Consider the following 72,089-nt stretch of genomic DNA (forward strand, 5'->3'; position numbering starts at 1 on the left):
AGACCATAATAGCGGCAAAGCAGACTACACGTCGTCCAGGAGGCTTGCTGGTGAGAGAACAAGGACGGACAGGCCTTTCAGTAATGAAGAACTCCAGAAGGCAATGAAACGGAGCACGGGTACAGCACCAAGGTGAGACAAAATTACATATTCTATGCTTCGCAACACGGGTAAAGCTAGACACGAGGCACTGTTGGGAGTTATGAACGCCTCGTGGACAGCACAAAGACTTCCACAAGAGTGGAAGAGCGTAGACATACAGCCCATTCCAAAGCCAAGAGAGCCAGAGAAGCCAAGATCTATCTCTCTCATTAATTGCTTAGCAAAGATAACAAAGGAAATGGTTTGAAATAGGCTGAAGTAGATCGGAGGTCTGCATCATCGCATCTTTGCATACACAGAAGGTACTGGAACGGCAAATAATGTAGCTGAGCTGCTCAGTACTGCTGACAGTAAATGAAGAGGTGATGAAGAGGCAAGATCCATTCGGACCACTGAGGTGGCGGGAAGCAAATAGTGTCATCCTGTTTCTCTGCCGCGGTGCAGGATCTTGGCTATCTAAGGCACTAACATGCACACAAGAGGGACTCTCTCTGGCCATGTCAGCGGACAGGCTCTGCCAGCGGGCAGAGTTGGACAGAAAACCAGCCGACCTCAAAGTCCCAAGTGCCGCCAAGAAAGACACCAGTGCATAGATCGTCCAAGCCGGTTCCCATGGGGTTTTTGTGATGTTCTTTCAACCTGTTTCACACTGAGGTGTCCACATGGGTGGGGGCCCGTGTTGTGCCACCGTGCGGGATCTATGCGCAAACGCAAGACACAGTAGCACTAGTACTGTTCCCCAATCAGACACACGGAACGGGCCTCCTACACTCAAGGGACCGTGTCGCACTGCGGTACAACATTCATCAACAACAGCTACAGGTCAATTCTCAGGTAACTCTTGCTACTAGGGCTGGTATGGTCCAGTGCGGGGAGGGTCAGATTATGACGGTGAACCCAAAACAGATGGAGAACCATCTCTCTCCCGCTGCTGCACACGGAGACATTAACAGTGATAATTCAAACATACACACCAACAGTGAATAAAAAGCAAATTCAGTTCAGAAATCAACTCCAAAGCAAATAAGTTTAGTGTACACAAATGCCCAGAGCATAATCACGAAACGTGATGATCTTATATCATATCCAGTTACTGAAAAACTGAACATTATTGCAATCTCAGAAACGTGGGTAAACTCTGAGAATAAACACTTGATCGCCGAGTTAACAATACCGAGATTCAAACTATTTACGAAAGATCCCTCATACAGGGTGGTTGGTGGAGTTTTGATGTATATTGATACCAATATAAGTGCTATTGAGATAAGCATATTAGACACACACACTTACGACTCAATATATATTGACTTTACTGACGGGTTCAAAAGTAAACTGCCTCTCGGCGTTATTTACAGACTTCCTAAGCAAAAAGACTACGATAAGATGCTATATGATGAAATAAAAAATATAGTAAACAGTAAAGAGGCTATAACAGTAGGAGATTTCAACAGTCCAAACATAAAATGGAACACGTTAACAGGTGACCAAGAAGGAACGAGATAAACGGAACTGTTTGAAGACACTTTTCTAAAACAATTGATTATAAAACCAACTAGAGGTAAAAACATTCTTGATCTTGTCCTCACCAGTGACATAAACTTTATCAACTCTTGCGAAGGAGGCGAGAGTTTGTCAAATAGCAGTCACAGTTTATTTAGATAAGAGATTGATTTAGATTTTGAAATATATAACAACAGATTCTTGATTCCAGATTACAGTCGAGAAAACTTTGAAACATTTGACACGAAATTCGCAGTATCAGTTGGACAAAACTTGTTGACGTTTACACAGTAGAGGAAATGTGGAATAATTCTAAAAGCACACTACTCAAGATTGAAAATAAGCAAATTCCACGAAATACTAAGAGAACTTGCAATATTTCAAAACCATTATAGGTTAACAGAGAATAGAAGGACTAATTTCCCAAAAGTTGAAAAGATATAAGAAATCAAAATCAATGGGGACCGATGAAAATCACTAGGAATTCATCAAATTCCAAAAAGAGTGTAAGGTTATACGACAGATTAAACGCGTGGAAGAAAAGAGCATTTCCTTGAAAGTTAAGGATAACCCTAAGGAAATCTTCAAGCATATAAGAAAAAGGAAGAAAGTAACAGAAGTAATTATAATATTACGAAAGGAACTTGACACACTAACTCCTGACGATAAGAAAATGGCTACAATATTAAATCATTTCTTTCACTCAGTATCCACAATTAAAGAAACATCTCAAATTCCGCAACCAATGAAAATGTTTCAAGGATCTGATGAAGAAGACTTGAAGGTTAGAGAAGTAGAGCTCTGAGTACATGAATACCTGGACCAATTTCATCCTAACAAAACGAAAGGCCCAAATAACTCAGCCCCAAGATTTTTAAATGAGATCAGGAGAAAGCTAATATGACCTCATGACAAAAATATTCAACAAATCTCTATCGGATAGTCAGGTGCCAATTGACTGGAAACTAGCAAATGCTACTCCTATATATAAAAATGGAGACAAAAACTGTGCCTTGAACTACCGGCCAATTAACCTTACGTAAGTCTTAGGTAAAACGATGGAAAAAATAATACGAGACAAGATTGCAACGTTTCTAGATCACCAAATCATATCGGACAACAAACACGGCTGCCGCAAGAGAAGATCCTGTGCTATTTATCAGAATTGGGACGAAAAAGTAACGTCTGATGAGGTACATTTAGATTTCCAAAAGGCTTTCGATAAATTACTTCATAAGAGTCTTTTACACAACCTCAAAGCTCATGTATTTGGTGAAGAACTTTGTACAAGGACCTGAGACTGGCTTACCGGAAGAAAGCAGCGTTTATCATTAAACGGCGAAGCCTCAGATTTGCTAGACGTAACAAGCTGTGTGCCTCAGGGACTGGCAATAGCCCCAATTCTTCTCACAGTATACGCTAATGACCTAGAACTTGATCTCATATCTAAAATCACCAAATTTTCTAACGATACTAAAATAGGAGGTAGAGCTGTAAAAAGGCGGGACTGCGAAATAATTCAAAGAGATCTTAACTTACTAACAGAGTGGTTAGACAGATGGCAAATGAAGTTTAATGTCGACAAGTGTAAAGTTATGCACTTTAGAGACAAGAATATACTCTAGGACTGCAAAGTATTCGGAAACTCTAAGGTAAATGAAGAAAAGGACCTTGAAGTTGTCGTTAGCAACAATCTGAAGTACACTAAACAGTGTCAAGCAGCAAGCAAAACAGGCAATCAAATGTTAGGTTTCATAGACAGGAGTATAGATTACACGACAACAGAAGCAATTCTCACCTCTTATAATTCTCTAGTAAGACCGCACCTCAAATATGCAGTCCAGTTTTGTTCCCCAAACTATAAAAAAGACGAGGGAAAATTAGAACAAAGACGCGCGAGAAAATTGATCCCTTCTCTTAGAATTCTGACATACGAAGAGAGGCTAAAACGATTGGATCTCTTCTCACTGAGAAAATATAGAGTTCGCGGCGACTTGGTCCATGGACTCAAATTTCTAAACAAGTTTGATAAAGCAAATCATGAGCATCTTTTATGAATACAATAAAATGCAGTTACCAAGACAAATGGAATAAAACTCAAGGCTGAAAGATATTATACGGACGTGGGATAAAGCTTCTTTTCTTATAGATGTATTGAGCACTAGAATTTGTTACCGTCACACGCAGTGAATGTTTAGACTGCAAATACCTTCAAAAGCTGTTTAGATACAGATATTTCATAGATTCAGGTATACTCTGACATAAACGCCAGAAATAAACTGTAAGAATGAAAGCGGTAACGGGGACAGCAGAGGGCTAACATGCAGCAGCGGGGAGTTAATGATAGCTTAAAAAACTGCTGAGCGGAATTAAATTTTCTTGTCAAGTTAAACAAACAAACTTTGTCACGGCCATACAGGTATTTGATGGCCCACCAAGAGAACATAGTTATAACGCCATTTTAAGAACAGGGGGAACGCATTACTGACCAGCGAAAAGCTACCGAGTCAGCGATTTCAGGGCAGGGGAAACGTGTCTTGACCCATCTGGTCCTGGTTTACGAATGTCAGAGTATCAGGTGAACCTGGTTGACCTCAAGGTCACACTCGGACAATAATGGTCTGGCTTGGCTTAGCTTAGACTATTTAGTGATGGACTGTCTTTATTCTTACCTTGCATAAGACTGTTTTTCTGTTTCCTCAACTGTGAGATCTTCTTTTTTTTTTTTTTTTTTACATTTCTTCATCCATATTTTGTATCAGAATACTGCTCACACTACCCGTCATGGCATTGTTATTTTCTATCGCTTATAGTGTTTTCCCCTATTTCCCATATCCTATGTACAGTAGACTTTTCTGAGTTTATTTCTTTTATACATGTAATATTTGTTTTACATTTCATATCCATGATTTGTGAGTTTTTTTCTCTGTTTTTCTGAGGATTCCTGATGACGTCTCTGTGAAGGCGAAAAACAAATAGAACGAATAATTTTGGACAGCTAATGTTTGAGCACCCGCCTACTGACCAATAGACATGACTTGCTAGCCTTAGTAGAAAAGAAAAATCCATACATCGCGGAGCCATGCACTTCTCAGTATCTAGGCGTTCATATTGCATTCCAACGATTTAGTTGTTCAGTTACTACCCTCGCCAACAACTATTTCGAAAGAAAAGTATCTATTGGCGACACTGGCAAAATTTTCCGAGTTTCGAAAAGCTTATACGAGGTAAGCGACGGTAATGTATAATGTATAATTCATGTCTTTTGAGAGTCACTTGATCCCGTCGTACATTTCAGTTTCAAATTAGAATCATCAATTTTTGTCTTTTGTGGCAAAGGTGTTTTCGTAAGGTGTAGTTTATACGTAACGTCCACGTGTGGCTGCAGCTGCTGCTGACCTCATCATTCGTCATGCCCGCCACCCACACCCTCCCTACAGGTCCCCTGAACGCGAGTATAAGACCAAACGCCAGAACCCTCACACCTCAAACCTCACGTCGTGACCGACCGCTAGAGGAACGACTAGTGCTCCCGCTACAAAGTAAAATAGAACATTTATTGTCACTAACCGAGAATGTTATGGTGAAGTGTGTTATGAGCGTTCGACGTGCCACTTAAACTCTTGCACAGGGATCTGTTACCACCAAAGATTGAACCCTTTTATCAGTGCGGTACGCTTTATTTCTATTTCTTAGGGTCGTATCACGAAGAAAAGTCCTCTCTTTTCAAGTATTTTAGTCAGACATTTACCATGGTTCTGGATATTCCTAAGTCCTCTTGGCAATAAAGGTATCCCTCAGGAATCTGTCCTATCATTTACTCTCTACCCTTTTTAACCTCGAAATCTATTCACTCCTTCGCAGATGACTTTGTTCAACATTCTTTAGCTTACTTTCCCTCCCCTCCTCTCTTACTCGCACTGAAATTATTTATCTTCATACTTTGGAGATGTACAGTTTCTCAGAGATGAGAATCTAAAACGTAGATATATTAAGATTGTGCAAAATCACGAGTTCTGCCCATATAAGTGTCTAAATTTCACTCGTTTTACTAATGAACTTTAGAACAATAATATTCTCCCCACAATAATATAAGCATATTTGGCATAACCCTATCTTCCATTTTTTCTTAGAAATCCTACATCGATTCGTCTGCTTCCATAATCGTATTTTTCTATGGGTAGCTTTTCTGTGTCTACAAAGGTCTTATTCAACCTTAGATGGAATATTGCTTACGTGTCTTGGATCGCTCCTCCTTCAGATATAACCTCTCTTCAACCATCCCTTTCCGTCCACTGTAGCGTTTCTGCCGTCTCTCTGTTTTATAGAAAATATTTCGGCCAGTGCTCTTGTGAGATATCTCTGTGAACCAATGACTGATATTTAGACCCACAGTACACGATTGACTGCTGTTTCCCATGGCATCTTTTGTCTTTCCCTCTTCCTATGAAATTCTTATCATTAAGAGAGATGATCTAGTACAATATCTCGCCAGCTACTCTTAGAGCAGTTCAATAGGTAGTAGGCTGTTGACATCAGCCGCCCAGGGTCCTGACTGAGGGGCATTAAAGAAGTGCCCATAACCATCTTGCACCTTCCATGTTAGGACTGTTGGTTTTTATTTCCCTCATCAGAACGGGACAACGGTGGGTAGTCCAGCCATCTTCTTGCAAGTACCATACACCTACGCAAACCTCACTCATTTACTTCACATAAGTTCTTTTGCAGTCTCTTGTCTGCACAATTAGTTTTAAACATAATCATGACTGACTCCAACAAACCTGTGGCTCATAGTCCCCAGCATCAGAGGTGCTAAGAATCTCCGGGTATCCATCTGACTGTACAGCCAATTCGAGGGAGGGCTTAGATAGTAGCAATACCGGCCCCTCCAACGACCTTTTCTTCTATGATAGACCTGCCTCCTATTATACTCCCGATACCAACATTCATGGTCTCTCTAGAGCCTCCCTTCCGTAGAGCGCCATAGGCTAGTACGTTTCAAAACATCTTACTTCTCTCTGAGGCCCATGTGTAATATAATATTCTAACTAGCTCTTTTTTCTTATCGATCTATACTCTCCAATCACTATTTCAGTTCACGCTTCGAGGACCCTGAGTCAACAAATTTTCATGTCATCTGATAAAACTCTGGTGGATGTTTACAGAATTCCTGTAGAAGTTGTAATATATTCTAAATTGTACAAACTCGTAAGGATCTTTATGTTAGAGCACCCGCCTACTGACCAATAGACATGACTTGCTAGCCTTAATAGAAAAGAAAAATCCATACATCGCGGAGCCATGCACTTCTCAGTATCTAGGCGTTCATATTGCATTCCAACGATTTAGTTATTCAGTTACTACCCTCGCCAACAAATATTTCGAAAGAAAAGTATCTATTGGCGACACTGGCAAAATTTTCCGAGTTTCGAAAAGCTAACATTCGTTAACACCCAGTGTCTAGCTGTCATGTATAATGCACCGAAGCCGCAGCTCCCTTTACACATTTAGGCCCATAAAACTTTCCATGGTTTACCAAGACGCTTCACATACCCTGGTTCAATCCATTGGCAGCACGTCGAGTCCGGTAAACCACATCGTTCTAATTCACTCCATTCCATGCACACCTTTTACCCTCTGCCATGTTCAGGCCCCGATCGCTCAAAATTTTTTTCACTCTATCTTTCCACTTACAATCTGGTCTCCTACTTCTCCTCGTTCCCTCCACCTCCGACACATATATCCTCTTAGTCAAAATTTCCTCACTAATTCTCTCAATGTGACAAAACCATTTCAGTACACGCTCTTCTGCTCTCTCAACCACACTCTTTTTATTACCACACATCTCTCTTACCCTTTCATTACTTACTCGATCAAACCACCTCACACCTAATATTATTATCATGCATCTCATTTCCAACGCATTCACCCTCCTCGGCACAACTCTATCTATAGCACATGCATTACAACCATATAACATTGTTGGAACCACTAGTCCTTCAAACATACTCATTTTCGCTTTCCGAGATAACGTTCTCGCCTTCCACACATTCTTCAACGCTCACAGAACCTTCGCCCCCTCCCCCACCCTGTGACTCACTTCCGCTTCCATGGTTCCATCCGCTGCTAATTCCACTCCCAGATATCTAAAACACTTCACTTACTCCAGTCTTCTCTCCATTCAAACTTACCTCCCAAATTACTTTTCCTTCAACCCTATTGAACCTATTAACCTTTTTTTTTCTCATTAAATCTCAGCTTTCTTCTTTCACACACTTTACCAACCTCAGTCACCAACTTCTGCAGTTTCTCAAAAGAATCAGCAACCAGCGCTATATCATCAGCGAACAACAACTGACTCACTTCAAAAGCCCTCTCTTCCACAACAGACTGCATACTTGCCCTTCTCTCCAAAACTCTTCCATTAACCTCCCTAACAACCCTATCCATAAACAAATTAAACAACCATAGAGACATCAAGCACCCCTGCCGCAAACCTACATTCACTGGAACCAATCACTTTCCTTTCTTCCTACTTGTACACATACCTTACATCCTCGAAAAAAAACTTTTCACTGCTTCCAGCAAAACTATCTCCTAGACCATGTACTCTTAATACCTTCCACAGAGCATCTCTATCAACTCTATCATAGGCCTTCTCCAGATTCATAAATGCTACATACAAACCCATCTGTTTTTCTAAGTATTTCTTACATACATTTTTCAGAGCAAACACCTGATCCACACATCCTCTACCACTTCTGAAACCACACTGCTCTTCTCTAATCTGATGTTCTGTACATGCTTGTACTCTTTCAGGCAATACACTCCCATGTGATTTCCCAGGAATACTCAACACACTTATACCTCTGTAATCTAGACCCTCAATTTTATCCGCCTTGAATTTGTACAATGGCACTATGCATGCATTTCGCCAATCCTTAGGCACTTCACCATAAATTATATATACATGGAATATCCTCAACAGCCAGTCAACAACACAGTTACCCTCTTTTTTAATAAATTCCACTGCAATACCATCCAAACCCGCCGCCTTGCCGGCTTTCAACGTCCGCAAAGCTTTCACTACCTCTTCTCAATTTACCAAATCATTTTCCCTGACCCTCTCACTTTGCACACCATCTCGACCAAAACACCCTATATCTGAAACTCTATCATCAAACACATTCAACAAAACTTCAAAATTCTCACTCTATCTCACTCTCACTTCACCACTACTTGTTAGTACCTCCCCAGCAGCCCCCTTTACCGATTTTCCCATTTTTTTTCTCATGTCTTACGCACTTTATTTACCATCCTCCAAAACATCTTTTTATTCTCCCTAAAATTTGATGATAATCTCTCACCTCTTGCACCTTTCTCATAGCCTTTTGCCTCTTTCTTTTATATATCTCCAAGTTTTTTGCACTATTTCCTGCAAATATCGTCTAAATGCCTCTCTCTTCTCTTTCGCTAGCAATCTTACGTCTTCATCCCACCAATCACTACTCTCTGTAATCTGCCCACGTCCTACCTTTCTTATGCCACAGGCATCTTTTGCGCAAGCCATCACTGCTTCCCTAAATACATCCCCTTCCTTCCCCAGTCCCCTTACGTCATTTGCTCTCACCTTTTTCCATTCTGCGCTCAATCCCTCCTGGTACTTCCTCACACAAGTCTCCTTTCCAAGCCCACTTACTCTCACCACTCTTTTCACCCCAACATTCTCTCTTCTTTCCTGAAAACCTCTACATATCTTCACCTTTGCCTGCACAAGATAATGATTAGACATCCTTCCCGTTGCGCCTCTCAGCACATTAACATCCAAAAGTCTCTCTTTCACGCGCCTATCAATTGACAAGTAATTCAATAACGCTCTCTTGCCATCTCTCCTACGTATGCATATGTATATCTCTCGTTTCAAAGCAGGTATTCCAAATCTCTAGTCCTTTTTCTGCACACAAATCTACAAGCTCTCCACCATTTCCATTTACAACACTGAACACCCCATGCACACCAATTATACCCTGAACTGCCATGTTACTAACTCTTGCATTCAAATCACCCATCACTATAACCTGGTTTCGTGCATAAAACTGCTAAAACACTCAATCAGCTGCTCCTAAAGCACTTGCCTTTCATGATATTTTTTTTTCGCATGACCAGGTGCATAGGTTCCAATATTCACCCATCTGTCCCTGGGAATAGGGGAGAAAAAAAATCCATGGGGATTGGGGAGAAAGAATACTTCCAACACATTCCCGCGTGTCGTAGAAGGCGACTAAAGGGGACGGGAATGGGGGCTAGAAACCCTCTCCTCCTTTTATTTTAACTTTTTAAAAGGGGAAACAGAAAGAGTTACGTGGGGAGTGCTCAACCTCCTTGGACACTCAGATTGGGGTGTCTACATGTGTGCGGTTGTAATCAAGATGAGAAAAACGGAGAGATAGTTAATATGTTTGAGAAAAGGCTCCTGGATGTTTTGGCTCTGAGTGAAGCGAAGCTCAAGGGTAAAGGGGAAGAGTAGTTTAGCAATATCGAGGGAGTAAAGTCAACGATTATTAGGGAAGTGAATACAAGAGTTTTGGAGAGAAGATCAAGTATGCAGTCTGTTGTGGATGAGAGGGCTTGGTAAGTGAGTCAGTTGTTGTTCGCTGATGATATAACGCTGGCGGCTTATTCGGGTGAGATACTACAGAAGCTGGGGACTGAGTTTCGTATAGTGTGTGAAAGAAGAAAGCTGAGTGTAAATGTAAATAAGAGCAAGGTTATCATTAGCTTCAGTTGGATTGAGGGACAAGTTAATTGTGAGGTACGTTTGAATGGAGAAAAACTGGAAATGAATTGTTTTAGTTATCTGGGAGTGGATTTGGCAGCGGATCGATCCATGGAATCGGAAGTGAATTACTGGGTGGGGAGGGGACGAAGGTTCTGGGAGCTTTGAAGAATGTGTGGAAGGCATGGACGTTATCTCGGAGAGCAAAAATGGGTATGTTTCCTAGGCATGGGCAATAGATAGGGTTGTGCGGAGGAGGAATGTTGTGTTGGAAATGTAATGCTTGAGGACAAGACCTATAGTGAGTTCAGTAGGCTCCATCACCTATGAATTGTCAAAGGGGTTACTTTCTTTGTCAAGCCCTTTAGTGGGTAAGATATCAAATTCTAATATCATGAACAATGTAGATTTAGTTAACAAGCTCAACAATATCAATGTTGATTTTGATTTCAAACTTGTTAGCTTTACTTTTTCTTCACTTTTCACAGAAGTTCCAGTTTATGACCTTTTAGAACATTTATTTGATGTTTTGGATAATATCTATCTATCTGTTCCAAAGTCTGTTTTCATTTAACTGATATAATTGTATATAAAAGACTGTGGATTTCAATTCAATGAGAGGTTATTGTGCTCGAAAATTTGGTATTGCAATGGGTAATCCTCTTTCTCTTGTAGTACGTAATCTTCATATGGAATTCTTTGAAGCAAAATTGTTAAAAGATATCTTACCCTCTGATGCAATTTCGCTTAGGTTTGTAGACTATGTTCTTTGTGTTTGGCCAATAAATGAAAATTTACAAACATTTCTCCCCATACTTAACAATTTAGCATCTTCAGTCAAATTTACTATAGAAAGTGAAATAAAGGTATGTTACTATTTTCAGATTCCATGATCCATAGGCAAGGAAACAAGTTTGTTCAGCACATACAGAAAAGCTTCTGATTTATGCTCATATATCCATTGTTACTCATCTCAACATGACAGACATGAATTATCATTTCAATCAATGTTTCTTTAGAGCATTACGTATTTGCAGTCCAGAGTTTTTTAATGATAAGTTTGATAGGATATATTCTATTGGGTCTAAGTTAAAGTACCGCAGATATTTCATTGAAAAATCCCTTATATTAGCTAGGAAATTATTCAATAGAGTTGAACCGAAACATCCCATTGACACCAAGAATCTTTTAGTTCTCCCTTTTAATGATATTTCTACTTTATATCTCATGTTGCTGAAATCCTTTGATGTAAACGTTGCCCTCACCAACAACAATACTATAAAGAATATCTTATTCAGGAACTCCCCAGAAAATTCTCCTTGATGTATATATAAGGTGCCACGTTGAATTTGTGATAAGTTTTATGTTGGGCAGACTGGTAAGGATCTTTCTGTTAGACTTTAGCAACATGAATACAGTATAAATACGGCAATTTCTGATAAGTTTTATGTTGAGCAGACTAGTAACGATCTTTCTGTTAGACTTAAACAGAATGAATATAATATAAGAACAGGATAAGAAGCAAATACCCTTTTCAATCATGTTAAAAACTATGACCATTGTAATGACTGGAGTAATGCCATCTCAGTTATTAACCCTAACTCAATTACCACGAGAAATATCATTGAATCTTCTATCATTAGATACACAAAGAAACATAACCTTAATAATAGCGAAATTCTATACAAATTGGATAGCTTTATCGTTGAAAATCTTTGTAAACATTTTCCATTCTTGTCCATATAAGTTGATGATAGGCTCGTTGTCTGTCTAGGACACTCACTTGCTTACCAAATGACGTCTCTTCGTTGTATGTCAACTGACTGTTATATTTCTTTCTTGTATGTCCCCTGATGATGTGATTATCACACGAAGGTGCAAGTGCAAACATCATAGTATATCATTTTCCCCGTGGACTCATAGAAATATAGTTGATCACGTTCAGAACATTAATCCTTTCCACTATATATATATATATATATATATATATATATATATATATATATATATATATATATATATATATATATATATATATATATATTTTATTTATTTATTCTGCTTTGTCGCTGTCTCCCGCTTTTGCGAGGTAGCGCAAGGAAACAGACGAAAGAAATGGCCCAACCCACCCCCATACACATGTATATACACACACGTCCACAGACACAAATATACATACGTATACATCTCAATGTACACATATATACACACACACAGACACATACATATATACCCATGCACACAATTCACACTGTCTGCCTTTATTCATTTCCATCGCCACCTCGCCACACATGGAATACCATTCCCCTCCCCCCTCATGTGTGCGAGGTAGAGCTAGGAAATGACAACAAAGGCCCCATTCGTTCACACTCAGCCTCTAGCTGTCATGCTATAATGCCCGAAACCACAGCTCCCTTTCCACATCCAGGCCCCACACAACTTTCCAGGGTTTACCACAGACGCCTCACATGCCCTGATTCAATCTACTGACATCACGTCAACCCCGGTATACCACATCGATCCAATTCACTATTCCTTGCCCGCCTTTGGCCCTCCTGCATGTTCAGGCCCCGATCACTCAAAACTTTTTCTCTCCATCTTTCCACCTCCAATTTGGTCTCCCTCTTCTCCTCGTTCCCTCCACCTCCGACACATATATCCTCTTGGTCAATCTTTCCTCACACATTCTCTCCATGTGCCCAAACCATTTCAAAACACACTCTTCTGCTGTCTTAACCACGCTCTTTTTATTTCCACACATCTCTCTTACCCTTACATTACTTACACGATCAAGCCACCTCACACCACACATTGTCCTCAAACATCTCATATCCAGCACATCCACCCTCCTGCGCACAACTCTATCCATAGCCCACGCCTCGCAACCATACAACATTGTTGGAACCACTATTCCTTCAAACATACCCATTTTTGCTTTCCGAGATAATGTTCTCGACTTCCACACATTCTTCAAGGCTCCTAGGATTTTCGCCCCCTCCCCCACCCTATGATCCACTTCCGCTTCCATGGTTCCATCCGCTGTCAGATACATTCCCAGATATTAAAACACTTCACTTCCTCCAGTTTTTCTCCATTCAAACTCACCTCCCAATTGACTTGACCCTCAACCCTACTGTACCTAATAACCTTGCTCTTACTCACATTTACTCTTAACTTTCTTCTTTCACACACTTTACCAAACTCAGTCACCAGCCTCTGCAGTTTCTCACATGAATCAGCCACCAGCGCTGTATCATCAGCGAACAACAACTGACTTACTTCCCAAGCTCTCTCATCCCCAATAGACTTCATACTTGCCCCTCTTTCCAAAACTCTTCCATTTACCTCCCTAACAACCCCATCCATAAACAAATTAAACAACCATGGAGACATCACACACCCCTGCCGCAAACCTACATTCACTGAGAACCAATCACTTTCCTCTCTTCCTACACGTACACATGCCTTACATCCTCGATAAAAACTTTTCACTGCCTCTAACATCTTTCCTCCCACACCATATATTCTTAATACCTTCCACAGAGCATCTCTATCAACTCTATCATATGCCTTCTCCAGATCCATAAAAGCTACATACAAATCCATTTGCTTTTCTAAGTATTTCTCACATACATTCTTCAAAGCAAACACCTGATCCACACATCCTCTACCACTTCTGAAACCACACTGCTCTTCCCCAATCTGATGCTCTGTACATGCCTTCACCCTCTCAATCAATACCCTCCCATATGATTTACCAGGAATACTCAACAAACTTATACCTCTGTAATTTGAGCACTCACTCTTATCCCCTTTGCCTTTGTACAATGGCACTATGCACGCATTCCGCCAATCCTCAGGCACCTCACCATGAGTCATACATACATTAAATAACCTTACCAACCAGTCAACAATACAGTCACCCCCTTTTTTAATAAATTCCACTGCAATACCATCGAAACCTGCTGCCTTGCCGGCTTTCATCTTCCGCAAAGCTTTCACTACCTCTTCTCTGTTTACCAAATCATTTTCCCTAATATATATATATATATATATATATATATATATATATATATATATATATATATATATATATATATATATATATATATATATATATATATATATATATATATATATATATATATATATATATATATATATATGTATATATATATGTGACAACAAAGGACGTAAGGGAAATGGGGAAGGAATGGAATGTCTTTAGGGAGGCACTGATCGCTTGCATAAAAGATGCTTGTGGCTTGAGAAGCGTGGAAGGTGGGCATATTAGAAAAGGTAGTGAGTGGTGGGGTGAAGAAGTAAGATTATAAGTGATGGAGAAAAGTGAGGCATTTGGACGATTTTTGTAGGGAAATAATGCAAATGGCTGGAAGATGTAAAAAAGAAAAAGGGAGAAGGTCAAGAGAAAGGTGCAAGAGATGAAAAAGAGGGTAAATGAAAGTTGGGATGAAAGAGTATCATTAAATTTTAGGGAGAATAAAAAGATATTTTGGAAGGAAGTAAGTAAAGGGAAAAAATGGAAACATCAGTGAAGGGGGCTAATTGGGAGGTGATGACAAGTAGTGGCGATGTGAGAAGATGGAGTGAGTATTTTGAAGGTTTGTTGAATGTGTTTGATGAGAGAGTGGTAGATATAGGGTGTTTTGATCAAGGTGGTGTGCAAAGTAAGAGGGTTAGGGAGAATGATTTAGTAAAATGAGAACAGGTAGTAAAAGCTTTGCTGAAGATGAAAGCCCGCAAGGTAGGGGGTTTGGATGGCCTTGCAGTGGAATTTATTTAAAAAAGGGGGTGACTGTATTGTTGACTGGTTGGTAAGGTTATTTAATGTATGTACGATTCATGGTAAGGTGCCTGAGGATTGGCGGACTGTTTGCGTAGTGCCATTGTACAAAGGCAAAGGAGATAAAAGTGAGTGCTCAAATTACAGAAGTATGAGTTTGTTGGGTATGCTTAGGAAACTGTATGGGAGTGTATTGAATGAGAGGGTGAAGGCTTGTACAGAGCATCAGATTGGGGAAGAGCAGTGTGGTTTCGGAAGTGGTAGGGGATGTGTGGATCAGGTGTTTCCTTTGAAGAATATATGTGTGAAAGACTTTTTTAGAAAAGCATTCATGGATCTGGAGAAAGTATATGTTAGAGTTGATAAAGATGCTCTGTGGAAGGTATTAAGAATATATGGTGTGGGAGGCAAGTTGTTAGAAGCAATGAAAAGTTTTTATCGAGGTTGTAAGGCATATGTACGTGTAGAAAGAGAGGAAAGTGATCGGTTGTCAGAGAATGTTGGTTTGCAGGAAGCGTCTGTGATGTCTCCATGACTGTTTAATTTGTTTATGGATTGAGTTGTTAAGGAGGTCAATGCAAGAGTTTTGGAAAGAGGGGCAAGCATGCAGTCTATTGTGGATGAGAGAGCTTGGGAAGTGAGTCAATTGTTGTTCGCTGATGATACACCGCTGGTGGCTGATTGATGTGAGAAACTGCAGGAGCTGGTAACTGAATTTGGTAAAGTGTTTGAAAGAAGAAAGCTGAGCAGAAATGTGAGGAAGGTTATTAGATACAGAAGGGTTGAGGGACAAGTCAATTAGGAGGTAAGTTTGAATTAAGAAAAACTGGGGGATGTGAAGTGTTTTAGATACCTGGGAGTGGGTTTGGCAGCAGATTGAAACATGAAAGCGGAAGTGAATCATAGGATGGGGAAGGGGGCGAAAGTTGTGGCAGCGTTGAAGAATGTGTGGAAGTCAAGAACATTATCTCGGAAAGCAAAAATGGGTATGTTTGAAGTAATAGTGGTTCCAACAATGTTATATGGCTGCGTAGCTTTGGCTATGGATAAAGTTATGCAGAGGAGGGTGGACATGCTGGAAATGAGATGTTTGAGGACAATATGTGGTGTGAGGTGTTATGATCGAGTAAGTGATACTAGGGTAAGAGAGATGTATGGTAATAAAAAGAGTGTGGTTGAGAGAGCAGAAGAGGGTGTTTTCAAATGGTTTGGTCGTATGGAGAGAGTGAGTGAGGAAAGATTGACCAAGAGGAGATATGTGTCATAAGTGGAGGGAACGAGGAGAATTGGGAGACTAAATTCGAGGTAGAAAAATGGAGTGAAAAAGATTTTTAGTGATCGGGGCCCGAACATGGATGAAAGGCGTGCAAGGAAAAGAATGAAATGGAAAGATGTGGTATACCGGGGTCGACCTGCTGTCAATGGATTGAACCAGGGCATGTGAAGTGTCTGGGGTAAACCATGGAAAGTTCCGTGGACCCTGGGTGTGGAAAGATAGCTGTGCTTTCGATGGAGTATACATGGCAGGTAGCAGTACCTTGCGCACATGAGGGGGGAGGGGGTAGCTATTTCATGTGTGGCGGTGTGTCGAAAGAAATGAATAAAGGCAGACAGCATGAATTATATACATGTGTATCTATGCATATGTCTGTGTGTAGAAATGGATTTGTATGTAGCATTTATGGATCTGGAGAAGGCATATGAAAGAGTTGATAGAGATGCTCTGTGGAAGCTATTAAGAATATATGGTGTGGGAGGAAAGCTGTTAGAAGCAATGAAAAGTTTTTATCGCGGATGTAAGGCATGTGTACGTGTAGGAAGAGAGGAAAGTGACTGGTTCTTAATGAATGTTGGATTGAGGCAGGGATGCTTGATGTCTCTATGGTTCTTTAATTTGTTTATGGATTGGGTTGTTAGGGAGATGAATGCAAGAGTTTTGGAAACAGGGGCAATTATGCGGTCCGTTGTAGATGAGAGGGCTTGGAAAGGGAGTCAGTTGTTGTTCGCTGATGATACATCGCTGGTGGCTGATTCTTGTGAGAAACTGCAGAAGCTGGTGACTGACTTCGGTAAATTGTGTAAAAGAAGAAAGCTGGGAGTAAAGATAAATAAGAACAAGGTTATTATGTACAGTATGGTTCAGGGACAAGTCAACTGGGAGGTAAGTTTGAATGGAGAGAAACTGGATGAAGTAAAGTGTTTTAGATATCTGGGAGTGGATTTGGTATCGAATAAGTGGAAGCGGAAGAGAATCATTGGGTGGGGGAGAGGGCATAAATTCTGGGAGCGTTGAAGAATGTTTGGAATTCGAGACATTATCTTGGAAAGCAAAAATGGGTATGTTTGAAGGAATAGTGGTTCCAACAATGTTATATATTTGCGAGGCGTGGGCTATAGGTAGAGTTGTGCGGAGGAAGATGGATGTGCTGGAGATAAGATGTTTGAGGACAATATGTGGTGTGAGGTGGTTTGATCGAGAAAGTAATGAAAGGGTAATAGAGATGTGTGGTAATAAAATGAGTGTGGTTGTGGAAGCAGAAGAGGGTGTTTTGAAACGGTTTAGTCACAATGAGAGAACGAGTGTGAAGAAAGATTGACCAAGAGGATATATGTGTCAGAGGTGAAGGGAACGAGGAGAAGTGGGAGACCAAATTGGAGGTGGAGAGATGGAGTGAAAAAGATTTTGAGTGATCGGGGCCTGAACATGCAGGAGGGTGAAAGGCTGGCAAGGAATAGAGTGAATTGGATCGAGGTGGTATACCGGGGTCGTCGTGCTGTCAATGGATTGAATCAGGGCATGTGAAGCGTCTGGGGTAAACCATGGAAAGTTCTGTGAGGCATGGATGTGGAAAGGGATCTGTGGTGTCGGGCATTATTGCATGACAGCTAGACACTGAGTGTGAACGAATGGGCCTTTGTTGTCTTTTCCTAGTGCTACCTCGCACACATGAGGGGGGAGGGGGATGTTATTCCATTGGTGGCGAGGTGGCGATGGGAATGAATAAAGGCAGACAGTGTGAATTGTGTGCATATGTATATATGTATGTGTCTGTGTGTGTATATATATATATATATATATATATATATATATATATATGTGTACTTTGAGATATATGGGTATGTATATTTGCGTGTGTGGACGTGTAGGTATATACATGTGTATGGTGGTGGGTTGGGGAATTTCTTTCGTCTGTTTACTTGCGCTACCTCGCAAACGCGGGAGACAGCGACAAAGCAAAATATATATATATATATATATATATATATATATATATATATATATATATATATATATATATATATATATATATATATATATATATTTTTTTTTTTTTCAAACTATTCGCCATTTCCCGCGTTAGCGAGGTAGCGTTAAGAACAGAGAACTGGGCCACTGAGGGAATATCCTCACCTGGCCCCCTTCTCTGTTCCTTCTTTTGGAAAATTAAAAAAAATTGAGAGGGGAGGATTTCCAGCCCCCCGCTCCCTCCCCTTTTAGTCGCCTTCTACGACACGCAGGGAATACGTGGGAAGTATTCTTTCTCCCCTAACACCAGGGATAATATATATATATATATATATATATATATATTTTTTTTTTTTTTTTTTTTTTTTTTTTTATACTTTGTCGCTGTCTCCCGCGTTTGCGAGGTAGCGCAAGGAAACAGACGAAAGAAATGGCCCAACCCCCCCCCCCCATACACATGTACATACACACGTCCACACACGCAAATATACATACCTACACAGCTTTCCATGGTTTACCCCAGACGCTTCACATGCCTTGATTCAATCCACTGACAGCACGTCAACCCCTGTATACCACATGACTCCAATTCACTCTATTCCTTGCCCTCCTTTCACCCTCCTGCATGTTCAGGCCCCGATCACACAAAATCTTTTTCACTCCATCTTTCCACCTCCAATTTGGTCTCCCTCTTCTCCTCGTTCCCTCCACCTCCGACACATATATCCTCTTGGTCAATCTCTCCTCACTCATTCTCTCCATGTGCCCAAACCATTTCAAAACACCCTCTTCTGCTCTCTCAACCACGCTCTTTTTATTTCCACACATCTCTCTTACCCTTACGTTACTTACTCGATCAAACCACCTCACACCACACATTGTCCTCAAACATCTCATTTCCAGCACATCCATCCTCCTGCGCACATCTCTATCCATAGCCCACGCCTCGCAACCATACAACATTGTTGGAACCACTATTCCCTCAAACATACCCATTTTTGCTTTCCGAGATAATGTTCTCGACTTCCACACATTTTTCAAGGCTCCCAAAATTTTCGCCCCCTCCCCCACCCTATGATCCACTTCCGCTTCCATGGTTCCATCCGCTGACAGATCCACTTCCAGATATCTAAAACACTTCACTTCCTCCAGTTTTTCTCCATTCAAACTCACCTCCCAATTGACTTGATCCTCACCCCTACTGTACCTAATAACCTTGCTCTTATTCACATTTACTCTCAACTTTCTTCTTCCACACACTTTACCAAACTCAGTCACCAGGTTCTGCAGTTTCTCACATGAATCAGCCACCAGCGCTGTATCATCAGCGAACAACAACTGACTCACTTCCCAAGCTCTCTCATCCCCAACAGACTTCATACTTGCCCCTCTTTCCAGGACTCTTGCATTTACCTCCCTTACAACCCCATCCATAAACAAATTAAACAACCATGGAGACATCACACACCCCTGCCGCAAACCTACATTCACTGAGAACCAATCACTTTCCTCTCTTCCTACACGTACACATGCCTTACATCCTCGATAAAAACTTTTCACTGCTTCTAACAACTTGCCTCCAACACCATATATTCTTAATACCTTCCACAGAGCATCTCTATCAACTCTATCATATGCCTTCTCCAGATCCATAAATGCTACATACAAATCCATTTGCTTTTCTAAGTATTTCTCACATACATTCTTCAAAGCAAACACCTGATCCACACATCCTCTACCACTTCTGAAACCGCACTGCTCTTCCCCAATCTGATGCTCTGTATATGCCTTCACCCTCTCAATCAATACCCTCCCATATAATTTACCAGGAATACTCAACAAACTTATACCTCTGTAATTTGAGCACTCACTCTTATCCCCTTTGCCTTTGTACAATGGCACTATGCACGCATTCCGCCAATCCTCAGGCACCTCACCATGAGTCATACATACATTAAATAACCTTACCAACCAGTCAACAATACAGTCACCCCCTTTTTTAATAAATTCCACTGCAATACCATCCAAACCTGCTGCCTTCCCGGCTTTCATCTTCCGCAAAGCTTTAACTACCTCTTCTCTGTTTACCAAATCATTTTCCCTAACCCTCTCACTTTGCACACCACCTCGACCAAAACACCCTATATCTGCCACTCTGTCATCAGACACATTCAACAAACCTTCAAAATACTCATTCCATCTCCTTCTCACATCACCGCTACTTGTTATCACCTCCCCATTTACGCCCTTCACTGAAGTTCCCATTTGCTCCCTTGTCTTACGCACCCTATTTACCTCCTTCCAGAACATCTTTTTATTCTCCCTAAAATTTACTGATAGTCTCTCACCCCAACTCTCATTTGCCCTTTTTTTCACCTCTTGCACCTTTCTCTTGACCTCCTGTCTCTTTCTTTTATACTTCTCCCACTCAATTGCATTTTTTCCCTGCAAAAATCGTCCAAATGCCTCTCTCTTCTCTTTCACTAATACTCTTACTTCTTCATCCCACCACTCACTACCCTTTCTAAACAGCCCCCCTCCCACTCTTCTCATGCCACAAGCATCTTTTGCGCAATCCATCACTGATTCCCTAAATACATCCCATTCCTCCCCCACTCCCCTTACTTCCATTGTTCTCACCTTTTTCCATATATATATATATATATATATATATATATATATATATATATATATATATATATATATATATATATATATATATATATATTTTGCTTTGTCGCTGTCTCCCTATCCCCAGGGATAATATATATATATATATATATATATATATATATATATATATATATATATATATATATATATATATATATATATATATATATTGACGTTTGTGGAAATGAATTATACATTTAACTTTTCCATAGCCAGAGGTTGAACCATTATTTGACATTCATTTTTCATCTCATTTCAAGCTAGACGTTTCAGTTTTCTAAATTATTTCTTATATTTTTCATATGTATATATATGTATATGTGTGTGTGTGTGTGTATATGTGCGTATGTATGTGTATGTATGTATATATGTATATATATATCTATATATATATATATATATATATATATATATATATATATATATATATATATATATATATATATATATATATATATATATATATATATATATATATATATATATATATATATATATATATATATATATATATGTATATATATATATATGTATATATATATATATATACATATATATATATATATATATATATATATATATATATATATATATATATATATATATATATATATATATATATATATATATATATATATGTACATACTATCCCTGGGGATAGGGGTGAAAGAATACTTCCTACGCATTCCTCGCGTGTCATAGAAGGCGACTAGAGGGGACGGGAGCGGGGGGCCAGAAATCCTCCCCTCCTTGTACTTTTTAACTTTCTAAAATGGGAAACAGAAGAAGGAGTCACGCGGGGAGTGCTCATCCTCCTCGAAGTCTCAGACTAGGGTGTCTAAATGTGTGTGGATGTAACCAAGATGTGAAAAAAGGAGAGATAGGTATTATATATGAGGAAAGGAACCTGGATGTTTTGGCTCTTAGTGAAACGAAGCTCAAGGGTAAAGGGGAAGTGTGGTTTGGGAATGTCTTGGGAGTAAAGTCAAGGGTTAGTGAGAGGACAAGAGCAAGGGAAGGAGTAGCAGTACTCCTGAAACAGGAGTTGTGGGATTATGTGATTGAATGTAAGAATGTAAATTCTCGATTAATATAGGTAAAACTGAAAGTTGATGGAGAGAGATGGGTGATTATTGGTGCATATGCACCTGGGCATGAGAAGAAAGATCATGAGAGGCAAGTGTTTTGGGAGCAGCTGAATGAGTGTGTTAGTGGTTTTGATGCACGAGACCGGGTTATAGTGATGGGTGATTTGAATGCAAAGGTGAGTAATGTGGCAGTTGAGGGAATAATTGGTATACATGGGATGTTCAGTGTTGTAAATGGAAATGGTGAAGAGCTTGTAGATTTATGTGCTGAAAAAGGACTGGTGATTGGGAATACCTGGTTTAAAAAGCGAGAGATACATAAGTATGTATACGTATACGTATGTAAGTAGGAGAGATGGCCAGAGAGCATTATTGGATTACGTGTTAATTGACAGTCGCGCGAAAGAGAGACTTTTGGATGTTAATGTGCTGAGAGGTGCAACTGGAGGGATGTCTGAGCATTATCTTGTGGAGGCTAAGGTGAAGTTTTTTATGGGTTTTCAGAAAAGAAGAGTGAATGTTGGGGTGAAGAGGGTGGTGAGAGTAAGTGAGCTTGGAAAGGAGGCTTGTGTGAGGAAGTACCAGGAGAGACTGAGTACAGAATGGAAAAAGGTGAGAACAATGGAAGTAAGGGGAGTGGGGGAGGAATGGGATGTATTTAGGGAATCAGTGATGGATTGCGCAAAAGATGCTTGTGGCATGAGAAGAGTGGGAGGTGGGTTGATTAGAAAGGGTAGTGAGTGGTGGGATGAAGATGTAAGAGTATTAGTGAAAGAGAACAGAGAGGCATTTGGACGATTTTTGTAGGGAAAAGATGCAATTGAGTGGGAGATGTATAAAATAAAGAGACAGGAGGTCAAGAGAAAGGTGCAAGAGGTGAAAAAGAGGGCAAATGAGAGTTGGAGTGAGAGAGTATCATTAAATTTTAGGGAGAATAAAAAGATGTTCTGGAAGGAGGTAAATAAAGTCCGTAAGACAAGGGAGCAAATGGGAACTTCAGTGAAGGGCGCAAATGGGGAGGTGATAAGAAGTAGTGGTGATGTGAGAAGGAGATGGAGTGAGTATTTTGAAGGTCTGTTGAATGTGTTTGATGATAGAGTGGCAGATAAAGGGTGTTTTGGTCGAGGTGGTGTGCAAAGTGAGAGGGTTAGGGAAAAATCATTTGGTAAAAAGAGAAGAGGTAGTAAAAGCTTTGCGGAAGATGAAAGCCGGCAAGTCAGCAGGTTTGGATGATATTGCAGTGGAATTTACTAAAAAAGGGGGTGACTGTATTATTGACTGGTTGGTAAGGTTATTCAATGTATGCATGAGTCATGGTGAGGTGCCTGTGGATTGGCGGAATGCGTGCATAGTGCCATTGTACAAAGGCAAAGGGGATAAGAGTGAGTGGTCAAATACAGAGGTATAAGTTTGTTGAGTATTCCTGGTAAATTATATGGGAGGGTATTGATTGAGAGGGTGAAGACATGTACAGAGCATCAGATTGGGGAAGAGCAGTGTGGTTTCAGAAGTGGTAGAGGATGTGTGGATCAGGTGTTTGCTTTGAAGAATGTATGTGAGAAATACTTAGAAAAGCAAATGGATTTTTATGTAGCATTTTGCATCTGGAGAAGGCATATGATAGAGTTGATAGAGATGCTCTGTGGAAGGTATTAAGAATATATGGTGTGGGAGGCAAGTTGTTAGAAGCAGTGAAAAGTTTTTATCGAGGATGTAAGGCATGTGTACGTGTAGGAAGAGAGGAAAGTGATTTGTTTTCAGTGAATGTAGGTTTGCGGCAGCCACCAGCGATGTATCATCAGCGAACAACAACTGACTCACTTCCCAAGCTCTCTCATCCCCAACAGACTTCATACTTGCCCCTCTTTCCAAAACTCTTGCATTTACCTCCCTAACAACCCCATCCATAAACAAATTAAACAACCATGGAGACATCACACACCCCTTCCGCAAACCTACATTCACTGAGAACCAATCACTTTCCTCTCTTCCTACACGTACACATGCCTTACATCCTCGATAAAAACTTTTCACTGCTTCTAACAACTTGCCTCCCACACCATATATTCTTAATACCTTCCACAGAGCATCTCTATCAACTCTATCATATGCATTCTCCACATCCATAAATGCTACATACAAATCCATTTGCTTTTCTAAGTATTTCTCACATACATTCTTCAAAGCAAACACCTGATCCACACATCCTCTACCACTTCTGAAACCACACTGCTCTTCCCTAATCTGATGCTCTGTACATGCCTTCACCCTCTCAATCAATACCCTCCCATATAATTTACCAGGAATACTCAACAAACTTATACCTCTGTAATTTGAGTACTCACTCTTATCCCCTTTGCCTTTGTACAATGGCACTATGCACGCATTCCGCCAATCCTCAGGCACCTCACTATGAGTCATACATACATTAAATAACCTTACCAACCAGTCAACAATACAGTCACCCCCTTTTTTAATAAATTCCACTGCAATACCATCCAAACCTGCTGCCTTGCCGGCTTTCATCTTCCGCAAAGCTTTCACTACCTCTTCTTTGTTTACCAAATCATTTTCCCTAACCCTCTCACTTTGCACACCACCTCAACCAAAACACCCTATATCTGCCACTCTATCATCAAACACATTCAACAAACCTTCAAAATACTCACTCCATCTCCTTCTCACATCACCACTACTTGTTATCACCTCCCCATTTGCGCCCTTCACTGAAGTTCCCATTTGCTCCCTTGTCTTACGCACTTTATTTACCTCCTTCCAGAACATCTTTTTATTCTCCCTAAAATTTAATGATATTCTCTCACCCCAACTCTCATTTGCCCTTTTTATCACCTCTTGCACCTTTCTCTTGACCTCCTGTCTCTTTCTTTTATACATCTCCCACTCAATTGCATTTTTTCCCTGCAAAAATCGTCCAAATGACTCTCTCTTCTCTTTCACTAATACTCTTACTTCTTCATATATATATATATATATATATATATATATATATATATATATATATATATATATATATATATATATATATATATATACATATATATATATATATATATATATATATATATATATATATATATATATATATATATATATATATATATATATATATATATATATATATATATATATATATATATATATATATATATATATATATATATATATATATATATATGTATATATATATATATATATATATATATATATATATATATATATATATATATATATATAATTCTTTTTTTTTTTTTTTTTTTTTTTTTATACTTTGTCGCTGTCTCCCGCGTTTGCGAGGTAGCGCAAGAAAACAGACGAAAGAAATGGCCCAACCCACCCCCCATACACATGTACATACACACGTCCACACACGCAAATATACATACCTACACAGCTTTCCATGGTTTACCCCGGACGCTTCACATGCCTTGATTCAATCCACTGACAGCACGTCAACCCCTGTATACCACATCACTCCAATTCGCTCTATTTCTTGCCCTCCTTTCACCCTCCTGCATGTTCAGGCCCCGATCACACAAAATCCTTTTCACTCCATCTTTCCACCTTCAATTTGGTCTCCCTCTTCTCCTCGTTCCCTCCACCTCCGACACATATATCCTCTTGGTCAATCTTTCCTCACTCATTCTCTCCATGTGCCCAAACCATTTCAAAACACCCTCTTCTGCTCTCTCAACCACGCTCTTTTTATTTCCACACATCTCTCTTACCCTTACGTTACTTACTCGATCAAACCACCTCACACCACACATTGTCCTCAAACATCTCATTTCCAGCACATCCATCCTCCTGCGCACAACTCTATCCATAGCCCACGCCTCGCAACCATACAACATTCTTGGAACCACTATTCCTTCAAACATACCCATTTTTGCTTTCCGGGATAATGTTCTCGACTTCCACACATTTTTCAAGGCTCCCAAAATTTTCGCCCCCTCCCCCACCCTATGATCCACTTCCGCTTCCATGGTTCCATCCGCTGACAGATCCACTCCCAGATATCTAAAACACTTCACTTCCTCCAGTTTTTCTCCATTCAAACTCACCTCTCAATTGACTTGACCCTCAACCCTACTGTACCTAATAACCTTGCTCTTATTCACATTTACTCTTAACTTTCTTCTTCCACACACTTTACCAAACTCCGTCACCAGCTTCTGCAGTTTCTCGCATGAATCCGCCACCAGCGCTGTATCATCAGCGAACAACAACCGACTCACTTCCCAAGCTCTCTCATCCCCAACAGACTTCATACTTGCCCCTCTTTCGAAAACTCTTGCATTTACCTCCCTAACAACCCCATCCATAAACAAATTAAACAACCATGGAGACATCACACACCCCTGCCGCAAACCTACATTCACTGAGAACCAATCACTTTCCTCTCTTCCTACACGTACACATGCCTTACATCCTCGATAAAAACTTTTCACTGCTTCTAACAACTTGCCTCCCACACCATATTTTCTTAATACCTTCCACAGAGCATCTCTATCAACTCTATCATATGCCTTCTCCAGATCCATAAATGCTACATACAAATCCATTTGCTTTTCTAAGTATTTCTCACATACATTCTTCAAAGCAAACACCTGATCCACACATCCTCTACCACTTCTGAAACCACACTGCTCTTCCCCAATCTGATGCTCTGTACATGCCTTCACCCTCTCAATCAGTACCCTCCCATATATATATATATATATATATATATATATATATATATATATATATATATATATATATATATATATATATATATATATATATATATATATATATATATATATATATATATATATATATATATATATATATATATATTTATATATATATATAGTAGTTTTGATGCACGAGACCGTGTTATAGTGATGGGTGATTTGAGGGCAAAGGTGAGTAATGTGGCAGTTGAGGGAATAATTGGTATACATGGGGTGTTCAGTGTTGTAAACGGAAATGGTGAAGAGCTTTTTGTTTTATGTGCTGAAAAAGTACTAGTGATTGGGAATACCTGGTTTAAAAAGAGAGATATTCATAGATATACGTATGTAAGTAGGAGAGATCGCCAGAGAGCGTTATTGGATTAGGTATTAATTGATAGGCGTGCGAAAGAGAGACTTTTCGATGTTAATGTGCTGAGAGGTGGAACTGGAGGGATGTCTGATCATTATCTTGTGGAGGCGAAGGTGACGATTTTTAGAGGTATTCAGAAAAGACAGGAGAATGTTGGGGTGAAGAGAGTGGTGACAGTAAGTGAGCTTGGGAAGGAGATTTATGTGATGAAGTACCAGGAGAGACTGAGTACAGAATGGAAAAAGGTGAGAGCAAAGGCGGTAATGGGAGTGGGGGAGGAATGGGATGTATTCAGGGAAGCAGTGATGGCTTGCGCAAAAGATGCTTGTGGCATGAAAAGATTGGGAGGTTAGCACATTAGAAAGCGTAGTGAATGGTGCGATGAAGAGGTAAGATTGTTAGTGAAAGAGAAGAGTGAGGCATTTGAGCGATTTTTGCAGGGAAATAATGCAAATGAGTGGGAGATGTATAAAAGAACGAGGCAGGAGGTCAAGAGAAAGGTGCAAGAGGTGAAAAAGAAGGCAAATGAGAATTGGGGTGAGAGGGTATCATTGAATTTTAGGAAGAAAAAAAAGATGTTTTGGAAAGCGGTAAATAAAGTGCCTGAGACAAGGGAACGAATGGGAACCTCAGTGAAGGGGGCTAATGAGGAGGTGATAACAGGTAGTGGTGATGTGAGAAGGAGATGGAGTGAGTATTTTGAAGGTTTGTTGAATGTGTTTGATGATAAAGTGGCAGATATACGGTGTTTTGGTCGAGGTGGTGTGCAAAGTGAGAGGGTTAGGGAAAATGATTTGGTAAACAGAGAAAAGGTAGTAAAAGCTTTGTGGAAAATAAAAGTAGGCAAGGCAGAGGGTTGGATGGTATTGCTGTAGAATTTATCAAAAAATGGGGTGACTGTATTGTTGACTGGTTGGTAAGGTTATTTAATGTATGTATGACTCATGGTGAGGTGCTTGAGGGTTGGCGGAATGCGTGCATTGTGCTATTGTATAAAGGGAAAGGGGACAAATGTGAGTGCTCTGTTGAGTATTCCTGGTAAATTATATGGGAGGGTATTGATTGAGAGGGTGAAGGCATGTACAGAGCATCAGATTGGGGAAGAGCAATGTTGTTTCACAAGTTGTAGAGGATGCGTGGATCAGGTGTTTGCTTTGAAGAATGTATATGAGAAATACTTAGAAAAGCAATTGAATTTAAATGTAGCATTTATGGATCTGGAAAAGGCATATGATTGAGTTGATCGAGATGCTATATGGAAGGAATATATGGTGTGGGAGGCAAGTTGTTAAAAGCAGTGAAAAGTTTTTATCGAGGGTGTAAGGCATGTGTATGTGTAAGAAGAGAGGAAAGTGATTAGTTCTCATTGAATGTAGGTTTGCGGCAGGGGTATTTGATGTCCCCATAGTTGTTTAATTTGTTTATGCATGGGGTTGTTAGGGAGGTGAATGCAAGAGTTTTGGAAAGAGGGGCAAGTATGCAGTCAGCTGTGGATGAGAGAGCGTGGGAAGTGAGTCAGTTGTTGTTCGCTGATGATACAACGCTGGTGGCTAATTCATGTGAGAAACTGCAGAAGCTGGTGGCTGAGTTTGGTAAAGTGTGTGAGAGAAGAAAGTTGAGAGTAAATATGAATACGAGCAAGATTGTTAGGTATAGTAAGGTTGAGGATCAAGTGAATTCGGAGGTAAGTTTGAATGGAGAAAAACTGGAGGAAGTGAAGTGTTTTAGATATCTGGGAGTGGATTTGGCAGCGGATGGAACCATGGAAGCAGAGGTGAATCATAGGGTAGGGGAGGGGGCGAAAATTTTGGGAGCCTTCAAGAGTGTGTGGAAATCGAGAACATTATCTCGGAAAGTAAAAATGGCTATGTTTGAAGGAATAGTGGTTCCAACAATGATATATGGTTGCGAGGCGTGGGCTATGGATAGAGTTGTGCGCAGGAGGATGGATGTGCTGGAAATGAGATGATTGAGGACAATCTGTTGTGTGAGGTGGTTTGATCGAGTAAGTAACGTAAGGGTAAGAGAGATGTGTGGAAATAAAAAGAGCGTGGTTGAGAGAGCAGAAGAGGGTGTTTTGAAATGGTTTGGGCACATGGAGAGAATGAGTGAGGAAAGATTGACCAAGAGGATATATATGTCGGAGGTGGAGGGAACGAGAAGTGGGAGACCAAATTGGAGGTGGAAAGATGGAGTGAAAAAGATTTTGTGTGATCGGGGCCTGAACATGCAGGAGGGTGAAAGGAGGGCAAGGAATAAATTGAATTGGATCGATGTGGTATACCGGGGTTGACGTGCTGTCAGTGGATTGAATCGGGGCATGTGAAGCGTCTGGGGTAAACCATGGAAAGCTGTGTAGGTATGTATATTTGCGTGTGTGGACGTATGTATATATATATTTGTATGGGAGTGGGTTGGGCCATTTCTTTCGTCTGTTTCCCTGCGCTACCTCGCAAACGCGGGAGACAGGGAAAAAAAAAAAAATATATATATATATATATATATATATATATATATATATATATATATATATATATATATATAATTGTATATATATATATATATATATATATATATATATATATATATATATATATATACAATTATATATATACATATATATATATATATATATATATATATATATATATATATATATATATATATATATATATATATATATATATATATATATATATATATATATGTATATATATAATTGTATATATATATATATATATATATATATATATATATATATATATATATATATATATATATATATATATATATATATATATATATATATATATATATGTATATATATAATTGTATATATATATATATATATATATATATATATATATATATATATATATATATATATATATATATATTTTATTTTTTTTTTTTTAAACTATTCGCCATTTCCCGCGTTAGCGAGGTAGCGTTAAGAACAGAGAACTGGGCCACTGAGGGAATATCCTCACCTGGCCCCCTTCTCTGTTCCTTCTTTTGGAAAATTAAAAAAAATTGAGAGGGGAGGATTTCCAGCCCCCCGCTCCCTCCCCTTTTAGTCGCCTTCTACGACACGCAGGGAATACGTGGGAAGTATTCTTTCTCCCCTATCCCCAGGATAATATATATATATATATATATATATATATATATATATATATATATATATATATATATATATATATATATATATATATATATATATATATATATATATATATATATATATATATATATTTATATATATATATAAATATATATATATAATATATATATATATATATATATATATATATACATATATATATATATATATATATATATATATATATATATATATATATATATATATATATATATATATATATATATATATATATATATATATATATAGGGGAGAAAGAATACTTCCCACGTATTCCCTGCGTGTCGTAGAAGGCGACTAAAAGGGGAGGGAGCGGGTGGCTGGAAATCCTCCCCTCTCTTGTTTTTTTTTAATTTTCCAAAAGAAGGAACAGATAAGGGGTCAGGTGAGGATATTTCCCTCTAAGGCCCAGTTCTCTGTTCTTAACGCTACCTCGCTAACGCGGGAAATGGCAAATAGTATGAAAAAAAAAAAAAAAGAAAATATATATATATATATATATATATATATATATATATATATATATATATATATATATATATATATATATATATAATTGTATAGAGAAACATCATAAGGTTAGTTCATTTGTTTGGTCCAAAGCTTAATGTTGTTGGTGCCGGCAGCGTGACCCAAGGCGAGCGTGATGGCTGGCCGGTGTCTACTGCTGGTGACGGCGGCCATGTGTGCAGTGTCGTGTGTGGTTTGCAGAGGAGAACACTACTTCCCCTCCGGTGGAACCCCTCTTCCCAGAAGGCAATAACTTTTATTTCGACATCGACCTTTCCGATCCCCTCTACGATGAAATTACTGCAGAGGCTCCTGTCCCACCTCGAAGGATCCCAGCGTTTCCCCAACTACTGCTCAAGGAAAAGTCAACAACCAGGAACATAAGTAAGTTATCCTATCGCCCAAATTACATCATACATGTGGAATCATAAAAAACTATCAAATGCTTGTAATTATGATACCTGATTATGTTTGTTTCTATCCATTATTTTATATCAGTTTGTTGTACCTTGCCTTTAATCTTTAGTGAACACCTTGCAACAATACACGCCAGATGGCCAATGTCACACGTATGTGAAATGAGAGAATATCTACCAGCTTTTTTTTTCTGTTCATGTCAGCAATATTGCCTGAATATGGGACGAATCAGTATTTGAAGTTCATAGATATTAAATATTAGAGAAATGGGGCAGTTGTCCCCCCTTTCACTCTACCAATTCATGAATCATCCTCCCAAATTACCGCTCTTACACATGAAGAAGGCGTATATCAAAAAGAAATTCTAAATACCTTGCAACACATTACTCTCAGGCTCATAAAAATCAATACAAACTCTCAGTTCTGAATGACTCGAGATAGTAACCAGTGTTACCACGAGTGTGCAGTGTTGAGCTGAAATGTTATTTGTACTCACTGAACTGCCGTCTTCTCTTTTACTCTTTCATATTCTTCCACCACCACCATCACTACCTATTGCATTACCACTATCAACACAGTTACAACATTCACGTCTGTTAAACCCCTATCTTTCACAGCATTCTATACGCGTCACAGCACTTTACGATCCGTAAACTGTACAACTGCTTTCACAGCATTCTACAACCCTAAATGATTTTCTTAATCCTTAAGATATCCTTCTACAGTCACAGCATCCTACAACATTACAACATACCAACCTTCCTATTCTACAGTCCTCCCGATGTCTAACAACTCTCAGATCTCCTTACAAGTATGACAATGTTCATACGTCTTCACCTTATCCCAAAAGTACATGTTTAGCTCAAGACGTTGTCTGTGTTTCAGGGAACATCTGTGGTAGGCGCAACTCCAGAATTTACAACGGAGAAGAGACTAAACCGAACGAGTACCCGTGGCAGGTGAGGCAACTGGAGAGTAAAGGCAGGTATAAAAGGTCTTGCGTCGGGCGAGGAACACACACTAGTCTTACTGCGCAGCTCTGAGGGCTGGGTGTAGGCCGTAAAAGTGAAGGCGATGTGTAGGCCAGAAGACTGAAGTTAGGGTGTGGGTCAAAAGAGTAAAGCTTGGGTATGAACTAGGAGAGTGAAGCCGGGGTATGGGTCAGGAGAGTGAAGACATGGTGTGGACTAAGAGAATGAAACCGTGGTGTGGACCAGGAGAGTGAGACTGGTGTGTGGGCCAGGGGCGTATTGCCATGGTGTGGGCCTAGAGAGTGAAGTCGGTTTGTGGGAAAGTAGAGTGAAGCCGGGGTGTAGGTCAGGAGCGAGAAGTCGAGGTGTGGGCTACGAGAGTGAAGCTTGTGTGTCGATCAGGAGAGTAAATCTGGGTTATGGGTCAGGAGAGTGAAGCCGGTGTATGGGCCAGGATAGTGAAACTAGGATGTGGGTCAGGGAAATGAAGCCAGGATGTGGGCCATGATAGTGAAGCTAGGGTGTGGGTCAGGAGAGTAAAGCTGTTTTGTTGGTCGAAAAATGAGGGTAATGTGTGGGTTAGGAGAGTGAGGGAATGATGTTGGCCAGAGTGTGGGCAAGGAAACTGAATTTTGGATGTGGGTCAGGAGATAAAAGTCGGGTGTAAGCCAGGAGAGTGAAGCCAGGGTGTGGGCCAGAAGAGTGTAGTCAGGGTGTGGGCAAGTAGAGTGAAGTCGATTCGTGGGCATGGAGAGTAAAACTGTGTTGTAGGTCACGGGAGTGAAGCCAGAGTGTGGGGTCAAGTGAGTAAAGCTAGATATTGATATTGAGTAATTCTGCCCATCTTTCCTCAACTTCATGGACCTAATCACATTGTGAGGACACCACTCTATATGAGGTCTATAGTTTAAGGAACACATTAGTATCATTGTCGTCAAAATTCATCCACTGTAATACGTGTTTCCATAAACTGATGAACTGCCTCCACATTTTCCTTTTTATCTACAACAGTGTAGTGTTTTATCACAACACTACACTGTGTACATAGATAATAATGATGCCAAGTTGAAGAGACAATAGAAAATGCTTATGGTACATAATTGACGTACGATAGCAGGACACAATTATAAATAACTACACTTTATATTAGAAATACTGACAAATATCGGATAAAAATAAGTTTCAAATCACCAAAACATTAACCCAAATATTGTAAAAATTCAAGGAGTTAAGTTTATTTCTAAAGTTTACGAACGATGCGACACCCAGAAGAGTGAAGCCAAGTTGTGGGTCGGAAAATGAGGGAAAGTCGTGGGTCAGGAGAATGAAGCTGGGGTGTGGACGAAGAGAGAAAAGCCGGGATATAGGCCACGAGAGTAAAGTCGAGGTTTGGGCAAGGAGAGTGAAGCTGAGGTGTGGGTCAGGAGGATGAAGTCGTAGTGTGAGCCAGGAGAGTGAGAGCGAAGTGTGGCTCACAAGAGTGAAGCGGAGTATGGACCAGAAGAGTGAAGTCGTGTTTTGGGCTAGGAAAGCGAAGCCGGGGTGTGGGTCTTGATACTGAGGGCGAAGTTTGGGCCAGGAGAGTGAAACAGGGGATGGGATTAGGAGGGTGAGGTCGTGGTGTGGGCCTGGAGAGTAAGAGTGAGGTGTGGGTCACGAGGATGAAGCCGTTATGTAGGCCAGAAGAGTGAGACTGGGGTCCGTGCCAATAGAGTAAAGCCATGGTCTGGTTCAGGAAAGTAAAGCTAAGGTGTGGGTAAGGAAAGTAAAGGCGGATGTGGGCCAGGAGAGAAAAACTTAGTTTTAGGGAAGGAGAGTGAATCCAGGGTGCGTGTTAGGAGAATAAAGTCGGGGTGAGGGTCAAAAAAGTGAGGCTAGGTTTTGGGTAAGGAAACAGAAGCTGGGGCGTGGCTCAGGAGAGTAATGGCGGGATGTGGGTAAGGATATTGAAGCCGGGGTGTGGGCCAGGAGAGTAAAGCTAGGGTGTTGGCCAGAGGAGTGAACTAGGGTTTTCGGTCAGGAAATTGAGGGCAAGGTGTGGACTAGGAGAGTAAAGATGGGCTGAGGGCCAGGAGAGTGAGAGTGAGGTGTTGGGAAAGAGATGGAAGCCGGGGTGTGGGTAAGGAGAGGAAGCCAGGGTGTGAGTCAGGAAAGTGAAACCGGGTTGTGGGTCAGGAAAGCTAGGGCAAGTTAGGGAAGCTGGGGTGTGAGCCAGGCGAGTGAGGGCGAGGTGTTGGCCAAGAGAGTGAAGCCGGGGAGTGGGTTAGGAGAATGAAGACGGGGTGTGGGCCAGGAGAAGAAGCCGGTGTGTGTGTAGGGAGAATGATGCCGAGATGTAGGTTCGGATGTTAAAGCCGGGTGTGGGCCACGAGAATGAAGCCGTGGTATTGGTAAGGTGAGTGAAGGCGACTGTGGGCCAGGAGAGTGAAGCCTGATTTTAGGCAAGGAAAGTAAAGCCGGGGTGTTCGTTAAAAGAGTGAAATCAGGTGTGACACAGGAGAGTGAAGTTGGTGTGTGGGCTAGGAGAGTGAATCCGTAGTGTGGGTCTGGAGGTTACGACCGGGGTGTGGTCCAGGAGAGTGAGAGCGAGGTGCGGGTCAGGAGAGTGAAGCCAGGGTGTAGGTCAGGAGAGAGATGTCGGGATGTGGGCCAAAAGAGTGAAGCTAGTCTGTGGGTCAGGAGAGTGAATATCGGTTGTAGTTCAGGAGAGAGAAGCTGGAATGTGGGTATAGAAAGTGAAGCCTGTGTGTGGTCCAGGATGTGGGTCAGGGAAGTGATTCTAGTGTGTGGGCCAGGAGAGTAAAGCCGGGTTGTGGGACGGAAAATTAGGGCAAGTTGTGGGTCAGGAAAGAGAATCTGGGGAGTGGATCGGAAAATGAAGGCTAGGTGTGGGTCAGGACTGCTAAACCGGGGTGTGGCCAAGGAGACTGAAGCCTGGGTGTGGGTCAAGACAGTGAAGCCGGAAGCAGGTCAGTAAATGAGGGCAAAGAATGGGTCGGAAGAGTGAATATGGGGTGTGGGCCATTAGAGTGAGGAAAGGGCACTGGCCAAGAGAGTGAAACCAAAGGGAGGACAAGACGATTAAAGCCGGGATGAAGGGCAGTAGCGTGAAGACGGGGTGTGGCCAAGGGGATTGAAGTCGGCATATATATATATATATATATATATATATATATATATATATATATATATATATATATATATATATATATATATATATATATATATATATATATATATATATATATATATATATATATATATATATATATATATATATATATATATATATATATATATATATATATATATATATATATATATATATATATATATATATATATATATATATATATATATATATATATATATATATATATATATATATATATATTTCACCTCTTGCACCTTTCTCTTGACCTCCTGTCTCTTTCATTTATACATCTCCCACTCAACTGCATTTTTTCCCTGCAAAAATCGTCCAAATGCATCTCTCTTCTCTTTCACTAATAATCTTACTTCTTCATCCCACCACTCACTACACTTTCTAATCGACCCACCTCCCACTCTTCTCATGCCACAAGCATCTTTTGCGCAATCCATCACTGATTCCCTAAATACATCCCATTCCTCCCCCACTCCCCTTACTTCCATTGTTCTCACCTTTTTCCATTCTGTACTCAGTCTCTCCTGGTACTTCCTCACACAAGTCTCCTTCCCAAGCTCACTTACTCTCACCACCCTCTTCACCCCAACATTCACTCTTCTTTTCTGAAAACCCATACAAATCTTCACCTTAGCCTCCACAAGATAATGATCAGACATCCCTCCAGTTGCACCTCTCAGCACATTAACATCCAAAAGTCTCTCTTTCGCGTGCCTGTCAATCAACACGTAATCCAAAAATGCTCTCTGGCCATCTCTCCTACTTACATAGGTATACTTATATATATCTCGCTTTTTAATCCAAGTATTCCCAATCATCAGTCCTTTTTCAGCACATAAATCTACAAGCTCTTCACCATTTCCATTTACAACACTAAACACTCCATGTATACCAATTATTTCCTCAACTGCCACATTACTCAAATTTGCATTCAAATCACCCATCACTATAACCCGGTCTCGGGCATCAAAACCACTAACACACTCATTCAGCTGCTCCCAGAACACTTGCCTCTCATGATCTTTCTTCTCATGACCAGGTGCATATGCACCAATAATCACCCATATCTCTCCATCAACTTTCAGTTTTACCCATATTAATCGAGAATTTACTTTCTTACATTCTATCACATAATCCCAACCCTCCTGTTTCAGGAGTATTGCTACTCCTTCCCTTGCTCTTGTCCTCTCACTAATCCCTGACTTTACTCCCAAGACATTCCCAAACCACTCTTCCCCTTTACCCTTGAGCTTCGTTTCACTCCGAGCCAAAACATCCAGGTTCCTTTCCTCAAACATACTACCTATCTCTCCTTTTTTCACATCTTGGTTACATCCACACACATTTAGACACCCCAGTCTGAGCCTACGAGGAGGATGAGCACTCCCCGCGTGACTCCTTCTTCTGTTTCCCATTTTAGAAAGTTAAAAAATACAAGGAGGGGAGGATTTCTGGCCCCCCGCTCCTGTCCCCTCTAGTCGCCTTTTACGACACGCGAGGAATGCGTGGAAAGTATTCTTTCACCCCTATCCCCAGGGATAATATATATATATATATATATACATACATATATACATACACATACCCACGCACATATACACACACACACACACACACATATACATATATATACATATGAAAAAAGTAAGAAATAATTTAGAAAACTGAAACTTCTAGCTTGAAATGAAATGAGAAATGAGTTGGGGTGAGAGAGTATCATTAAATTTTAGGGAGAATAAGATGTTCTGGAAGGACGTAAATAAAGTGCGTATGACAAGGGAGCAAATGAGAACTTCAGTGAAGGGCGCAAATGGGGAGGTGATAACAAGTAGTGGTGATGTGAGAAGGAGATGGAGTGAGTATTTTGAAGGTTTGTTGAATGTGTTTGATGATAGAGTGGCAGATATAGGGTGTTTTGGTCGAGGTGGTGTGCAAAGTGAGAGGGTTAGGGAAAATGATTTGGTAAACAGAGAAGAGGTAGTAAAAGCTTTGCGGAAGATGAAAGCCGACAAGGCAGCAGGTTTGGATGGTATTGCAGTGGAATTTATTAAAAAAGGGGGTGACTGTATTATTGACTAGTTGGTAAGGTTATTTAATGCATGTATGACTCATGGTGAGGTGCCTGAGGATTGGCGGAATGCGTGCATAGTGCCATTGTACAAAGGCAAAGGGGATAAGAGTGAGTGCTCAAATTACAGAGGTATAAGTTTGTTGAGTATTCCTGGTAAATTATATGGGAGGGTATTGATTGAGAGGGTGAAGGCATGTACAGAGCATCAGATTGGGGAAGAGCAGTGTGGTTTCAGAAGTGGTAGAGGATGTGTGGATCAGGTGTTTGCTTTGAAGAATGTATGTGAGAAATACTTAGAAAAGCAAATGGATTTGTATGTAGCATTTATGGATCTGGAGAAGGCATATGATAGAGTTGATAGAGATGCTCTGTGGAAGGTATTAAGAATATATGGTGTGGGAGGCAAGTTGTTAGAAGCAGTGAAAAGTTTTTATCGAGGATGTAAGGCATGTGTACGTGTAGGAAGAGAGGAAAGTGATTGGTTCTCAGTGAATGTAGGTTTGCGGCAGGGGTGTGTGATGTCTCCATGGTTGTTTAATTTGTTTATGGATGGGGTTGTTAGAGAGGAGAATGCAAGAGTTTTGGAAAGAGGGGCAAGTATTCAGTCTGTTGGGGATGAGAGAGCTTGGGAAGTGAGTCAGTTGTGGTTCGCTGATGATACAGCGCTGGTGGCTGATTCATGTGAGAAACTGCAGAAGCTGGTGACTGAGTTTGGTAAAGTGTGTGGAAGAAGAAAGTTAAGAGTAAATGTGAATAAGAGCAAGGTAATTAGGTACAGTAGGGTTTAGGGTCAAGTCAATTGGGAGGTAAGTTTGAATGGAGAAAAACTGGAGGAAGTAAAGTGTTTTAGATATCTGGGAGTGGATCTGGCAGCGGATGGAAACATGGAAGCGGAAGTGGATCATAGGGTGGGAGAGGGGGCGAAAATCCTGGGAGCCTTGAAAAATGTGTGGAAGTCGAGAACATTATCTCGGAAAGCAAAAATGGGTATGTTTGAAGGAATAGTTGTTCCAACAATGTTGTACGGTTGCGAGGCGTGGGCTATGGATAGAGTTGTGCGCAGGAGGATGGATGTGCTGGAAATGAGATGTTTGAGGACAATGTGTGCTGTGAGGTGGTTTGATCGAGTAAGTAACGTAAGGGTAAGAGAGATGTGTGGAAATAAAAAGAGCGTGGTTGAGAGAGCAGAAGAGGGTGTTTTGAAATGTTTTGGTCACATGGAGAGAATGAGTGAGGAAAGATTGACCAAGAGGATATATGCGTCGGAGGTGGAGGGAACGAGGAAAAGTGGGAGACCAAATTGGAGGTGGAAAGATGGAGTGAAAAATATTTTGTGTGATCTGGGCCTGAACATGCAGGAGGGTGAAAGGAGGGCAAGGAATAGAGTGAAATGGATCGATGTGGTATACCAAGGTTGACGTGCTGTCAGTGGATATAATCAGGGCATGTGAAGCGTTTGGGTAAACCATGGAAAGCTGTGTAGGTATGTATATTTGCGTGTGTGGACGTATGTATATACATGTGTATGGGGGTGGGTTGGGCCATTTCTTTCGTCTGTTTCCTTGCGCTACCTCGCAATGGCGGGAGACAGCGAAAAAGCAAAAAAAAGAAAAAAAAAATCATTTATCTATTTTCTTTTTTTTGTCGCTGTCTCCCGCGTTTGCGAGGTAGCGCAAGGAAACAGACGAAAGAATGGCCCAACCCGCCCACATATACATGTATATATATGCACGTCCACACACGCAAATATACATACCTATACATCTCAATGTACACATATATATACACACACAGACATATACATATATACACATGTACATAATTCATACTGTCTGCCTTTATTTGTTCCCATCGCCACCTCGCCACACATGGAATAACAGCCCCCTCCCCCCTCATGTGTGCGAGGTAGCGCTAGGAAAAGACAACAAAGGCCCCATTCGTTCACACTCAGTCTCCAGCTGTCATGTAATAATGCACCGAAACCACAGCTCCCTTTCCACATCCAGGCACCACAGAACTTTCCATGGTTTACCCCAGACACTTCACATGCCCTGGTTCAATCCATTGACAGCAAGTCGACCCCGGTATACCACATCGATTAAATTCACTCTATTCCTTGAACGCCCTTCACCCTCCTGCATGTTCAGGCCCCGATCACTCAAAATCTTTTTCACTCCATCTTTCCAATTCCAATTTGGTTTCCCACTTCTCCTCGTTCCCTCCACCTCTGCAACATATATCCTCTTGGTCAATCTTTCCTCACTCATTCTCTCCATGTGACCAACCCATTTCAAAACACCCTCTTCTGCTCTCTTAACCACACTCTATTTATTTCCACATATCTCTCTTACACCTACATTACTTACTCGATCAAACCACCTCACAACACATATTGTCCTCAAACCTCTCATTTCCAGCACATCCACCCTCTTGCGCACAACTCTATCCATAGCCCACGCCTCGCAACCATACAACATTGTTGGAACCACTATTCCTTCAAACATACCCATTTTTGCTTTACGAAATAATGTTCACGACTTTCAAACATTCTTCAATGTTCCCAGAATTTTCGCCACAAGCATCTTTTGCGCAATCCATCACTGATTCCCTAAATACATCCCATTCCACCCCCACTCCCCTTACTTCCATTGTTCTCACCTTTTTCCATTCTGTACTCATTATATATATATATATATATATATATATATATATATATATATATATATATATATATATATATATATATATATATATATATATATATATATATATATATATATATATATATATATAATATATATATATATGTATATATATATATATATATTATATATATATATATATATATATATATATATATATATATATATATATATATATATATATATATATATATATATATATATATATATATATATATATATATATATATATAATCTGTCAACCTTTGTGAGGAAGTCTCAGGGGAGATTGAGTGCAGAATGCGAAAAGATGAAAGTAAATGATGTAAGGGAAGTGGAGCAGGAATGGGAAGTATTTAGGGAAGCATGTATTTAGGGATGCATGTGACTTGAGAAATGTGGGAGGTAGGCAGATTTGAAAGTGTTTTGAATGGTTAGATGAAGAAGTAAAATCATTGCTGAAAGAGAAAGGAAATGCGTTTGGGCGATTTTGGCAGGGAAGCAGTTGAAATAACTTGGAGATGTATAAAAGAAAGCGGCAGGAGGTCAAAAGAAAGTGCAAGAGGTGACAAAGTGGGCAAATGAAAGTTGGGGTGAGAGAATATCATTATATTATAGGGAGAATAAATAGATATTTTGGAAGGAGGGAAATAAGTTGCCAAAGACAAGAGAAGAAATGGGAACATCGGTGAAGGGGGAAATGGGAAGATGATAACATGTAGTGTTGAAGTGAGGCGGATATGGAGTGAATACTTTGAAGGTTTGTTGAATATGTTTCAGGATAGAGTGGCAGATATAATGTGTTTTGTTTGAGGTAGTGTGCGAAGTGAGAGGTTCAAGGAGAATGTGTTGTTGAACAGAGAAGAGGTACAGAAAGGTTTGCGGAAGATGAAAGCTGGCAAGACAGCGGACTTGGATGGTATTGCAATGGAATCTATAAAAGAAGGAGGTGACTGTTGTTTATTTGTTGGTAATGATACCTAATGTATGTATGGATCATGGTGAAGTGCCTGAAAATTGGCGGAATGCATGCATAGTGCCACCGTACAAAAGGGAAGTGATGATAAAGGTGATTGTTTGAATAACACAGGCATAAGTTTGTTAAGTATTCCCGGAAAATTTTATGGGAAGGTATTGATTGAGAAGGTAAATGCATGTACAGAAAATCAAATTGGGAAAGAGCAGTGAGGTTTCAGAAGTGGTAGAGGATGCGTTGATCAGGTGTTTGCAGTGAAGAATGTTTGTGAGAAATACTTAGAAAAGCATATGGTTTTGTATGTAGCATTTATGGATCTGGAGAAAGTATAAGATAGGGTGGATAGAGATGCTTTGTGCAAGGTTTTAAGAGAATATGGTGTTGAAGATAAGTTGCCAGAAGAAGTGAAAAGTTTTTAACAAGGATATAAAATATGTTTACGAGTAAGAAGAGAGAAAAGTGATTGGTTCTTGGTGAATGTCGGTTTGTAGCAGGGGTGCGTGATGTCACTATGGTTGTTTCATTTGTTTATGGATAGGGTGGTTATGGAGGTGAATGCAATAGTTTTGGAGAGAGGGGCAAGTATGCAGTCTGTTGGGGATGAGAGGGCTTGGGAAGTGAGTCAGTTGTTGTTCGCTGATGATACATCGCTGGAGGTTGATCCGGGTAAGAAATTGCAGAGGTTTGTGACTGAGTTTGGTAGTGTGTGAAAGAAGAATGTTTTGAGTAAATATTCATAAGAGCAATGTTATTAGGTTCAGTTGGGTTGAGGGATAAGTTAATTAGGAGGCAAGTTTGAATGAAAAATTGGAAGAAGTAAAGTGATCTAGATATTTGGGCATGGACTTAGCAGCGGATCGAACCATGGAAGCGGAAGTGAGTCATAGGGTGGGGGAGGGAGCGAAGGTTCTGTGAGCGTTGAAGAATGTGTGCAAGGCGAAAACGTTACCCTGGAAAGCAAAACTAGGTTTGTTTGAAGGAATAGTGGTTCCAACAGTGTTATATGGTTGCGAGTCATGGACTATAGACAGTTTTGTGCGGAGGAAGGGATATATTAGAAATGAAATGTTTGAGGACAATATGTGGTCTGAGGTGCTTTGATCGAGTAAGTATTGAAAGAGTAAGGGAGATGTGTGTTAACAAAAAGAGTGTGGTTGAGAGAGCAGAAGAGGGTGTGTTGAAATGGTTTGGTCACATGGAGAAAATGAGTGAGGAACGATTGACAAAGAGGATATATGTGTCAGAGGTAGAGGGAAGAAGGAGAAGTGGGAGTCCAAACTGGAGGTGGAAAGATGGAGTGAAAAAGATTTTGAGTGATCGGGGCGCAAATATACAGAAGGGTGGAAGGCGTGCAAGGAATAGAGTGAAATGGATCGATGTGGTATACCGGGGTCGACCTGCTGTCAATGGATTGAACCAGGGCATGTGGAGCGTCTGAGGTAAACCATGGAAAGTTTTGTGGGGCCTTGGATGTGGAAAGGGAGCTGTGGTTTCGGTGCATTGCACATGACAGCTAGAGCATGAGTGTGAACGAATGTGGCCTTTTGTCTTTTCCTGGCGTTGCCTCGCTAGAGGGATTGGGTGGGTTAGGGGTGGGTGCGGGGTGGGATGGGGGTTGTGGTGGGGGGATGCTATTTCATATGTGGCGATGGCAATGGATGAAGGTAGCAAGTATGGATATGTACATATGTATATATGTCTACATTTGTGTATGTTTACCATATCGTTCCAATATACTCTATTCCTTGCACTCCTCTCACCCTCCTGTATGTTCAGGCCCCGATCGATCAAAATCTTTTTCACTCCATCCTTCTACTTTAAATTTGGTCTCATGCTTCTCCTTGTTTCCTTCACCTCTTGTTCATGTATCCTATTTGTCAGTCTTTCCTCACTCATTCTCTCCAGTAGTCTAAACCTTTTCAACACACTCTTCTGCTCTCTTAACCACACATCTCTCTTACCTTTTTATTGCTTACAGGGTCAAACCACCTCACACCAGATATTGTCCTCAGCCATTTTATTTCCAACACATTCAACCTCCGCCGCACGAACCTATCTATAGACCATACCTCGCAACCATAAAGCAATGTTGGAAATGCCTATTCCTTTAAGCATGCCCAATTTTGCTCTTCAAGATAACGTTCTCTCAAGCCAGGCATTATTAATCGCTCCCAGAACTTTGACCCCTACCCCACCCTGTGACTCACTTCCGCTTCCATGGTTGCGTTTGCTGCTGAGCCCACTCGCAGATATCTAAAACACTTCACTTCCTTCAGTTTTTCTCCATTCAAACTTACATCCCAATTAACGTTTCTCTCAGTCCTACTGAGCCTAAAAACTTTGCTCTTTTTCACATTTACTCTCAATTTTTTCCTCTCACACACTTTTCCAAACTCAGTCACCATCTGCAGTTTCTCACATGAATCAGCCACTAGAGCTGTGTCATGAGCGAGCAACAACTGACTCACTTTCCAAGTCCTCTCATCCAAAACAGACTGCATACTTGCCCCTCTCTCCAAAACTCTTGCATTCACCTCCCTAAACAATCACTACCCTCTTTCATGCGTTCAACGCCCACCTTCCTTATACAGCATGCATCATTTGCACATGACATCACTGCTTCCTTAAATACATCCCATTCCTCACCCACGCCTCTCATGTCATTTGCTCTTGCCTTTTGTCATTCTACATTCAAAATATCCTGGTACTTCCTCACAGAAGAGTCTTTTCCAAGCTCACTTACTCCCACCACTCTCTTCTCGCTAGCAATCTCTCCTTTTTGTTGAAAACCTCCACAAATCTTCACCCTCGCCTCCACAAGATAGTGATCAAACATCCCTCCACTTGCCCCTCTCAGCGCATTTACACCCAAAAGTCTCTCTTGTACACGCCTATCAAATAACAGGTAATCCAATATATTTTTTTGTACATATCTGCCATTTCCCGCGTTAGCTAGGTAGCGTTAAGAACAGAGGACTGAGCCTTAGAGGGAATATCCTCACTTGGCCCCATTCTCTGTTCCTTCTTCTGGAAAATTCAGAACGGGATGGGATCGTGTGAACGAATGTGGCTTTTTTTGTTTTTTTTCTGGCTCCACGTCGCTGAAGCAGGGGGTGGCGATGGTGTTTCTTATGGGTTAGCATGGCGCCAGAAATGGGTGAAGGCAAGTATGAATATGTACATGTGCATATATGAATATGTCTGTTATGTGTATGTGTATGTATTTGTGTATATGTGTGGATGTTTCATGGCGCTACCTCGCTGACGAGGGAAAAGGCGATCCATATCATTTCTTCGACTGATATCTGTACGAGACTGGTGGTATGATTTGTTAACCGGTTATTTCGAGACCGAGGTGCGACCAGCCCCCGTGACGAATTGCCGCTGTCTGGTAGGATGGGTAGGCGTCTCGATCTGACCTCCCTCGCGTGACGTGTGATGTGAACTGAATTGACCTCTACGGTCACACAATGTAGCCAACTAGCTGACATCTACCGGCCCTTTAATCTTTTTTTACCATGCAGTTGTAATGCAATTTAATTCTTTATTCGCACACCTAAGAGTTACGTGTAGGTGAGAAGTAGGATAAAGTCCAGAAGAGCGAGGACAGGATGTAAAATATAGGACAGGGTAATAAGCTAAAGGTGTGGGCCACAAAAGTTTGTGAGAGCAAGGTGTGGGTCAGGAGAGTAAGCATGGAGTGTGGCACAGGAAAGTGGGTGAGAGTAGGGTGCGGGCGAGGAGAGTGACTAAAAGTGAAGTTTGGACCAAGGGTGAGTGAGAGTGGAATGTGGGCCAGGAGAGTGAGAGTGTGAAGTGTGCCAGAGTGGCTGACATTAATTCTAAAGTCTATAGCAAAATTGTCATTATAATCTTTGTAAATAGTTCTCATATCTTGTCATGAAATAGGCATCCCTTTAAACTCTCAGTATTACAACCTAACCAGACATGATTTGTCATGGAACGGACTTTTTCTTGTATGGCAGGTATTATGAACTGAATAGTCATTATAGTTCAGTAGGCAAGTGAAAAGTTCTTCATCGTAACCCATTCTTCATTAGTATACAAGGAATACAAAGGGATGAAAACAACAGATCAATAGGTCATCTGCAGTCTGTGATAGTAGAGGAGATAAGAATCAGAGGGTAGGTAAACATTCGACAAATGCACATCTACCTAGACGTTAATAAAGTAATCTTTGGACCTAAAACTAAATATTGGTGACTCATTCCAAGTCCTTTGGCCCTTTTGAAAGGCTGTAGAGTGCTTCATCTCAGTCTCTTTTCTTAGCTAAATAAGTTTAGGTCTTTTAGATGGCCTCAGCAGTTGTAATTTTCCACTTGGTGACTGACCATGGTAACTTCCCTGTGTTCTCTCTATTGGATCTGTGTGTTTCCTGAACACAGCATTCAAAGTGAGGACGCACCAGTGAATGGCAAGATATGGAAATTAATACCTTACCTATGAAGCATAGAGTTGTGCTTGCCTTCTTTACAGCTTCTAGGTACTTGCTTGATTCTAGATCATCTGGAATAGTTATACCTAGGTCCCAATCCTCATTTATGTTTTGTAGATTACAGAATTGATACCGTATTTCTTCCTTTTATATTTCCGATGTGCAAGACTAAAAATGATACCGAGATCTAAATTGCTAATCATAAGTCCAGGCCATCAGATGGTCTACTTTAGTTTTTTACGAGAATTTACACGAGAAAGGCAGATAACAAGAGGCCTGATTGGCCCAAAACATGGTTGTCTGGTAAAAAAAGAAAAAAGAAGATGAGTTTTTTTTTACAAGAAAATGGAACTCCGTTTAGCAGTTTTTTCAGTTATCACCGACTCCCTGTAAAGTGTAGACTTCGCGTAGACGTCGACACCAGCGGTAACGGGGACACTAGATTAGTCTTCTAGTGTCCCCGTTACCGCTGGTGTCGACGTCTACGCGAAGTCTACACTTTCTTTAGGGAGAAGAGATCCAATCGTTTTAGCTTCTCTCCGTATGCCAGATTTCTAATGAATGGGATCAGTTTTGTCACGCTTCTTTGTTCTTGCTTTAATTTTTCCACGTTTTTTTTTAATAGTTTGGACTGCATATTTAAGGTGTGGTCTTACTAGAGAATCATACAGTGTGAGAATTGTTTCTGGGGACTTGTAATCTATGTTGCTAGATATGAAGCTTAACATTTGATTACCTTCTTTACTTGCTGCTTGACAGTGTTTATCGTACTTCAGATTGTTGTTAATGACAACTCCAAGGTCCTTTTCTTCATTTACATTAGTTAGAAAATTTCCTAATAATTTGTAGTCGTAACGTATATTCTTGTCTCCAAAGTATATTACTTTACACTTGTCTACATTAAACTTCATTTGCCATCCGTTTGACCACTCTGCTAGTAAGTTAAGATCGCTTTGAATAATTTTGTAGTCCCATTTGTTTACAGCTCTGCATCTACATGAGTTAACGTGAGAAAGACAGATAACAGGGGGCCTCATTGGCCCAAGACTGGGTTATCTGGCAAAGGAAAAAGATTTTAACTTGACAAGAAAATGGAATTCCGCTCAGTAGTTTTGTAAGCTATAACCGAATCCCTGCTGCTGCATATCATCCTTCTAGCGTTCCCGTTGCCGCTGTCGTTTATACAATTCATTTCTGGTGTTTTCCTCAGAATATACCTGAATTTATATAATATTTGTTCAAATGACTTTAGAAGGTAATTACAGTCTTAGCATTCACGGCGTCTGACCGTAACTTATCCCAGTGTTCAATACACCTATAGGGAAAAAACGCTTTTACCTACGTCCGTACAACATCTATCTTTGAGTTTTATTCCATTTGTCCTGGTTACTGCATTTTTTGTATCTCGAAAAGATGTTCGTGATTTGATCTACCAAACTTGTTCAGAATTTTGAAAACGTGGATTAAGCCGCCGCAAAGTCGACGTTTTTCAAGGGAGAAGAGATCCAATCTTTTCAGCCTCTCTTCGTAAGCTCGATTTCTAAGGGATTGGATCAATTTTGTCACGCTTTTTTGTACTTACTCTAATTTGTTCTCGTCTTCTTTATAGTTTGGGGACCAAAAGTGGACTGCATATACGATGTATGGTCTTACTAGAAAATTATAAAGTGCGAGAATTGTTTCTGGTGTCTTGTAATCTATGTTCCTGACCATGAAACCTAACAATGGGTTGCCTTTTTTACTTGCTGCGTGACACTGTTTATTGTACTTCAGATTGTTGTCAATGACAACTCCAAGGTCTTTTTCTTCATTTGTCTTAGAGAGTTTCCTAATAGTTTGTAGTCTTAACGTATATTCTTGGCTCCAAAGTGCATAACTTTACACTTGTCGACATCAAACTTCATTTGCCATCCGTCTGACCACTCTGCTAGTAAGTTAAGATCTCTGAACTATTTCGAATTTCTGCTTGTTTATCTCCTAGTTTAATATCATCAGCAAATTTGAAGATCTTAGATATGACACCGAGTTCTAGGTAATCTATGTATATCATGAAAAGAAATGGGCCTAAGTCCGACCCGTGTGGCACACCACTCGTTACGTTTAGCCAATCTGAGGTTTTTCCCGGTAAGCCAGTCTCTAATCCATGTGACAAAGTTGTTCACCGATTCCGTGTGCTTTGAGTTTATGTAAAAGTCTCTTGTGAGGTATTTTACCGAAAGCCTTTTGGAAATCTATATATGCTAATCAGACGGTACTTTTTTCGTCCCAGTTCTGATACATAACATAAAAAAATCCAGCATATTCGTCAGGCAGGATCTTCTCTCACGGAAACCGTGTTGGTTGCCCGATATAATTTTGTGTTCTTCCAGAATGTGACAATTTTATCTCGTATTATTTTTTCCATCTTTTTTCTAACACTGACGTAAGGCTAATTGGGTGGCAGTTCAAGGGACGTTTTTTGTTTCCTTTTTATGTGTAGGAGTAACATTTGCTAGTTTCCTGTCAGTTAGTACCTGACCATCCGATAGACATTTGTTGAATATTTTTGTTATGGGATGTATCAGCTGTCTCCTGACCTCTTTTAAAAGTCTTAGAGCTACGTTATCTGGGCCGATGGATTTGTTAGGATTTAATTGGTCCAGTTATTTAAGTACTTCAGAGCTCTATATTTCTCTAACCTACAATTCTTTTCATCAGATCCTTGAAACATTTCCATTAGGATTATTCTTAACTATAAAGGAATTCTTTCTTCTCCCTCGTTTACTTTGGCTTATGACCATCTTACACTCTCTTTGGATTTTGATTTGTTCTTGGCAATTTTCATCGATTCCCAGTGATTTGAATTTCTGATATGTTTTCTCTCGACCTCGAGTATCGTGTATTCAGAAATATTCCACATGTCCTCTGCTGTGTGAACGTCTAGAATTTTCGTCCAGTCGATACAGCGACTTTCGTGTCTAATATCTTCAAAATTTGCTCGCCTGTAACCTGGTATCAGGTGTCTATTGTCATTCATTACACAGACTAAATGTATCGCTAATTGAATCAAACTGTGACCGCTGTTTCACATACTCTCGCCTACTCCGCAAGAGTTGATTGAGTTTATGTCATTGGTGAGGACAACATCAAGAATGTTCTAGAAAAGCGTCTTCAATCAGTTCCGTTAGTCTCGTTCCCTCTCGGTCACCTGTTAACGTGTTCCACTTCACGTTTGGACTGTTGAAGTCTCCTACTATTATAACTTCTTTACTGGTTACTGTAGTTTTACTTTCATTGTATAGCATCATATTATTTTCCTTTTTGCTTAGGAAGTCTGTTGATAATGCCAAGACGTAGTCTACTTTTGAACTTTTCTGTTATGTCAAAATAGAGTCGTAAGTGTGTGTGTCTATATTGCTTATCTTAACAGAGCTTATATTGTTATCAACATAGACAAAACTCCACGTTTCTGAGATTGCAGTAATGTTCGGTTTTTCAGTAACTGCAAAGGATACCAGTTTCTCGCTTATCATAATGATGTTCCGGGCATTTGTGTATATTTATATTCCTTGAAGCTGATTTCTGGACTACATTTGCCTTATTTATTTTGTTGTCGGTCTATGTGTTTGTAATATTGCTGTTAATGTCTACGTAGAGATTTTGATTTATGTTGTAAATTTATTTTGCAGGTTAGGATGTCTACGAATTATGATATCTCACGGACATTTATCAGAAACAGAATTGGTCCAAAGAATGATCCTTGCAAAGCGCCACTTGTTACGTAAAACTTATCTTAGACTTCACTGTTAATCAATACATTGCGTTTCGGCTACTTTAAATTTTTTATGACATATAAATACAATATATTTCATACCAAGCTTTAGCTCGTAATTATTAAAGATTTTGTCATGTTTTCCGACAAAGTGAACAAGTGATTGATTCTCAATTTACGTTGCCATCAATCCCAAGATGATATAACCATAATGAGCCTTGTAACTTGGCTGTAGATAGTTTCTCGAAACAGCGCTGTTAATAACCGAAACAATAACTATAACTTGGGATGAAATAAGAAATTGCTCATTACTGATGCCCGCAGAGATTGTTCATGCTTAAACTTACTGATAGTCGAGAAGCCTGCCCATTACTGAATTTCGAAATAATTTCAGTGCAAAAAAGTTTCTTGACCCAAGAGTAAATCCGTACAACTTTTACGAAGTCATCTCGCGCACAGTGTCCAAGTTGACAGCATTAACTTGCCCTTATTTCCTTTATCATCATCCTCATCCAGTACAGTTCACACAATTCAGTATAGTTACTTAATCTAAAATCAACTGACATTTATTAGATCATAACATTAATGGTAATCTTCAGCCTTGGAAGGACATGCTAAGCCAGACGGACAGACTGAGTACACCAGATGAGGACAGAAATGATATAAAGGCTATTGTAGCGAGGTTAGACAGAGGAAGCCTAATGATGTCACAAAATATAGAAGAATATGAAGTACGAAATACAAGAAATTTTAAAGAAAGAGTGTAATGTAGAGAGAGGCGATATGAAGCAAATGATTAAGAGATTATACTGAACTGGGAAAAGGGGTGTGTAAGACTCAGTTCTCGTCACAGCTACACTTGAGAACTAAGTATAATACCAGTTTCCTATCGACCCATCGGCCGACTCAAGTTCAGGTATAAATGATTAAACATTAATCTTATGTGTTTGCCTTTAGAAATACAGAATGGTTTGTGCTTATGAAGGTCTCACGTAATGTTATTTATCTGGACTAAATGCATCCCTAGTGACACGAGGATTAGGCTAAGACAAACCCTATTTCACTTTGCTCTGGGCTTGGATCAACATCACTACTGTTTACAATGAGCTAACGTCATCCATACTCCCGGTTTCAGTGGATCAAGATCAAAACCACAGCTTTTATCATTTGATTAAGGTCAAGTCCACTACCGTTCACAACGAAGTAAGGTCAGTCATACTTTTATATTCACATTTGCCCTTATCGTCAGCTCAGGAAAAAGTTCAGGCCGACTAATAGTAATATCTTGTGTGTTGCAGGTGTGGTTGGTAACATTATGGACTGACCGCAGGGCTGCCAGTTGTGGTGGCTCCATTATCAGCAGCCAATGGGTCATGACTGCTGCCCATTGTCTATCCAGGTGAGCCGTTGCTGTGTTAACAGTTGAGCCATCACTATGTCACCAAGTAAGCCCTTACTATGTCATCAGGTGAGCCCTTATTCTGTCACCAGGTGAGCCCTCACTATGTCATCAGGTGAGCTCTCAATAAGTCATTAAGTGATCCTTTACTCTGTCACCAAGTGAGCCCACACTATGTCATCAGGTGAGCTCTCATTAAGTCATTAAGTGATCCTTTACTCTGTCACCAAGTGAGCCCTCACTATGTCATCAGGTGAACCCTTAGTTTGTCACTAGGTGAGCCCTCACCATGTCACCAAGGGATCCCTCATTGTGTCACCAGGTGGTTCCTCATTGTGTCACCAGCTGAGGACTTAATATATCGCCAATATATCTCTTACCAGGTCAGCAGGTGGACCCCCAGTGTCAATAGATAAAATCTAACCACATCACCAAATAATCCTTCAGTGTCACACGGTAGTCTCTCAACAAGGCACCAAGTCAGCCTCCGCGTCACCAGGTAAGCCCTCCCTGTGTTACCAGGTGAACCTCTCATGCCTTATAAGACAGCCATAGCAAAGGTAAGTTAAATAGATAGTGTATGTTTTCATGCATCAGTAGGGGAGCGAACACCACTTATCATCCATGGAGTAAAATATAAATGAATGGTAATAACACAATCTTGATCCTTTCTTTCTGACATTTGAAGAAAGATCTTCATTACATTTAGTAAATCACAATTATTTTCATATAAAGAACAACTGTTGTAATTCTGGTCGTGTGATCATTTGTTCCACCTCCACAGGTCTAATATTCCGGTTACGATCATCAGAGTCACTGTTGGCGCCCACGATAGACTGATCCCTGGCACCACCGGGGGATACAATGTTTATGCCTCGGCCTACGCCATTCACTGGAGCTACGGATTCCCTGCTTATGACATAGCTCTCATCCAGTGAGTCCAAGCGAGCTCCAGGTGATAGGAAAGTGTTTCTTGGGTTAGTTATGTTGAGGCTCTCTGGACGTGTAGGTCTCAGTGCTCGAACTGAAAGTCAGTTACAGAGCTGAAGAAAAGTGGAGAAACATTCAGTTGATCCTAATGCTCACCTTGTGGAACTGAATTTGCCATCTCTAGAAGTTCTTCAGAAAGCTCAGTAGAAAATTATCGTAGGTAATGACTTCCTTCTGCATCAAAGTTGGTAGACGAGCGAATTTGTGATATGCGATCTCTTCATATAAAGATTGTATATGCTTTCTCTCCGACAGGTTTTAGTATGTCTTGGAAACTTCATAATCTGAAAATATGACTTAAATCCGTTGTAGCCAAAGTTATCTAAACAAAATTTAACAGTATCAAGTTATACGTTGGTAAAGCATACTACACGTATCTATGTAACACTGACTTAAAGAAACTTTGCGCAAAGGAACGTTTCTGGTAAAGAGGTACAACACTAATCTGTTTGATGTAAGTAGTAAAAATTGACTCCTCAATAGTCGATAGCTTTGACTCTAACATACAACTTTCTTACTAATCATCTGTACTTTTCTTTCAGTACCCAAGCAATAATTGGACAATGACATCAACATATTCTTATCTCTGTAATTTGCATATGCATCAAGGTAACTCTGATACCTTTTACTATATCTTCTACGTCGGACTAGATATCTGAATGGAGTATCTACTATTAACGGCAAGTAAAATTGCAAAGGAAACCCTAGACAGTTCTGTCAATAGATCCTCAGTAACTGAAACTGAAGTATCAATTCATATGACATTTAATTCATACTTTTCTTATGTATTCAGGGAACCAGTGATGGCTTCCGCAAAAGATGCCTATGACATGAGAAAGGTGGGAGTTGGGCAGATTAGAAAGGGTAGTGAGTGGTGGGATAAAGAAGCAAGATTGTTAGTGAAAGAGAAGAGATAGGCATTTGGACGATCTTTGCAGGGAAATAGTGCAAATAACTGGGAGATGTATAAAAGAAACAGGCAGGAAGTCAAGGAAAAGATGCAACAGGTGAAAAGGAGGGCAAATGAGAGTTGAGGTGAGAGAGTATCGTTGAATTTTAGGAAAAATAAAAAGATGTTTTGGAAGGAAGTAAATAAAGTGCGTAAAACAAGAGAACACATTAGAAGATCGGTGAAGGGGGCTAATGGGGAGGTGATAACAAGTAGTGGTGAAGTGAGGAGATAAAGTGATTATTCTGAAGGTTTGTTTAATGTGTTTGATGATAGATTGGTAAATATAGGGTGTTTTGGTCGAGGTGGTGTACGAAGTGAGAGGGTTAGGGGGAATGGTTTGGTAAACAGAGAAGAGATAGTGAAAGATTTACGGAAGATGAAAGAAGGCAAAGCGGGGGGTTTAGATGGCACTGAAGTGGAATTTATTAAAAAAAGGAGTTGACTGTGTTGTTGACTGGTTAGTGAGGTGAATCAGTGTATGCTTGGTTCATAGTAAAGTGCCTGAGGATTAGCGGAATGCATTCATAGTGCCATTGTACAAAGGCAAAGGGGAGAAAGTAGAGTGTTCAAATTACAGAGGTATAAGTTTGCTAAGTATTTCTGGGAAATTCTATGGGTGGGTATTGATTAACAGGGTGAAGGCATGTACTGAGCATTAGTTTGGGAAGTGCAGCATGGTTTCAGAAGTGGTAAAGGTTATGTGGATCAGGTGTTTGCTTTGAAGAATGTATGTATAAGATACTTAGAAAAACATATGGATTTGTATGTGGCACTTATGGATCTGGAGAAGACATATGATAGAGTTGATAGAGATGTTCTGTGGAAGGTATTAAGAGTGTATGGTGTGGGAGGTAAGTTGCTAGAAGTAGTGAAAAGTTTATAGAGGATGTAAGGCATGTGCGCGAGTAGGAAGAGAGAGAGGTAAATGCAAAAGGTTTGGAGAGAGGAGCAAGAATGTAATCTGTTATGGATGAAAGAGCTTGGGAAGTGAGTCAGTTATTATTCGCTGATGATACAGCCCTGGTGGCTGACTCGGGTGAGAAACTGCAGAGCTTCGTGACTTCTCCAGGAGAAAGACTGGAGTAAGTGAAGTATTTCAGATATTTAGGAGTGGATTCAGCAGCGGATGGAACCATGGAAGCGGAAGTGAGTCAGAGGGTAGGGGAGGGGGTGAAGGTTCTGTGAGCGTTGAAGATTGTGTGGAAGGCGAGAATGTTATCTCGGAGGGCAAAAATGGATATGTTTGAAGGAATAGTAGTTGCAACAATATCATATGGTTACGAGGCTTGGGCTATGGATAGGGTTCTGCGGAGGAGGGTGGATGTGTTGGAAATGAGATGTTTGAGGAAAATATGTTGTGTGAGGTGGTTTGATCGAGTATGTAATGAAAGGGTAAGAGTGTGGTTGAGAGAGCGGAAGAGGATGTACTGAAATGGTTTGGTCACATGGAGAGAATCAGTGAGAAAAGATTGACAAAGACGATATATGTGTCAGTGGTGGAGGGAACGAGAAGTGGGAGACCAAATGGGAGGTGGAAGGATTGGTGAAAAAGATTTTGAGCGACCATGGCCTGAACATACAGGAGGGTGAAAGGCGTGCAAGAAATAGAGTGAATTGGAACGATATGGTATACCGGGGTCGACATGCTATCAATGGAATGAACCAGGGCATGTAAAGCGTCTGGAAAGTTTTGTATGGACCAGATGTGGAAAGAAAGCTGTGGTTTTCGGTGCATTACACATGATAGCTAGAGACTGAGTTTGAACGAATGTGGCCTTTGTTTTCTTTTCTTAGCACTACCTCGCGCACTCCCGGGAGGAGAGGAATGCCATTTCATATGTGAGGGCGTGACGACGGAAATGGGTGAAGACAACAAGAGTGAATATGTACATGCATATATATACACGAATATGTCTGAGTATGTATATGTATGTACAAAGTGAAATGCATAGGTATGTATATGTGGGTGTTTGGGCGTGTTTTATACATACATGTGTATATGGGTAGGTTGGGCATTATTTCGTCTGTTTCCTTGAGCTACCTCGCTAATGCGGGAGACAGCGACAAAGTATTTTAAAGAAACAATAACCATGCTCTTCTTTATATATATATATATATATATATATATATATATATATATATATATATATATATATATATATATATATATATATTACAGAGGTATAAGTTTGTTGAGTATTCCTGGTAAATTATATGGGAGGGTATTGATTGAGAGGGTGAAGGCATGTACAGAGCATCAGATTGGGGAAGAGCAGTGTGGTTTCAGAAGTGGTAGAGGATGTGTGGATCAGGTGTTTGCTTTGAAGAATGTATGTGAGAAATACTTAGAAAAGCAAATGGATTTGTATGTAGCATTTATGGATCTGGAGAAGGCATATGATAGAGTTGATAGAGATGCTCTGTGGAAGGTATTAAGAATATATGGTGTGGGAGGCAAGTTGTTAGAAGCAGTGAAAAGTTTTTATCGAGGATGTAAGGCATGTGTACGTGTAGGAAGAGAGGAAAGTGATTGGTTCTCAGTGAATGTAGGTTTGCGGCAGGGGTGTGTGATGTCCCCATGGTTGTTAAATTTGTTTATGGATGGGGTTGTTAGGGAGGTGAATGCAAGAGTTTTGGAAAGAGGGGCAAGTATGAAGTCTGTTGTGGATGAGAGAGCTTGGGAAGTGAGTCAGTTGTTGTTCGCTGATGATACAGCGCTGGTGGCTGATTCATGTGAGAAACTGCAGAAGCTGGTGACTGAAATTGGTAAAGTGTGTGAAAGAAGAAAGTTAAGAGTAAATGTAAATAAGAGCAAGGTTATTAGGTACAGTAGGGTTGAGGGTCAAGTCAATTGGGAGGTGAGTTTGAATGGAGAAAAACTGGAGGAAGTGAAGTGTTTTAGATATCTGGTAGTGGATCTGGCAGCGGATGGAACCATGGAAGCGGAAGTGGATCATAGGGTGGGGGTGGGGGCGAAAATTCTGGGAGCCTTGAAGAATGTGTGGAAGTCGAGAACATTATCTCGGAAAGCAAAAATGGGTATGTTTGAAGGAATAGTGGTTCCAACAATGTTGTATGGTTGCGAGGCGTGGGCTATGGATAGAGTTGTGCGCAGGAGGATGGATGTGCTGGAAATGAGATGTTTGAGGACAATGTGTGGTGTGAGGTGGTTTGATCGAGTAAGTAACGTAAGGGTAAGAGAGATGTGTGGAAATAAAAAGAGCGTGGTTGAGAGAGCAGAAGAGGGTATTTTGAAATGGTTTGGGCACATGGAGAGAATGAGTGAGGAAAGATTGACCAAGAGGATATATATGTCGGAGGTGGAGGGAACGAGGAGAAGAGGGAGACCAAATTGGAGGTGGAAAGATGGAGTGAAAAAGATTTTGTGTGATCGGGGCCTGAACATGCAGGAGGGTGAAAAGGAGGGCAAGGAATAGAGTGAATTGGAGCGATGTGGTATACCCGGGTTGACGTGCTGTCAGTGGATTGAATCAAGGCATGTGAAGCGTGTGGGGTAAACCATGGAAAGCTGTGTAGGTATGTATATTTGCGTGTGTGGACGTATGTATATACATGTGTATGGGGGTGAGTTGGGCCATTTCTTTCGTCTGTTTCCTTGCGCTACCTCGCAAACGCGAGAGACAGCGACAAAGCAAAAAAAAAGAAAAAAAAAAAATGAATAATAGTGATAATAATAATGATAATGATGATAATAATGATAATGATAATAATAATAATAATAATAATAATAATGATAATAATAATAATAATAATAATAATAATAATAATATTAATAATAATAACAATAATAATAATAATAATGATAATAATAATGATAATAATAATAATAATAATGATAATAATGGTAATAATAATAATAATAATAATAATAATAATAATAATAATAATAATAATAATAATAATAATAATAATAATAATAATAATAATAATTATAATAATAATGATAATAATAATAATAATAATGATAATAACAATAATAATAATAATAATAATAATAATAATAATAATGATAAAATAATAATAATAATAATAATACTGATAATCATTATAATACTAATAATAATAATGATAATGATAATAATCATTATCATAATGATAACGATACTAATACCTTGCATATATAATTTGCAGTCATTTGAATGTAGAACAGGTAAACATTTCTTCATCCCATAAAGTGAATTATCACTATGCGCATCAATGGCCGATATCAGTCGTCATGTTGTGTCCCTTTTATGTCCAGGTACGGCACCGAGAAACTTAAGAGACATTGAGACGAAGGGAGTTTCCTTAAGTACGTGCAGGTCAGTCTATGGCCAAGGACTCTCCGACACGGTCCTCTGCACCGACGGCACCAAGTTGAAGAAAGCTTGTTATGTAAGTCCTTCTCTTTTTTTTTTTTTCCAATATCAACAAATTTCTGAGTAGATCTACCGTAATCTCTAATGATCTTCCAACTGGAGTATCTTATGTGTTGGCTTCCTTACAAACTTTATTTGTGTAGTGACCTTCCATCTGACCAACAGTATAGTATTGTCCTCTTACCATATGTACTGACCTCCAGCTTGATGTATATTATGTATTGATTCCTGACCAAAGCACCTTTTAGTAAACCTCTCATGTGATTCTCCTTGTGATGATGTATCACGTGATCTACGCTGTGTGTTGACGTCCCACTTCACTGTGTGTTGATGTCACAGTTTGTGTGCCATGTGTTTGACCCACAATTTGTGTAGTGATCCCCTAAGATAGTGCGGTGTGTATGGTGACCTATGAGATGTTGCCATCCAGGTGGCTGTGTTTAGTGGTGACCTCTCAGATGGTGCACCTTGTGGTGACCTTCCAGTAAGCTCGTCTTGTGTGGTAACCTCCCAGATGGTGCACTTTGTGGTAACTTTGCTGAAGGCCCGCCTTGTGTGGTAACCTCCCAGATGATGCAATGTGTGGTGACCTGCCAGTAGGCCGTCTTGGTTGCTAACCTCCCAGATGGAGCACTGTGTGGTAACCTTCCAGTAGGCCCGCCTTGTATAGTGACCTCTCAAAGATTGCATCATGCGTCTTGACCTTCCAATAAGCTCACTTTGTTTACTAACCTCACAGATGGTGCACTCTTTGGTGACCTTATATGTAATATACTATCTGTGGTGACGTCATAGTTGATGCATTGTTTGGCAACCGAATAATTGGCGCAGTATGTGGTGCATTGTGAAGCCATCTAAGAGATGGTGCACGATGTATTGACCTGGTAGATGATACACTCTGCAGTGACCGTCCACGAAGGACAATCTGCGGTGACCTTTCAGATGGTACAATATGAGTAGTAAATGTCCAGATGATGCACTATGTGTAGCGACCTTTTACTACTTTATGTGGTGACTTCCTATTTGGTGAACTATGCGTGGTAATCTTTCAGATGGTGCACTGTGTGTAGACCTTCCATATGATGCAATAAGTAAAATGACCTTCAATTAGGACTGCCTTGCGTAGTCACCTTTCAGATGGTGCAAGGCTTGGGGACCTCCTGGTGAGCCTACATTTGATGGTAACCTCCCAGATGGTGCCCTGTGTGGTGACCTTCCAGTAGGTCTGCTTTGTCTTGTAGCCTCCCAGACGGTGCAATGTGTGGTGTCTTTGTCGTAATCCCGCTATGTACGGTGGCCTCCCAGATGGTGCATTGTATGGTGACCTTACGGTAGAGGCGCCTTGAATGGTGACATTTCAGATGGTGTATTATGCGTCGTAACCTTCCAAAAGGCCGATCTTGTCTACTGATCTCCCGGATGGTGAACTCTGTAGTGCCCCTCCATGTAATGCACCATCTGTGATGACCTCACAGTAATTGAATTGTTTGGCAATGTAATAGATGGTTTTTAATGCGTAGTTGTGCGGTGACCTCACAAGTAGTACAATGTATAGCCATTTAACAGATGGTGCACTATGTATGGTGACCTGGCAGATGGTGCACTATGTATTGTGACCTGGCAGATGGTGCACATTGTGGTGACCTTCCACAAAGTGCACTCTATGGCGACCTTTCACATGATGCACTATGTGAGGTTACCTCTCAGACTGTGCACCGTGTGTATTATTCCCATGTGATGCACCATGTGAAGTGACCTTCCAGTAAGGTCACCTTGCGTAGTGACCTTCCAGATGGTGCACTGTGTTGTGATTCAGTAGACCCACCTTGTGTAGTAACCTCTCAGGTGGTCCACTGTGTGGTGACCTCCCAGTAAGGCCACCTTATGTGGTGGCTTTCCAGATGATGTACCTTTTGGTAACCTTTCTTGTGGCGTACGGTGCGTCGGCCTCTCAAATGGTGCGCTGTGTGGTGACCTGCTTGAAAATGTACCGTCTGATGACTTCTCAGATGGTGCGCTGTGTGGTGACCTTCCTGAAGATGTACCGTGTGGTAACCTTCCAGATGGTCCACTATGTGTATTGGCTTTCCAGTAGGTCTGCCTTCTATGGTGAAATACCAGGTGTTGCACTGTGTTGCGACTTTCCAGTAGACCCATCTTATGTGGTAATCTCCCAGATGATGCACTGTGTGGTGACCTCCCAGTACACCCGCTTTTTGTGGTAACGTCCTAGATGGAGCGTTGTGTGGTGACCTCCCAATACACCCGCTTTTTGTGGTAATCTTCCAGATGGAACGCTGTTTGGTGACCTCCCAGCACACCTGCTTTGTGTGGTAACCTCCCAGTTGGTGCATTGTGTGGTGACCTTTTAGTAGACCCACTTTCTGTGGTACATTCCTAATTGATCTACAGTATGTGTACTCCAACATATCCCATTATCATCCTCATTTTCTTTCCTTTCTAGTTAAACATCCACTTTTATGTTTACTACACTCTCCTCACTCCTCCTCACAGGGTGACTCAGGCAGACCAGCCATAATAGAGAGGAATAGACGAATGTATCAGGTGGGTGTGGTCAGCTTTACCGGGTCCTGCACCTCAACACGACCCGACGGACATTGTCGCGTCGCCCGCATGGTTGGCTGGATATGGTATTTTCTTGGTTATTCCTTTTAAAAGTAACAGACGCCTCCTGATTTGGTCAAACATTACCCTTCAACCATTTGATGATAGATTTTTTTCTATTTTCCATTTCACATTTTGAGTGAATTCTCACCGTTGGATATTTTGATATGTTGAATATGTATTCAAATTTGTCTTTTATGAACTTGTAAATGTCTTTCCTTCAACCTAACTAATTTCACCCTATTTGTGGACATGATGTAAAGTGCAATAAAAGCGGCAAAGTTGTCACTAACTTTTTGTATATCCCCTGATGGAGATGATAAGACCAGTGGCTAGCAGTAACTACCATCCTCCACTCTGGCTCTCTTGGCCAGCCAGTATCCACCTCCCTGGCTCTCCTGGCCAACAAGCAGCCACCGTCCAAGCTATGCTACCCAGCCAAGAGCCAATCCTGGCCAGCCAAGAGCCATTTCATCGCCATAACAATACAACCACCGTGATAATATAGTAACCATGATCATATTGCCGAAATGAAACTAAAACTACCATTCAATATATTCACTATGACAATAAATCCACGATGACAATATAGTCACTATTGCAGTATAGACACCATGACAATGTACATAGTCACTGTAACAAGATAAGTACCATGACAATGTACATAGTCACTGTAACAAGATAAGTACCATGACAATATAACAGAATATAAGCACCATCGAAATACAGTCATCACGACAATATATACATCATTACAATATAGTTATCTTAATGATTTACACACCTGGACAATGGAGTCACCATGACATTATAGCAAACATAACAATATACAAATCATGGTTATAAATCCACCACGATAATATGGTCTTAATGACAATAAAGGAAGCATGACAATATAGGCACTATGACAATATGTTTTGATGAGTTTCCATGAGAAAGACATACAACAGGAGGCCTGATTGGCCCGCAAATGGGTTGTCTGAGCAAAAGGAAAAACTGGAGTTTAATTCAGCAAGAAAATGTATTTCCGCTCAACAGTTTTATATGCTATTACCGATCCCCTCTGCTGCACATTACCCTTATACTGTCCCAATTACCGTTTTTCTTTATACAGTATATTTCTGGCATTTTTCTCAGATTATACCTGAATTTATAAATAATCATCTAAACGACTTATATATATATATTTTTTTTTTTTTTTGCTTTGTCGCTGTCTCCCACGTTTGCGAGGTAGCGCAAGGAAACAGACGAAAGACATGGCCCAACCCACCCCCATACACATGTATGTATTTGGTCTCCCACTTCTCCTCGTTCCCTCCACCTCCGACACATATATCCTCTTGGTCAATCTTTCCTCACTCATTCTCTCCATGTGCCCAAACCATTTCAAAACACCCTCTTCTACTCTCTCAACCACGCTCTTTTTATTTCCACACATCTCTCTTACTCTTACGTTACTTACTCGATCAAACCACCTCACACATCACATTGTCCTCAAACATCTCATTTCCAGCACATCCATCCTCCTGCGCACAACTCTATCCATAGCCCACGCCTCGCAACCATACAACATTGTTGGAACCACTATTCCTTCAAACATACCCATTTTTGGTTTCCGATATAATGTTCTCAACTTCCACACATTCTTCAAGGCTCCCAGGATTCTCGCCCCCTCCCCCACCCCATGATCCACTTCCGCTTCCATGGTTCCATCCGCTGCCAGATCCACTCCCAGATATCTAAAACACTTTACTTCCTCCAGTTTTTCTCCATTCAAACTTACCTCCCAATTGACTTGACCCTCAACCCTACTGTACCTAATATATTAACCTTGCTCTTATACTTATATATATATATATGTATATATACATATATATATATATATATATATATATATATATATATATATATTTTTTTTTTTTTTTTTTTTTATACTTTGTCGCTGTCTCCCGCGTTTGCGAGGTAGCGCAAGGAAACAGACGAAAGAAATGGCCCAACCCCCCCCCCCCCCATACACATGTACATACACACGTCCACACACGCAAATATACATACCTACACAGCTTTCCATGGTTTACCCCAGACGCTTCACATGCCTTGATTCAATCCACTGACAGCACGTCAACCCCTGTATACCACATGACTCCAATTCACTCTATTCCTTGCCCTCCTTTCACCCTCCTGCATGTTCAGGCCCCGATCACACAAAATCTTTTTCACTCCATCTTTCCACCTCCAATTTGGTCTCCCTCTTCTCCTCGTTCCCTCCACCTCCGACACATATATCCTCTTGGTCAATCTCTCCTCACTCATTCTCTCCATGTGCCCAAACCATTTCAAAACACCCTCTTCTGCTCTCTCAACCACGCTCTTTTTATTTCCACACATCTCTCTTACCCTTACGTTACTTACTCGATCAAACCACCTCACACCACACATTGTCCTCAAACATCTCATTTCCAGCACATCCATCCTCCTGCGCACATCTCTATCCATAGCCCACGCCTCGCAACCATACAACATTGTTGGAACCACTATTCCCTCAAACATACCCATTTTCGCTTTCCGAGATAATGTTCTCGACTTCCACACATTTTTCAAGGCTCCCAAAATTTTCGCCCCCTCCCCCACCCTATGATCCACTTCCGCTTCCATGGTTCCATCTGCTGATAGATCCACTCCCAGATATCTAAAACACTTCACTTCCTCCAGTTTTTCTCCATTCAAACTCACCTCCCAATTGACTTGACCCTCACCCCTACTGTACCTAATAACCTTGCTCTTATTCACATTTACTCTCAACTTTCTTCTTCCACACACTTTACCAAACTCAGTCACCAGCTTCTGCAGTTTCTCACATGAATCAGCCACCAGCGCTGTATCATCAGCGAACAACAACTGACTCACTTCCCAAGCTCTCTCATCCCCAACAGACTTCATACTTGCCCCTCTTTCCAGGACTCTTGCATTTACCTCCCTTACAACCCCATCCATAAACAAATTAAACAACCATGGAGACATCACACACCCCTGCCGCAAACCTACATTCACTGAGAACCAATCACTTTCCTCTCTTCCTACACGTACACATGCCTTACATCCTCGATAAAAACTTTTCACTGCTTCTAACAACTTGCCTCCCACACCATATATTCTTAATACCTTCCACAGAGCATCTCTATCAACTCTATCATATGCCTTCTCCAGATCCATAAATGCTACATACAAATCCATTTGCTTTTCTAAGTATTTCTCACATACATTCTTCAAAGCAAACACCTGATCCACACATCCTCTACCACTTCTGAAACCGCACTGCTCTTCCCCAATCTGATGCTCTGTACATGCCTTCACCCTCTCGATCAATACCCTCCCATATAATTTACCAGGAATACTCAACAAACTTATACCTCTGTAATTTGAGCACTCACTCTTATCCCCTTTGCCTTTGTACAATGGCACTATGCACGCATTCCGCCAATCCTCAGGCACCTCACCATGAGTCATACATACATTAAATAACCTTACCAACCAGTCAACAATACAGTCACCCCCTTTTTTAATAAATTCCACTGCAATACCATCCAAACCTGCTGCCTTGCCGGCTTTCATCTTCCGCAAAGCTTTTACTACCTCTTCTCTGTTTACCAAATCATTTTCCCTAACCCTCTCACTTTGCACACCACCTCGACCAAAACACCCTATATCTGCCACTCTGTCATCAGACACATTCAACAAACCTTCAAAATACTCATTCCATCTCCTTCTCACATCACCGCTACTTGTTATCACCTCCCATTTGCGCCCTTCACTGAAGTTCCCATTTGCTCCCTTGTCTTACGCACCCTATTTACCTCCTTCCAGAACATCTTTTTATTCTCCCTAAAATTTAATGATACTCTCTCACCCCAACTCTCATTTGCCCTTTTTTTCACCTCTTGCACCTTTCTCTTGACCTCCTGTCTCTTTCTTTTATACTTCTCCCACTCAATTGCATTTTTTCCCTGCAAAAATCGTCCAAATGCCTCTCTCTTCTCTTTCACTAATACTCTTACTTCTTCATCCCACCACTCACTACCCTTTCTAAACAGCCCACCTCCCACTCTTCGAATGCCACAAGCATCTTTTGCGCAATCCATCACTGATTCCCTAAATACATCCCATTCCTCCCCCACTCCCCTTACTTCCATTGTTCTCACCTTTTTCCATTCTGTACACAGTCTCTCCTGGTACTTCCCCACACAGGTCTCCTTCCCAAGCTCACTTACTCTCACCACCTTCTTCACCCCAACATTCACTCCTCTTTTCTGAAAACCCATACTAATCTTCACCTTAGCCTCCACAAGATAATGATCAGACATCCCTCCAGTTGCACCTCTCAGCACATTAACATCCAAAAGTCTCTCTTTCGCGCGCCTGTCAATTAACACGTAATCCAATAACGCTCTCTGGCCATCTCTCCTACTTACATAAGTATACTTATGTATATCTCGCTTTTTAAATATATATATATATTATATATATATATATATATATATATATATATATATATATATATATATATATATATATATATATATATATATATATATATATATATATATATATATATATATATATATATATATATATATATATTATCCCTGGGGATAGGGGAGAAAGAATACTTCCCACGTATTCCCTGCGTGTCGTAGAAGGCGACTAAAAGGGGAGGGAGCGGGGGGCTGGAAATCCTCCCCTCTCGTTTTTTTTTTTTTTTTTTTTCCAAAAAGAAGGAACAGAGAATTGGGCCAGGTGAGGGTATTCCCTCAAAGGCCCAGTCCTCTGTTCTTAACGCTACCTCGCTAATTCGGGAAATGGCGAATAGTTTGAAAGAAAAAAAAAAAAATATATATATATATATATATATATATATATATATATATATATATATATATATATATATATGTATATATAATATATATATATATATATATATATATATATATATATATAAAAATAACCTTACCAACCACTCAACAATACAGTCACCCCCTTTTTAAATAAATTCCACTGCAATACCATCCAAACCTGCTGCCTTGCCGGCTTTCATCTTCCGCAAAGCTTTTACTACCTCTTCTCTGTTTACCAAATCATTGGTAAGGTTATTTAATGTATGTATGACTCATGGTGAGGTGCCTGAGGATTGGCGGAATGCGTGCATAGTGCCATTGTACAAAGGCAAAGGGGATAAGAGTGAGTGCTCAAATTACAGAGGTTTGTTGAGTATTCCTGGCAAATTGTATGGGAGGGTATTGATTGAGAGGGTGAAGGCATGTACAGAGCATCAGATTGGGGAAGAGCAGTGTGGTTTCAGAAGTGGTAGAGGATGTGTGGATCAGGTGTTTGCTTTGAAGAATGTATGTGAGAAATACTTAGAAAAGCAAATGGATTTGTATGTAGCATTTATGGATCTGGAGAAGGCGTATGATAGAGTTGATAGAGATGCTCTGTGGAAGGTATTAAGAATATATGGTGTGGGAGGCAAGTTGTTAAAAGCAGTGAAAAGTTTTTATCGAGGATGTAAGGCATGTGTACGTGTAGGAAGAGAGGAAAGTGATTGGTTCCCAGTGAATGTAGGTTTGCGGCAGGGGTGTGTGATGTCTCCATGGTTGTTTAATTTGTTTACGGATGGGGTTGTTAGGGAGGTGAATGTAAGAGTTTTGGAAAGAGGGGCAAGGATGAAGTCTGTTGGGGATGAGAGAGCTTGGGAAGTGAGTCAGTTGTTGTTCGCTGATGATACAGCGCTGGTGGCTGATTCATGTGAGAAACTGCAGAAGCTGGTGACTGAGTTTGGTAAAGTGTGTGAAAGAAGAAAGTTAAGAGTAAATGTGAATAAGAGCAAGGTTATTAGGTACAGTAGGGTTTAGGGTCAAGTCAATTGGGAGGTGAGTTTGAATGGAGAAAAACTGGAGGAAGTGAAGTGTTTTAGATATCTGGGAGTGGATCTGGCAGCGGATGGAAACATGGAAGCGGAAGTGGATCATAGGGTGGGGGAGGGGGCGAAAATTCTGGGAGCCTTGAAGATTGTGTGGAAGTCGAGAACATTATCTCGGAAAGCAAAAATGGGTATGTTTGAAGGAATAGTGGTTCCAACAATGTTGTATGGTTGCGAGTCGTGGACTATGGATAGAGTTGTGCGCAGGAGGATGGATGTGCTGGAAATGAGATGTTTGAGGACAATGTGTGCTGTGAGGTGGTTTGATCGAGTAAGTAACGTAAGGGTAAGAGAGATGTGTGGAAATAAAAAGAGCGTGGTTGAGAGAGCAGAAGAGGATGTTTTGAAATGGTTTGGTCAAATGGAGAGAATGAGTGAGGAAAGATTGACCAAGAGGATATATGTGTCGGAGGTGGAGGGAACGAGGAGAAGAGGGAGACCAAATTGGAGGTGGAAAGATGGAGTGAAAAAGATTTTGTGTGATCGGGGCCTGAACATGCAGGAGGGTGAAAGGAGGGCTAGGAATAGAGTGAATTGGAGCGATGTGGTATACCGGGGTTGACGTGCTGTCAGTGGATTGAATCCAGGCATGTGAAGCGTCTGGGGTAAACCATGGAAAGCTGTGTAGGTATGTATATTTGCGTGTGTGGACGTATATATATACATGTGTATGGGGGTGGGTTGGGCCATTTCTTTCGTCTGTTTCCTTGCACTACCTCGCAAACGCGGGAGACAGCGACAAAGCAAAAAAAAAGAAAAAATATATATATATATATATATATATATATATATATATATATATATATATATATATATATATATATATATATATATATACATATATATATATATATATATTCATATATATATATATATATATATATATATATATATATATATATATATATATATATATATATATATATATATATATATCATCCCTGGGGATAGGGGAGAAAGAATACTTCCTACGTATTCCCTGCGTGTCGTAGAAGGCGACTAAAAGGGAAGGGAGCGGGGGGCTGGAAATCCTCTCCTCTCACTTTTTTTCTTAATTTTCCAAAAGAAGGAACAGAGAAGGGGGCCAGGTGAGGATATTCCTTCAAAGGCCCAGTCCTCTGTTCTTAACGCTACTTCGCTAATGCGGGAAATGGCGAATAATATGGAAAAAAATGGTGAATAATATGGAAAAAAAAAAAAAAAATATATATATATATATATATATATATATATATATATATATATATATATATTTATCTTTCTTTCTTTCATACTATTCGCCATTTCCCGCGTCAGCGAGGTAGCGTTAAGAACAGAGGACTGGGCCTCTGAGGAAACATCCTCATCCAGCCCCCTCTCTGTTCCTTCCTTTGGAAAAAAAAAAAAAAATATATATATATATATATATATATATATATATATATATATATATATATATATATATATATCTTTTTCTTTCATACTATTCGCCATTTCCCGCATTAGCGAGGTTGCGTTAAGAACAAAGGACTGGACCTTTGAGGGAATATCCTCAAATGGCCCCCTTCTCTGTCCCTTCTTTTGGAAAATTAAAAAAAAACGAGAGGGGAGGATTTCCAGCCCCCCGCTCCCTTCCCTTTTAGTCGCCTTCTACGACACGCAGGGAATACGTGGGAAGTATTCTTTCTCCCCTATCCCCCCATATACATATATGTATATGTATATGTATATACATATATATATATATATATATATATATATATATATATATATATATATATATATATATATATATATATATATATATATATATATATATATATATATATAAATAGTCTTAACACTCACTACGTCTGACGAAAACTTATTCCAATGCTCAACACAGAAAAGAAATTATAGAAAAAGTTATAGAAAAAGAAGTTTTATTCCAGTGTCCGCGCTACATCTTTTAGCTTTGAGTTTTATTCCATTTTTCCTGGTAACCGTATTTTCTTTTATTTCGAGATATTATCGAACTTGTTTAGAATTTTGCACATTTAGACTAGGTCGCCGCGAAGTCTACGTTTTTTAATGGAAAAAGGATCCAATCGTTTTAGCCTTTTTTTCGTATGCCAGATTTTTAAAGGATGGGATCAATTTGGCTATAGGTCTTTGTACTTGCTTTAATTTTTCCACGTCTTTTTTATAATTTGGGAACCAAAGCTGCCTATTCAAGGTCTCGTCTTGCTAGAAAGTTTTAAAGTGTGAGAATAGTTTCTGTTGTAATCTATGTTCCTGGTTATGAAACCGAACTGTTGGTTGCCTTTTTTACATACTTCTTGACACTGTTTACTGTACTTTAGTTTGTTGCCAATGACAACTCCAAGGTCATTCTCTTCATTTACCTTAATAGAGATTTTCCGTATAGTTTGTAGTCGTAACGTATATACTTGTTTCCAAAGTGCACAACTTTACACTTGTCTACATCAAACTTCATTTGCCATCTGTCTGACCACTCTACTAGTAAGTTAGGATCTCTTAATTATTTGCAGTCCCGCATATTTACAGCTTTACCTCCTAGTCTTGCATCGTCAGCAAATATGGAGATCTTAGATATGAGATCGAGTTCTATGTGATCAAAGCATATCATGAAAAGATTGGGGCAAAGGACAGACCTGTGTGACACACCACTCGTTACGTTTAGCCAATTTGAGACTTTGCCGTTTAATACCACACGCTGCTCTCTTCCAGTAAGCCAGTATCTGATCCACGCACAGAGTTATTCACCGATTCCGTTTGCTTTGAGTTTAAGTAAAAGTCACCATAACAATACAATCAACATGACATTATATGCAATAAGGCAATATAGACAATATTACAATGTAGACAACATGGCAATGTAGTCAACATTGCAATATATTCACCATGATAAAGTCTCCTTGATAATACAGCCACCATGACAATAGAGAAACTATGATAATATTCCCACATTGACACTATACCTACAATGACATTATAGTCACGATGACAATTTAGCCACAATAATGATATAACCACCATTACAGTATAGCCTCCAAAACCCAATTTCTACCCAACTTTCTGTCGAAAACTCTCCTCACAACTCTCGTCTCTACTTTGGTGGTTCCATAACTCCACCTCTTGACTAAATGAACATACATGGTATTACTGTAACATCCACTCTTTCTTGGAAACCCACATTACGGGAATTGCTAGACCTACATCTATGAAACTGGGTGTCCTGTTTAGATGTCGAAACATCTCTTTTGAATAGCTACGCTGTTTATACAAGGGACTGATTCGTCCTTGCATGGAGTTCTGCTCTCACATTTAGGGTGGTTCTAGCTCTGCATCCTTACTTGACAAAACTGAGTCGAAAGCAGTCCGACTTATGATCTTTCCCAGGTTAACTTCCAAACTTGACCTCCCTTGCCCTACGCCTCAATATTGGTTCACTTTTCCTCTTCTTTGGTTTTTGCTCTTGAGAGCTGGCTGCTTGTGTGCCTACACTACTAGCTAGACAACGCAACACTCAGCAAATTGCTGCGTCACATGATTATTCTGTAACCATGGGCAACTCAATCTTGGGCCGTTTTGTTAACTGCTTCTTTCCCTAAACATCGAAGCTTTGGAACTCTCTACTTTCAAATGTCTTTCCCAACAACTATGACCTGGCACACTTCAAAAATACAGGATTTTCACATACTCCAACATTTTTAGATACTTTCCCTTGTCTTTTCTTTTTAATGTTTTATAATTCTGTCTATATTTCAATTAAGGCCCGGCCTTGACGTGGACTTTTGTCCATGACTGGAGCTTTCAATATTTTGATCTTATCCTCACCAGCGAGACAGAAATAACCAACTCTTGTGAAGTAAGGAAGAGTGTGCCAAACAGCGATCACAGTTTGATTAGATTAGAGATGAATTTAGATTATGAAATAAATGAAAACAAACTCCTAATCCCAGAGCACAGGCGAGCAAATTTTGAAAACGTTAGCTACGGAATTCCCAATACCAATTGGACAAAACTTCTTGACGTTTACACATTAGAGGAATTGTGGAATAATTCTAAAAGCACACTACTCGAGAGTGATAATAAAGAAATTTCACGACTTACGAAGAGAGCTTCCAATATATCAAACCCTTTATGGATAAATAGAATAAAAGGACTAATTCGCTAAAAAAGAAAACGTACAAGAAATTAAAATCAATGGGAACCGATGACAATCACCAGGAAACATTCAAAATCCAGAGAGAGAGTAAGAGGATCAAAAGACAGAGTAAACGTGGGGAAGAAAAAAATAAATTTTCTTGAATGTTAAGAATAATCCAAAGGAATTCTTCAAAAAATAAGACAAATGGAGAACGTAAAACAATTTGCACCATTACGAAACGAATATATGACACACTAACCACTGACGACAAGGAAATGGCTACCATACTGAGTTATTCTTCTACCTCCGTATTTACAATTGAAGAAACATCTCCAATACTGCAACCACTGAAAATGTTTCCAATATCTGATGAGCAAGACTTGAAGCTTAGAGAATGAAAGCTATTAAGGACTCACATACCTTCACCAATTAAATCCTAACAAATACAACGGCCCACACAACTTAGCTCCAAGATTTTAAAGGTCAGGAGACAGCCAATATACCCATAACTAAAATGTTCAACAAATCTCTATCGGATGGTCACGTGCCAACTGACTGGTAACTAGCAAATGTTACTCCTATATATTTTTTTTCTTTTTTTTTTCTTTGTCGCTGTCTCCCGCGTTTGCGAGGTAGCGCAAGGAAACAGACGAAAGAAATGGCCCAACCCACCCCCATACACATGTATAAACATACGTCCACACACGCAAATATACATACCTACACAGCTTTCCATGGTTTACCCCAGACGCTTCACATGCCCTGATTCAATCCACTGCCAGTACGTCAACCCCGGTATACCACATCGATCCAATTCACTCTATTCCTTGCCCTCCTTTCACCGTCCTGCATGTTCAGGTCCCGATCACACAAAATCTTTTTCACTCCATCTTTCCACCTCCAATTTGCTCTCCCACTTCTCCTCGTTCCCTCCACCTCCAACACATATATCCTCTTGGTCAATCTTTCCTCACTCATTCTCTCCATGTGCCCAAACCATTTCAAAACACCCTCTTCTGCTCTCTCTACCACGCTCTTTTTATTTCCACACATCTCTCTTACCCTTACGTTACTTACTCGATCAAACCACCTCACACCACACATTGTCCTCAAACATCTCATTTCCAGCACATCCATCCTCCTGCGCACAACTCTATCCATAGCCCACGCCTAGCAAACATAAAACATTGTTGGAACCACTATTCCTTCAAACATACCCATTTTTGCTTTCCGAGATAATGTTCTCGACTTCCACACATTCTTCAAGGCCCCCAGGAATTTGACCCCCTCCCCCACCCTATGATTCACTCCAGCTTCCATGGTTCCATCCGCTGCCAGGTCCACTCCCAGATATCTTTATTGTTGACTGGTTGGTAAGGTTATTTAATGTATGTATGACTCATGGTGAGGTGCCTGAGGATTGGTGGAATGCGTGCATAGTGCCACTGTACAAAGGCAAAGGGGATAAGAGTGAGTGCTCAAATTACGGAGGTATAAGTTTGTTGAGTATTCCTGGTAAATTATATGTGAGGGTATTGATTGAGAGGGGGAAGGCATGCACAGAGCATCAGTTTGGGGAAGAGCAGTGTGGTTTCAGAAGTGGTAGAGGATGTGTGGATCAGGTGTTTGCTTTGAAGAATGTATGTGGGAAATACTTAGAAAAGCAAATAGATTTGTATGTAGCATTTATGGATCTGGAGAAGGAATATGATAGAGTTGATAGAGATGCTCTGTGGAAGTTATTAAGAATATATGGTGTGGGAGGCAAGTTGTTAGAAGGGGTGAAATGTTTTTATCGAGGATGTAAGGCATGTGTACGTGTAGGAAGAGAGGAAAGTGATTGGTTCTCAGTGAATGTAGGTTTGCGGCACGGGTGTGTGATGTCTCCATGGTTGTTTAATTTGTTTATGGATGGGGTTCTTAGGGAGGTGAATGCAAAAGTTTTGGAAAGAGGGGCAAGTATGAAGTCTGTTGTTGGTGAGAGAGCTTGGGAAGTGAGTCAGTTGTTGTTCGCTGATGATACAGCGCTGGTGGCTGATTCATGTGAGAAACTGCAGAAGTTGGTGACTGAGTTTGGTAAAGTGTGTGAAAGAAGAAAGTTAAGAGTAAATGTGAAAAAGAGTAAGGTTATTAGGTACAGTAGGGTTGAGGGTCAAGTCAATTACGAGGTATGT

At 40.2% G+C, this 72,089-nt stretch overlaps 1 long non-coding RNA gene across 3 annotated transcripts; it reads left to right on the plus strand.

The window, feature by feature from the left end:
- The first annotated feature begins 5,129 nt into the window (after nt 1-5,129).
- LOC139747221 (uncharacterized) lies at nt 5,130-60,091 on the plus strand. Of its 3 annotated transcripts, XR_011712355.1 has the most exons (8): nt 5,130-5,144; nt 31,089-31,356; nt 32,275-32,348; nt 50,760-50,860; nt 51,645-51,794; nt 54,597-54,754; nt 57,064-57,197; nt 59,696-60,091. It is a non-coding gene; the product is annotated as an uncharacterized lncRNA (long non-coding RNA). The 3 variants fall into 3 exon arrangements; XR_011712353.1 differs by lacking the exon at nt 54,597-54,754; XR_011712354.1 differs by lacking the exons at nt 5,130-5,144; nt 54,597-54,754 and adding an exon at nt 5,260-5,274.
- Nucleotides 60,092-72,089: the final 11,998 nt, after the last annotated feature.

Source organism: Panulirus ornatus, chromosome 67, assembly GCF_036320965.1.
Source record: "Panulirus ornatus isolate Po-2019 chromosome 67, ASM3632096v1, whole genome shotgun sequence".
Classification (NCBI taxonomy): domain Eukaryota; kingdom Metazoa; phylum Arthropoda; class Malacostraca; order Decapoda; family Palinuridae; genus Panulirus; species Panulirus ornatus.